We start from the raw sequence: 69,703 nt of genomic DNA, 5'->3' as shown, positions 1-69,703 counted from the left end.
AGGAGCCCAAAAAGCACAGCTGCATTGACGCTGCAAGGAAAAGCAAACGCGGAGAAGACGACAGAAACGAGAGGCTGATGAACGCAACGCAGCGAGAGAGAGCGCCGAGTGAAGCCCAGAGAGAGAAGCCAGCCGAGCTCCACAGACCCCTGTTTGAAAGGTGAGAGAAAGTACCTCAAAAATGAATCGTACAGGAAGCATTGAGTAGGAGCTCAGATCGAATTCTTTATTTCAGGAGAGGAGTGCTGGACAGCAGTATTCTGTATCCCACTCGGTTCCCTTCTCCCCCTCGGCTTGCTCGGCCTCTTGCCCAGATCAAACGTCCCTCTTTGGAGCTGAGGAAAGATAGGTCAGAGCCTTTACTCGGCCTGCGCTGAGCATTGTGAGCGGCTTCTCCTGCATGGATTCCTGTTTCGGAGTCACGTGCGCTGACGTCTGTCCCTGCAGTGTCTAACTGGACGTCCTCTGTGCATGGTGCATGCTGCGATGCTCAGCCAGGTGTGTCTTCATTAAGAGGCTCTGGCATTCCGTCTGAGCTGCATGCGTCATTATTGCAGACTCTGATCTCTGCTGTTTTGACATTTGCTCAGGAAGGACAGTAAAGACTCCTCCTCCAGACATCCCCGTCCTCCTGCTCCTCCTCCTGCTCCTCACCCCACCTCTGCCCCTCCGGCCAAGCGACCTTCACTGGAAGCAAAGAAGGAGAGGTCAGGTTCGCTTTGGTGAATATCGATACTGCAAAGTTTGATAGAGAAGAGTGAGAATTAAAGAGGATAAAAATATTTACACTTCAGGAAGGTTTCACCAGACCCAAACGCTCCGATTGCTCCTCTTCCTCTTCACCTTCATCCTCCTCCTCCTGCTCCGAGGTCAGGGTCTGCATGCCCACAGCGTTGCCTGATAAAATGTCGCTCTCATTGTGAAGCGATTTGGCCCAGCTCAAACGTGCGTTTTCATTTAGAAAAGAGCCTCTCGACCCCAATGCTCCACTTCCTCCTCTTCCTCTTCATCTCCACCCTCCACCTCCCCTGAAGCGTCCCTCACTGGATGGGAAAAAGGAGAGGTGTGGCTCAGATGAGTTCGCCTCACCTCGCAGACGGCATGTCATCGCTGCATCAATTCTGGAGAAACGCGTCGTGCTCCTCTCTGCTCTGACTCCCTGTGTCGTTTGCTGCAGCAGGAAGGAGTCGTCGGACTCGAAAGCGACTTCGCAGAAGAAGAAGTCCGACCCTGTGAAGAGGGAAAGGTCAGCGATCAGGGAATGATCAAGCCTCTCATTCATCCTCAGGAGGAAAAGTCACTTCAGACTTTAACCTCGAACTTTAATTTCATTTCTTTGACATAAAAATCTTCACGCACTATAGCCAGCGATTGTTGTTTGTTGCACTGCTCTTTAAGTTACATGAAGGATTTATCGTTTTCTTTTTGTATGGCCGTAATGGAGATACCGAAAAAGCTCCATTTGACTTTGGTAGATTTCTGTTTGACGGTTTATCAGACAGAGAGCTGCAATCAATAAGATCAAATTTGTCAGCTGTTTACCACAAATTGCATGAAAATTCTGATTATTCATAAGAAATATATCAACATTTAGATATTTACTTAATTTTCAGTCAGAAAATAAATGTAGTCCCAGATATTATCACCACAAAGGCTGTTTCCATTTTGCAGGAAAGACTCATCAGACAGCAAAGTATCTAAAAAGCACTCAGAGGAAGCCAACAGAGAAAGGTTTGCCTCTGTGTGTGATGTCATGTGTTGGTTGCCCTGAGCTTCATCTCGGGGCTCTTCATCGGTTTTGAGTGCATGAAAAACCTGTATTTTCATGGTTTCATTGTCCAGAGTTGATTCATTTGAGTATGAAACATGTTTCTTTTGGCAGGAAAGATTCATCTGACGCCAAAGCATCTCCTCCCAAAAAGACCTGTGCGGATGTCAAGAAAGAAAAACACAGGTGTGGAGGGGCATAAAAACAGTTTATTCTGTGCTTTATGTTTGAACATGAGCTGGCCTGTCTGTGACGTTTGAAACGTGTCGCCACTCTTGTTATTCAGGAAGGACTCGTGTGACCTAAAGTCTGGACAACCCGTGAAAAAACGCATTTCAACCGACTCCAAACCTGACAGGTACTGGTATGCAGGATCTGAAGTCTCACCTGTACCTGCAAAGTAAAGACTGCAAATAGCAATATATACCGAACTGAAAGAGGGTTTTCACCAACGGCAGGCGGGAATCCACTGAGTCGAAGAAAGGCAGCTCGCCACCAGCAAAGAAGCTAACGGCTGAAAGGTAAACGACACTAAAATAAGTACTGATTCACAAAAAAGAAATTCTAAAGTGGAAGAAATAGATAAATTCCAATGCAAAGATAGAATAGCATTGATTTAATTTATCTAGGAGAGAGTCTCACAGCTCCAAGACCTCGCAGCCTGGACCCCCCCAGAGGAAATCCTCCAGTGACAGTACAGACAGGTACTGCAAGACAAACGCAAGATATATATAAAAACATAATAATATTAAAACAGGCATGGAAGCGGACACTAAGACGTGTCGTGTTCCTGCTGAATATTCTTACATATTATCTTCCAGAGAGGTTGTGTTAGCTACTTATTGTTGTTGGTTTGTCTTTGTTTTGTCCTAACACGATTACACTAAAACACTGATTACTGCAGTAGTACACATTTTGTTTCAACTTGGTTCAGAAGGTTATGCATGTTTAAATTACACTGGCTAAAGGAGCAGATACATATTGGAAGACATCACGCTCCAAGGGCCTCGGTGGACGTATACGAGTCTTTAACTCGGTGGACGTGTACGAGTCTTTAACTCGGTGGACGTGTACGAGTCTTTAACTCGGTGGACGTGTACGAGTCTTTAACTCGGTGGACGTGTACGAGTCTTTAACTCGGTGGACGTGTACGAGTCTTTAACTCGGTGGACGTGTACGAGTCTTTAACTCTGTGGACGTATAAAAGTCTTTAACTCGGTGGACGTATACGAGTCTTTAACTCCGTGGACGTGTACGAGTCTTTAACTCGGTGGACGTGTATGAGTCTTTAACTCGGTTGACGTGTACGAGTCTTTAACTCTGTGGACGTATAAAAGTCTTTAACTCGGTGGACGTATACGAGTCTTTAACTCGGTGGACGTGTACGAGTCTTTAACTCGGTGGACGTGTATGAGTCTTTAACTTGGGGGACGTATACGAGTCTGTTCTCCACCGGCTCGACTTTAACCAGCTCTGTGACGGTTCCCATGTTTCCTTTCCTTTTCTGCAGAAGAGGCAAAACCGACGCCCCTAAAACCCCCACAGCCCCGAGCAGCCCCATGTCGCCCAGCTTCAGCTCTGCTGGGGCCCCACTGCCCCCTCACCTCCTGACTGGAGACTCCATCAGAGACAAGTGCATTGAGATGCTGGTAGCTGCCCTGCGCACAGACAGTGAGGCTGAGCTTTCATTGAATCACTGAGAAGTCGCACTAACACACACATTATTATCACTGTAGTGTCCAGATTAACACAAACATATCCTCTCTTGTCTTCACAGATGACTTCAAAGACTTTGGAACTAACTGTGAAAGCATGGCTGCAGAGATTGAAGATCATATCCTTTATTACTTGCTGCTGTAATTATAATATAGATTCACCTTCTTCTGTTTAGGCTAAAAATAATCATCTAAAACCGTAAAACACAGGATGATTAATCCACATATAATAGTAAGAATGATGGGGGTTTTGCTATAAAATAGAATTACATCAAAGTACTTTGTAAGTCTGGAGATTAAAAAATAGAAATCTGCCCACCGTAACATTAGCGATAGCTCGTATAATGTAATCTATTACTTCCACTCCTCACAGCATTGCACTCACGATTATCACCATGATCAAGTCTCCCTTGACGGCACTGTTGTACATATCTACCAGGAGATAAAGGCCACGGATATGAAGTATAAAAACAGAGTCCGCAGCCGCATCAGCAACTTGAAGGACCCAAAGAACCCTGGTCTCCGTAGAAACGTGCTCGCAGGAAGCATCGACTTGAGCCGCATCGCCTCCATGTCCGCTGAGGTACGGAGCGCTGCGGCCATCCCGCCGCTCCAGTCGATGCTTCACGCCGCTGCGTCTCCTCACACGTCTGTCGTCACGTAGGAAATGGCCAGTGACGAGCTGAAGCAGCTGAGGAACGTTCTGACCCAGGAGGCCATCAGGGAACACCAAATGGCCAAAACTGGTGGCACCAGCACCGACCTGCTGCAGTGCAGCAAGTGCAAGAAGAGGAACTGCACCTACAACCAGGTAGATGGACAAGCGAGCGCAGAACACACCAACGTGCAGGGAAGCTATCAAATGTCAGGTTGTAGCACCTGGAGAAGGTGTCGACGGAAACGTTAGGCCCGCTGTGTCCAGCCATTAAGATTAGCATATGACGCCGCTGTGTAGGAAATTTGTCATTTGTATGACTTTCCATGCTCACAGATAGCATTTCATTTTATTTTATTTTTTTAATTTTGAAGATGTATTTTTTTAAATCTACAATGCAGTTTACAAGAATTGCAATTAACCGGGTCAACTGTACAGCTGTAAACTCTTTGTGTGCTTGTTTCAGACTCAGGATTGTTCTGTTGTGTCTTTGTTTCACACGTAGTGTCAGCACTGACATTTCCTCTGTGTGTGTGGGTGTGTGTGTGTGTGTGTGTGTGTGTGTGTTAGGTGCAGACACGCAGTGCTGATGAGCCAATGACCACGTTTGTTCTGTGTAATGAGTGTGGTAATCGCTGGAAGGTAAGTCTATCTATCTATCTACTCTTCATATCTATCTACTCTTCATATCTATCTGTTAATGTGTTTTCTTTCTACCTTGCAGTTCTGCTGATGCCCTCCAGATGAAACCACTTTTTTCTATTGAGATTGGATTGTTCTTAATAAAGGGGGGCGTGTGGGTGTTTATAAATTATTGCAGTGCTCTTGAAATTTGTAACTCAATTTTTTTTTTAGATTTGTGAGCGTGTGCTGATAATCGGGGTCATCGTCTAGCTGCAGGTACACGATGAAATTGGGAGAGCTGCTCCGTCTGGTGCTTGATAAAATTCCACAGAAGTGGAATTAGTAGTAACATAATCACCAATGTCTATAACAAGTGTTGGCTTTTCTTTGCCTGTATGCTTGAGATCTTTTTCATTGTTATTTTTTATTTGGGTGGGATGTATGAGTACAACAGTTATTTACAGTTTTATCAGCATCTCCTATATTTTTAATGACTTCAATAAATGCATACATGGAAGGACTGAACCAAAAAGAAAGAAATAATAACTGAACCAACCATAATGTGCATTTCATTCAATTACAATGCTAATAACCAGAAATAAGTATCAATTAAAAGACATTATAATGAAATTGGTTTACAAGGAAGTTCTGGGTTCGATTGCTTTCTGTGCAGAGTTTGTATTCGTCCCATGTCTGCTTGGGTTGCCTTCGGGTTCTCCGGCTTCCTCCCATATAAAAAAAACAATGCCTGTCTGTTTATGAGCTGGCGTCTCATCCGGGGTGTCCCCCACCCCTGCTCTGAGTCAGTTGGGATAGACTCCAGCAACACCTGTGACCTGTACTACGGATAAGCAGCCGTAGATGAGACGATTACGGTCGTCTCGTCTTCAAGAAAATGAATGAATGAACCGATCAGACGTTTTCCTGCTGCACCAATGACAACGTGCAGTAGAGGGCAACAATTCATCATGATTCAAAGGTCAGCAGCATCGGTCTCCATGGTGACAAGCACAAGCTAGATTCTTCCCAGTAAGTACCAGTTTTACAGGCTGAAGAAGCTCGGGTGAGGTGGAGGTGAAGATTAATATAGCAATATTAAAATCAATCAATCACATTACACAAAACAAGAATCTTTCCTTTAAATGCGAAAAACCTGACACTGTTTTTCAAAATGTCCCGGAGTCTACAGACATTTTTTAAATGAATTTGCCTGAATTAAGATCTAAACCAGGAGGCCCTTTGTTTTTGGCAGCCAAAAGTAGCTCTTGCTAATAGCAGATATTCCATTAAAGCCGCCGTCAGACAGCGGACACGGCTTCGCTTTGCTTCAGGAGAAACGCCACTGTTCCTCAGCGCCCTGTGTTTGGGCAGGATCTGCATGGTAACCAGGGCAGCGTGAGAAGAAGCAGAGCCAGTCTTGTTTACTTTAGTCAATAATCTCATTGTAAAATCTGGTTGTGTCTCCCAGCAAGAGTCTAATGAGGACTTTGGTGTGTAGCCGGGCTTTTACCACACAAAAACTTAGCTTGATCATTTGCATTTGATGGAAAACAGGACGCTTGGATTGCGGCTAGAAGCTCTGCTGCCAGTTTATTTGTATTTATTACATATTTTTTGCCTCATTCTACAGCGTGTTTTTAATGCTCAACACATAATATCTAATTATGTGCTGTTGACGCTGATGGAATAAAGTATGAATTTTCTATTTCTCCTTTCTGTGTCATGTCACAATTTGATGTTGCAACAATTTCTTTAGTTTCCTTTTATCGTTGCATTATGCAGCCTGGACACACACACACACACACACACACTACAGTAGTGTGTCACTCCTGTAATGGGAATGGCTCCTTGCATAACTAATTAACATTATGTAAATCTAAATCCCACTGCCGAACTGAATCTACCCCTAGAAGAGCCAGAGGGCTAATATTGAGTTGGTAATCACCAGCCTTCCTGTTTCAGCGCATGAGCATTGACACAAGTGGCAGAGCTTTAAGAGACTGCCTGGTCAGCCTCAACATGGAGACGATGTTAACGGCTGAACGGCGCCATGGCGTTGAGGCTGCAGGAAGCCGCTGTCTCGGATGCTGTTAGTCAGTGACAATGGATGTGAGCTCTTTGGCTGAACAGTTTAAAGCTCTTCCATTTTTCAAAGCAATTCCTGCAGTTTCTATGAAAAAGCAAACCCAGAAAATGAATGCACAAAGTAACTAGTTCAATTCAAACTTTATTGATCCCAAACAGGCGCATTCATTCACAGTCTTGCACATGCATCTCCGCGACTCACTGGTAGTATTCATTTATCCTGGAGGCAACACACCAGAGATAATGGATATTTGTCTCACAGCGTCGTTAAAAGCAATGACACAAAGCAGAGAGTGAGACCAGGACAATCTGCAGGTGTCTGCGGCTCATCTACGTTCTATCCTGTTGCCTTCATTGCAGGATGTAGATGCCTGTGAACAGACGCAATGGCTAAAACACATCTGGCATGTCATGTTAAAGCCTTACGTGTAAAGGCACGAAACACGATTATCATTATGTGCTGTTAAATACCTGACGCTTCTGTATTGTTTTTATACTTTTACACTGTTAAATGCCGATGATTTATGTACAAAGGACTTTCAACGGAAACAAGACCGCAAGGGCTTTTTTGAGATGCTCCTCTTAGACAGGATGTTTGACTGTATTTGTACTGTAATACATTCTACTGTGTGACTGTACTTGTACTCTAATAAATATATTCATTCACACACACTGGAGCTATTGTTCTTGATGACTGTCTGTTGGGATTTTGTGTGTGTGTGTGTGTGTGTGTGTGTGTGTGTGTGTGTTTGTGCTTGGGTGGGGTTATTGCTCAAAAACTGATGTTTAGCCATTAAACATGGCTAACGCTTCAAATATAGGCAGAATTACAGCCTGTTATTATATGCTTAACATTTCAACTTTTTCTTTTTGGAGGAAAAAAGAAGTTATTTTGAGGGTGAGAAGAATTACGATCTACTATATCTTCGACAATTCACATGTTCACAGCAACTATGTGCATGAATTTTGAAATGTATATTGTTTACCTTTGCATAAATTTAAAACTACTATCAAATAAAAAGGGAGATTTGTTTTATCAAGTGCATCTCGAGAACTGTGTGTTCTGTCTTTGACTAAATTAAAATGTATACCCTTGATGCAAAATGAATAAAAGAAAATATAATTTCTTTTATTGACACATTTTGTTATTTATTTGTATTTATAAAGGTTATAAAGGACCTGGCCAGTCTGCTCCTCATCTCCCACCCAGTGTCCACTGGGATAGGATCTCCCCTCTGGGACCCGAGAGAGGATTAGTTCAAGGTATTGTGTTTGAAATTATAAAAATTGTATCTTATTTATAATTTCTTTTATAATGTTGGTGTTCAGCCATTATCTTTCACCATTCATTCGCAATGTGTTGCGCAATATTTTTCTGTGATGCTCCCGTATTTATGAAAGCACATTCATTCTCCTATAAAAGGGATAAAACATCAAAACACAGTGTTGCAGGGATTCAAATGGATGTTTTATAAGATTTACTGTTTAGTATCTCTGATATTTACAAATGAGTTCTGAAGGCAAACATTAACCTGTTGACGATCCATCCTCAGATCCATAAAAATCTTTTAAAAACCACAAATCAAAGCAATGAATAAGATATATTCTTGTAGCTATTTTACTCTTGAACAAAAAGGTGGAATTGCAGAATGAACCCTGATGCTGTCGTCTGTCCTGCCAAAGCCTCTCTTAGGGATATAACAAAACATATGTCCATTAAGGAAAGAGAAATTAGCCCGTTGATCTCCTAAAAGGAGACAGACAGACAAATACCATTATCGCTCTACATGTTAGAAAACATTCATTTTCTGTCATCACAGCGAAACGTAAAGCGTCCGGGCACACGAGTCTTCTGCCTGTCCTCGCTTCTAGACGAGCCAACTGTGCTCGCTTCCAGGAGGATGTTTTCAAATGTCATAATGTTGTAATTGTGAAGACTTCCACACTCAAGGACAACGCAGGCACCGCCACAGTCTGTCATTGACCAACATCAACCGGGAGAAATGCTCACACTTGAAACTGACGTCCACCCAATTCCATCCCGAACAACAGTAGATAAAGGTAAATAATACTGATCCTGCTGAGCAGGATCTGCATGGATTAAATATTGACCCATAGCAAATTCAGAGCTGAATGTGGCAGCGTGAGTCCTGAATGAATCATATTTGCTCACACGGATGTAATCGATACCTGAGCAATTAGCTACCAAAGCATTGATGGTAAGGGAAAACAGAAATCTGTGAATACTCTCTGTTGCCGTCGCCTACCAAACTTTTACAGCGTATTTTACACAAATATTTGAAAACCTCAAGAGAACCTTTGAAAAACGGATTCTTGCTTTCCTCTACAACCGAGTAGAGTGATGCAACGCTGTCAACAGTATCACTCACACAATTAATAGAAAAGCCCCGCCTCAGCCAGAATGCAGCAACCACACGAAAAATAGAAGAACTGTGGATTGATTTTAATTTTATTTATTTGACCTTTATTTACCCGGTAAAATATTTACATGTTAACGGGAGCAGGTCTCAGCTATGGTCTGCAGTTTATGTTTGAGCAATGATAAAGTCTTCAGAAGAAGCTTGTTTGGTAATGAGCTCCAGTCGTCAGCGGCTACAAAAGAACATTGATGTTTTAGGAGGAGCGAACCGGATGAGGCTCGGTCTGGAGCTGTAGCTGATCTGGAGCAGTGATGACAGATAGGAAGGGGTCTGCCTTCCCAAGAAGAGTTCTGTAAATGAAAAGAAACCAGTGATGCTTGAAGAGATGGCCAGCCCACCATAGATGTCGCAGTGGTGGGTCTGAAAAATGAAACAGACTGGTCATCATATTCCAAAATCGGTAACAGCATCCTGCCGACACGGGCAGCAGGGTGGCACGGCCGCCTCACAGCAACTGGAGGACAGGCCGATGCTGCAAAGCCTTCTGAGGAGGGTCCCGATTGACAGATAGATGGTCAGATAGAACCCGATTGGAGTGGATGCCGTTGGCGGAGAGGAGATGGTGACGTTGGTTTGCCGGCTGATGCCCAGAACACAAGATCACTAAAACAGGCCGTGCAGCGTGGGAGGCAGAAGTAAGAGCAGGTGTTCAATCAAGGGGCCACTCTGGCTGCTGGGTTGGGGCTTTGCAGTGTCATTTACACCGTTTTGGTGTTTGCTGTTCGGGTGGATAATGGCCAATATAAAAGGGGGGGGGGGGGGGGGTATTATATGTCAGCTCTAATTAAAGCACTTTGACAAACGGTGTCCCTCAGGGTGGGAAACCGTTTCCCTGCTTGTTGAAGCGGGGACTGGGAGAGAGAGAGAGAGAGCGACAGAGAGAGCGACAGAGAGAGCGACAGAGAGAGCGACAGAGAGAGAGAGAGAGAGAGAGATTGGCATCATTATTCGTGCGCTCCTCCGGATCAGCCTCGGTGATCCTTTACGCGCCACAGTCTCACCTGGATATCAGAGATGGAGTTCTCCTCCACTCCTCTTCCTCTTCCTCCTCCTCCTCCCGACCCCCTCAGTTATCTTCACCAGCTTTCCTCGGTCTCCATAACTCCTTTTAATGCTACCTTTTCTGAGTATCTGCGCGCCCCTTCGAGCAGCAACGGAACCCACGACGCTGCGACCCACGACTCCACGCGCGTCGTCTTGGCCGTGTGCGTCACGGCGCTCTACTCGCTCATCGCCGTGGTGGGGTTGGTGGGAAACGTGCTCGTGATGTTTGGAGTTGTCAGGTAAGAGTCGCGGGCTAAGAAGGGAGCAAGAAAAGAGTTGTAAAGACTCACCTGGCTGATCGGTGTGAGGCGATAATGAAGAAAAACCGTCCGGCCATGATTGATATTAATATTAGAGGTTGATATTGGCTGGCAAAAATATAAATATGTTGCTATTTGTGAAAACAGTGGAGATCCACAGCTGATTTATTTCATTTTACGCGCGTCCGCACTTCGACTGGTGCACATTACGCCCACATGCACACGCACACATGCACCTCCTACACAAAAGAGGAGAGGGGGGCGTGATTGGCTGTGATGAACTGGCGGCTCGTCCAGGGTGTCCCATGCCTTTCGTCCACAGGCAGCTGGGACAGGCTCCACTCCAGAAACACGCCGTCCAGGACTTAGGAAAAAAGCAGTTAAGAAAAGGAATGAATGAAATGTAGTGTCATGATAAAAAAATAAAAAGAAGTGTTGATTGATGATGATGATGAATATATTTATGAGATAGAATGTTAGCGTACAAGTACAGTCACACAGTAGCATGTATTACAGTACAAATAAAGTCAGACATCCTGTCTAAGAGGAGCATTTCAAAAAAGCCCTTGCGGTCTTATTTCCGTTGAAAGTCCTTAAATCATCGACATTTAACAATACAAATTTCACAATACAAATAAAAATAAAACCAATACTCAGTTACTCAATTGATGCAAAGTAACATTAGAAAAATAAAATGATTTTACACCGCCGATGCAAACTAACAATAAATTTAAAATAAATTACACCACCGATGCAAAATGACAATGAATGACAATAAATTACATAAATTACAATAAATGACAAACTTTAACTTAATATAATTCAAGGGAAAACTCCAGATTGTCGGTCGGCAAAATGAAACTGATCCAATCAGGAGCTGAATTGTTTGTTACACCGTTGAGGTGACATCATCGCGATGGTGGAACGCGTTCCGTTTCCTCTAACGTAACAGCGGCTTCCGTCGTTACCGTCGAGGTGCTCAGGGCTTTTCTTCCGACTCTCCAGGTACACCAAGATGAAGACGGCCACCAACATCTACATCTTCAACCTGGCTCTCGCCGACACCCTCGCCATCAGCACCCTCCCCTTCCAGAGCGCCAACTACCTGATGGGCACGTGGCCCTTCGGGGAGCCGCTGTGTAAGATCATCATTGCGATCGACTACTACAACATGTTCGCGAGCATCCTCACGCTCACCATGATGAGCGTGGACCGCTACATCGCCGTCTGCCGTCCGGTGAGGGCGCTTGAGTTCCGCACCGCCGCTAAAGCCAGGCTCATCAACGTCTGCATCTGGATCCTCTCCTCCACCGTTGGCATCCCTGTGATGTTCATGGCTGGTACCAATGTGACAGACAAAGGTGAGGGATTTTAAGGGGGGGGGGGGGGGGGGGTCCTTTAGCATCATTGTGTGGAAGCTTCTCTCATTAGCTCAGTCTTTCTAGCACGTTGTGTGGAAAGTCTTCAGAGGGTAACCCCGCCGTAAATTTGAGCCGGGCTATTAACTTGAACGAGTCTCTCCACATGGCACGCTAATAAACGTGTAATTGCTGTAACTCCCCAGGAAGTACCGCCTGCAGGCTCAGATTCCCCGAGCCGGAGCGCCATTGGGACACGGTGATGAAGGTCGCCGTGTTCGTCTTTGCCTTTGTGATTCCCGTTCTGGTCATCACCGTCTGCTACGCTCTGATGATCCTGCGACTCAAGAGCGTCCGTTTGTTCTCCGGCTCCAAGGAGAAGGACCGGGTCCTGCGACGGATCACCCGCATGGTCCTGGTGGTTGTTGCAGCCTTCATCGTCTGCTGGACTCCCATCCACGTCTTCATCATTGTGAGGACCGTGGTGGACGTCGACCGCTCTAACCTTGTGGTGATGGCCAGCTGGCATCTTTGCATCGCGCTGGGCTACATCAACAGCAGCCTTAACCCCGTGCTCTACGCCTTCTTGGACGAGAACTTCAAAAGGTGCTTCAGAGACTTCTGCTTGCCCCGTCGCCCCCGACTGGAACAGAGCAGCTCCTCCAGGACACGCAACAGCACACGGGAGCCGGCGTCCGCCTGCACTCCCGTCCAGACGGAGAGGCCGCCGGTCTGACTGGGCGTGGGTCTGGTGAGGGAGGGGACGGTGCAGGAAGACCCTCCCTCAGAGGACACACAGAAGTCAACCGCTCAAGTCTGAGTCTGATTTTAATCTAAACTTTACATAAATAATTGACTGTTGTGAGAGAGTGAGACAGTCAGAAGTCATTTTCCATCATTTCGAAAACCCCCCAAAAACTACCTCGACAAAGGCTGGCAATCCCCGTCCCCCAGAATCCAACGCGAGTCGGATAATGGCTCTCAAAAAAGAGGGAGATCCTGCCAGGAACATACCACGAGGCCAACGACGACCCCCACGGGGATGAAACCCAGAACCCACCAGGAGTTGGCCAGGACGGTGTGACTCTGGAGGAAAGGAATGTGAAGAAGAGACATCTGGCAGTTCTAAGAGGTCGCCACCCCCTCCCCCAGCAATGTTTTATTCAAGGTCTGAGGTTTTCAATTAGAAGACTTTCAGACATGCGTGTTTTCATGCTTGTCTTCTTTCAGTCGGAGAATCACTGGAGTAACGGACGCTCCCGATGAGAATGGCGTCATCGCTGCCACCTGTGTTGCATTGGGCTTTAAACGGAGCACGATCTCGCTGACGCGGCTTCCAGGTGCGGAGAGGCGGGGCATTGTTTTTAGTTTCCACGTGTTGTGAGTACACAGAGGTTTGTTGCTAAAATAAAGGATCCATTCAGGGGCGTGAGCCGGGCAGCTGTAATCAGTGAAGAGGAGATGAAGTTGTCCTCCGGCAGACAGCTTCTCAGCATCGCATGTTAATTTTGTCTTGTAATATTAAGCATAATGCACCATTACAGCGAAACACGTGTAAGTACAGTCAGAAAGTATCTGGATGTGATTCTGAAGTGCCGGAGCTTCAAGGGGACGGGAAGTTTGACATCGATATTACAGGGACAGTGAAAGGACAATGTCCCTGCGTATGGAAATAGTCCCACAATGATCAGGCTGCCGGGCAGGACATCCATCCTACGCAAACAGACGAGGCTCTTTATGGCAAAGCAGTGGTCGATGTGCGACAGGCAGAGCACGTAACCTGACCGCAGTCAAACGGATCTGTCACCGAAGGCCAGAACAAAACCGTCCCGCGATGGCCTGCAGTCCAGAAGGTCATCGACGGGAAGGTCGCAGCTGTCATCAGATGGTTGTCGCTTGCAAACTTCACTTTGTAATTTCCCAGACAGCAAAGTAGAAGCCTACATATGCTGACTCGACAACTGAAACACACACACACACACACACACACACACACACACACACATACACACACACACACACACACACACACACACACACAGTAAGATACATATCTTCTGCTGTACAGTTTGTTGATTTGAATGAAAACATGTCTTTCAATGCCTTATTCAACATTTAATTTAACGACTTTGTGGATTAAAGAGTTTGATCTTTACATACCGGTACTCTCATACCATATTGCACAGGTGGAAGTACCTTGTGTTTTTAATTGAAGTACATTTTCCTTTTAATTGAATATCTCCTTTTTTTTGAGGTTGTTATTGCACATGTGATCCTTTGGGATTAGTAAATACCAGCGAGGCCTCCTGAGGGTTAGAAATATAACTTGCTGCTTCAGACAAAAGTGGATTATTGTTGCCCAGGTTAAAGGCTACAGGCCTCGCAGACGGAGAAGGAGGTTAGTGATGTTTGCAGATCTTTAATGTACTGAGGATGTAAACAAGCCATTAATATACTTTATGTCTTGATGATTTTTTTTAAATACTTTGTATATATCTAGACTATGTAATAGTAACGGGCCTGTTTTCAGCAGCACATTTAGCAGAGTATAAAAGGCACACAGACTGGTATCTTCTTGCTGTGAGGCGACAGCATTCACCCACTGGAGTGTGAATGTGCGTGAATGGGTGAAAGTGAGTTTGAAAAACACTTTGGGCACCTTGAAGGTGTAGATAAGTGCAGTCCATTTTTCAATTATAATCCCTAAAATACAAACACTACCCTACGTGCAAATAAAATAAATACAAATAGTATTTCCTTCAATAATAACTTGTATATATGATCCCAAACAGACACAGCAGAAGGCCATATTCTGTTTTCATTTCAGCGATCATTAATACAATGGATGCGTGTATTACAATGATGTGATACGCTTCACCGGGGCTGATTGTCATGTGGTCAACATATCAGATCTGTAAACAAGATCAAGAGATTTACCTTTCTTACAAGCCCAGTGCAACTCCCTGGATGAGGTCCAATCTATCAAGACAATCTGCAGTAATTACAGACAGACGGAGGAGTGGCATTTCACAGAAACACATTTGAATAATGCCGTGGCAACGGGCATTTCTTTCCTTACAAGGAATGTTTCACAAAGTTTTATATAATAGTGATTTGTAGGTTTCAGAATAGACCTGATTTTTTTTTCTCTTACCATTAACATTGCAGATAAATACTTAGACACAGCTGCGACTCTAAGGTTTGAGTAATGCACTTATTTGAAGCAATTTGCATAATAGTAGTATAATAACCAGAATGGCACCAATGAGAGCGCAAATCTCTGCCAGGGCCCCATCGGCCTCCTCTAATTCAATCACGCAGTATTAGAAAAGAAATTGGGCTTCATCCCCCACCTCCACCTCTGCAGATCATGAACTCCGTACCCAAGGAAATTATCTGGAGAAGTTTCCTCCTGCTTCAGTTCACTCCGGTTGCTTCCATTCATTTCAGCTTTGGATTTGTGTGATAATTCAGCCGTCATCATGTGACAGGATAAGATAATTAATAACAGGCTTTACAAAGGCTGCTGGATTTCAATCAAGGCAAAGCTAAATGACGAAAAAGCTTCCTAATTAAAAATGATCATTTCAATGAAACCACACAGCCAGTCAGAAGCCTGCAGCAGATGTGCAACATAAAGCCTACGCTCAGACATAGTCACCAAAATAAAAGCTTGTGTAAGTAACTGGGCTCCTTCCCTTCCTAATGAATGCAGGGGGGTGCAGGTGCCTCAGACCCCATGCCCTGTGTAACTAAACCAGGAACACGAGAACCCACACGCTTTGTGAAACACGCAGCCATACCTTCTAAAGAGTGAAAGGACTTAATCACAGCGTGTTCATTAACCCTCCTGTGAATGGCTCTTTGAACTGGGGACAGAAGACTTTGAATATACTGGCGTGAAGAAAGCTGTTAGCAAAAGGTGGATGCTTTCATGCTGCTCCCATCTTATCCATGGCATCACCTGCACAGGCGAGGTTTTAGCGATTCAGCTTCATTAGTTTTCCATTTAAGGGTATAGAAAAATACATTGATAATACTTTTAATAACTTAACAGAATAGGATACATGAAAAACAAAATGTGTCTCTGTCCTAGTAGTGGACAGAGACACTTTACTATCTTCATTTCCTTGCTTGTATCCTAATGTAGGACCCTATGGACACCTTTCAATCCCTCCTCCCACCATCCAATCTGTCATCCGTTAGCAAGTAGGCTATCAGATTTAGCAGCATGGCTGCAACTCTAAATTCTTATTCTCAGCCTAGCAGCAAAGACCGGTTCTGTAATTTGAAATGACCCAAAATTCCACACAATTTCTATTTTTACTTATTTAAATTTGCAGTCTATATCTAAATGGAATATAAGTTAAAATATATATATTCTTAATGCACTGTACAAGACATTTAAAGACATAAAATTTAATCTTTATTTTCAGATAGGAAAGGCAATATAGTACATGCCAAAACAGCCTGAATAATTTTGTATGCGCAAAGTAAAATGAACAGTAGCGTCACATTTCCAAGCCTGAACCAAGGTAGATGAAACTAATGATTTAAAGGAAAAATGTTTTTTTTAAAATACAGTCGTGGAATTTGTTAAAAGACTTTCACTCATTATATAGATCCCCATAGATACACTTTCAAACATCAAACATATTGGCCACACTGACCGAAGGAAAGTATCTCAAAGAAAACGCTGAAAACTACTTTTTTTAAAAAAGTCTTTCATTTGTCGTGATTTACAAACTTCCGAACATTTTTCCATGACAAGAAAGAAGTCTTGCGGTAAAAAAAAGGGTCGGATTCTCACGTTCCCCCTCATGAGGCATCACACAGACCGACCTCATGCCCACACATCAGCATCGTGATCAATGCCCCACATAGAAATGACACACACGACCCCCCCCCCCCCCCCCCAAACCCTTCTCTGGCTCAGATGGAAATCAGCTCTCCTGATTGGCTTTGACCAAAAGAACTGTGTGCTGCCCTCCACTGGAGGCCATCAGTACTGCACGGTTCTCCAGCTGCTTGCCAGTCATCTTCACTGGGCTCCACTCATCCGCCTCCTCTCCTGTGCCGAGTTGCAGGTTGGTGCCCATGCCCCAGGCATACACAGATCCTGGAGCACAAAGGCGTGGACAACGATTATGTCCATCGCAATCATGAGTTGTTATTTAAATGGCCAACAAGCACATGCATCATCCTCCAGCTGCCAGCAGGGCTGTTGGTGTCGTACATTGTAAAACCACACACAGAAGCAGATCACTCAACCCCGAACGTTCTCCGCCTCACCTTCTCCGGTGACAGCGAAGCTGACTGAAGCCCCACATTCCACACCGCTGACTGGTTCCAGCCCCTTCACGAGCCTCGGCTCAATCGTCTCTTCAGCCTCTTGGCCCAAACCCAGACGGCCGTACTCCGCCCTGCCCAGGCTATATACCTGTCCTAAAAGACCAGCATGAATCTATTATCAGTCATTCAAAATAAAAATAAGAACCTGCTCTGCCTCACTTTATGATTGTAATATATTATTGTTTTGAGTTTATTGTGCTGTAATGTCTGATATTTTATTGTCGGTGTCTCTAAAACTGATTTGTGCACTTCAACATTTATAACATCAGTTTAATGTTAACTGGAGAAAGCTACTTGGTTTTAAGAGCCACACAGCAGACCCAGATCAAGCCTGAATTAGAACCTGCAGCTTACCTTCAGCGTCAAGGCAGACTGTATGGTGCTGCCCTCCAGAGAATTCCACCCAGGAAGTCGTAGAGTTCTTGAAGCACTCTAATTTTACCGGGAAAAAATGGGTCTTGATGTCTTTAGTACCTGAACAGACAGATACAATAGAATAATTTAAGTAACCTCACAGTGTACCGTTTCATTCACGAGTCAGAACAGAGGGAGAAGCGCTGCCTGAATATACCGAAAACCTTTGAATTTGAGATTTAATTTTCAAGACACCAGAGTTCACAACTGTATCAATGTAAAACAATTTAAATGCTGATTGTAATAACTATATTAACACTATAACAGCAATTTAATAAAAAATTATAAAACCAGAGACTAAAGTGAAAACAGTCACAGTAAAAAGCAGTGTACCGATAAGAACTACAGTATTTAACAGTTCAATAGGGATGAGAGGTGAGAACCCATCTGAACGCAGTTTAGCATCTCACCCAGCTGGTGATAGTTGCTGAGCCCAAACCCGTAGACGTCGCCTTGTTTCGACACAGCGAAGGTGAAGTAGGCGCCACAGAAGGCGTCCGTGAAGTGAACCTTCCCTTTGACTGTGACCAGCTGAGGCACCAGCAACCGACCTGAAGCCACAGAACGCACGGCGGGTTACAGCAGCGCGGTTAGAACTCACGTCAACACAGACACCATCGTGTGAACGTTAACGTTGGACGACGAACGCCTCGTCCTTTTTTACCGAGGCCTCTCCTGCCGCCTCGGTCGGAGAAGTTTTCAGCCACTCTTCCCAGCTGCCCCTGCTCCCCAGTGCCCGACGAGTAAAGACTGCCCTCCACCGTGAGCAGCACCAGGTGATCGTTACCTGTGGAGGCGTTGGAGAGAAGCAAACAGAACCATTTGCAGACGTCAATAGGCAGTGGAGAAAGTAAAAACGTGTCACCAGGCAGGACTGATTGTTACCGGATGCAATCTTCACAACAGGCACCGTCACTGGGACTTTGACGGGAACGGTGGAGCCCGTTAATGGCTCTAGCAGACCGATCACGCCATTATTGTCCTGGAAAACAGGGACGGCATATTAAGCTAGTGCCGCACGTTGAAGTTCATCGATGAGATGATTTCTACAGTCAGAAATCAAGTGGGAACACAGAAGGCAGGCGGAGGCAATAAAGACATAATTGCCAGTGTGCTGCTGAGTATGAATAATGAACAACCAAGGAATCATCTAACAGGATCAATGCACTGTCCTCTCCAGGCGGCCACAAAGTGGGGCCGTTATTGTCGCTAAGCATGGATCACGAGACGACGGTCAGACTTCATCATGCAGCCACAGGAAACAGATATGGAGATAAAAACGATGGAAAATGAGGAAAAGTTCAAAAAGCTCAGAGAAACCGTCAGGCAGAGGCCAAGAGAGACACGGCTGGGCTCAGAAAGAGGAGAGAAATACTTCTAATAAGTATACTATAAAAAGGCTGAAACACGTATAGTGGGTATAAGCATCAGTAGAATGAACATGAATGAATCCCTCATCCAAGGAGCGAGAAAACCAGAATGAGAGATCAAAGGGTTTTCAGAGAAAAATGCTAACGCGGGAGAGAGACCGAGCAGAGTCCTCGTTCCTTTCATGGTGAAGTTTGGTGAAGAGCTACAAATGGGGCTGAGGAGCGTAGAAATGGCCGTTGCTGCTTTACATTTCAGCGTGAATACAATAAGCACAACATCCTAAATCAGTTTGCAGCCTCGTCTGCAGATCGTGTTTGTATACGCAGTCCCACAGCAGTAAAGGAATATTATAAACAACGAATAGTAAACAAAAACAAAACCCTTTCATTGGACGATCTCGAGTTAATGGCGCTACATCGTCGGGTTCACGCGCTTCTGCAGAGACAGAGCTCTGCCTGTTACAGAGCGCAATGCTAATTCACTTTGCACACTGGCTAGACACAAGACCCGTTCTTAATGGAATTAAGATAAACCCACAAAGACGCCTCTAAACCAGCTGACTTGTGCCGCTCTCTTCCTCTTGCATACTGTATCAATAAAATCCATTTACGAATTCAAAATGAGGCACATGCTGAATGTCATCCAGGGGCGAAACAAAAAGGTACATAAGGTAGTAAGTTTCTCAGACGACCGGGGCCTAGAATCTATTTGCAGGTGATATTTGGCTTTTTAAGACCGCCCTTCTTTTGTACAGACACGGCACACCTGGTTTCCCAGCTGCTGTGGAGCCGTCAGTGGGAAGCGTGGAGGAGCTGTGCTGGAGCGACTGCAAAGCCACAGCGGGCACGTCAGAACATAACTAGAAAACGACAATCAGAGATTGCAGACCCTCGCCTCCAAAGGACTATTGGATCTTGTGAGACAGTAAACGGGGCTTCCGGATCAGAGGGGCCAAACCTGCTCTAGCTTGCTGCTCCGGAACGTACTACAAGACTCCTTCTGGACTCTTTTTCCCATCATGCAATTCGTGTCCCTCCCTCTAAAAGTGGCAGTTTACAGCACAGGCACAATTCCAGATGTAAAAATAATTCTAGAATCTGGATCCAGATCCGGATCAACGCCATTCTCGGGGAGGATCGAGCCACGGACAGAACCTTGCTCGTGTAAAATGTTCAAGTTGATTGGGTTACTAGTTTTTGAGTTATGCGCTCGGACAGACAAACAAACAGACAGACAGACAAACAGACAAACAAACAAACGCACCCAATTGCAATACCCTCGCCTCCTCTTCGGCGAGGGTAATAATACAAGTGTGTGGCGGGGTGTTGGCTGAGGGTGTAAACACAAGGTAGAAGAAAGCAGGGCGCGACTGGAGTCTGTAGGCGGGGCTTAAATCATTGCTCCAAAATAGACAGCTCCACCCACAGGTGTAGCTTCTGCAAGCTAATAACACGGGAATGTCCCGGGGCAGGTTTTCTGAAGATGCTAATAAGTTATCTTCCACGGCTTGGAGACGACTTTCCAATGAACGTGGTGTGTGTCCGAGTGAATAAGTACAAAAAGAAGTAACTTTCTGAAAACCTTTTTAACTCTTAGTAACTTGCAACCTCGTCTCAGAAGTCTCGTTTATACCAGGACTCGAGTTTGGACAATTTTGCTAATTTTCTCTAAGGAACTCGGAACGACGTCACTGTGCCTATGAACTCCACACGGGAACTCGTTTCGGTAGAGAGGATATAAAGTGGTTTTTAATAAATTGAATATGACTCGGAACAAGTACAAACTTTCAGGCGGTAACCGGCAGGCAGTAAGGTACCGGTAAGTTACTGACCCTGAAGTTGCCCCAAACGTACACAGAGCCGTCCTCGGTGAGCGCAGCTGTGTGGCTGTCCCCTGCCGACACCTGGACCACCTTCTCATCCAACACCACCTTCCCAGGAACCATCTCAGAGCCCTCTGTCGTATCCCGTCCTAGCGCCCCTTCATCATTGCAGCCAAACGTGTAGACCTACAGGGAAACGACCAGAACACTGCATTTAGGAAACATCAGCACCAGAGAAAGATGCAAAGATTAAACAGCTCTTGTGTAGAAGAAGGGAAGATGGCTTCTTACGGTTCCAGTGTCACTGAGACACACCGTGTGCATGCCCCCAGCCGTCACTTGCACAATTTTCTCTGGCAGGGACACGAGAGACGGCTTCTTCCTCTGCAAGACATCCTCACCGTGACCCAGCTGGCCAACATCACCCTGGCCCAAAACAAGAACCTGGCCCGGTTCCTTGCCATGACTCTTGTGGGAAACTAATGTAGGCACACAGTTTTAGACTCATTAGTCATGACTGAATCAAAATGTTTATCACCCTCAGTTGACTAAAAACCTTCTAAATCATAAAACCCTAAAATGATTCCTTAATTTGTGCGAGTAATTTAATTACTAAAGTTACAGTAATTGACACAAATTCTTGGCATTGAAATTCAGATGGCCGGAAATGGTTCCTGGTTTAATAAGAGTTGCTAATTCTCTGAAGAATTACAGACTCAGGTCTCTTTAATACATGCGCCACGGAGACAGAGCGTATACAAACCTAGCAAACGGCAGCTGATGCCTAATATAGCAGCAATCCAATACAGTTGATAATTTACGACAAGCTCCTTATAATTACCCCCCCCCCCCCCCCACTGTAAGGAAGATATTGAATGATCATTGATCACACAAAAGACAGTGTTTTGTTGTCACCTTTTTATCTCTAAAACATTTGGTGCTGTACCTTTTACTTTCTTGCCGACTTTCCCATCCTGAGCAGCAGAGTTGGACTTCCTCTTGATGGCGGTCTTTTTAGCAGGCATGACACCTGAAGAAGTGAGGGAAAGAACAAGGAGATCTTATCTCGTCTGCATACAAGCGCAAAAATGACAACATTTACAAAATAGGAGATTTTAACAACATTCCTCAGGTAACTCTTAAAAGCCATTATTTTGTTTATTAGAAGTACTAATCACAATTACAGATACAGCGGTAAAGCTTACAGTACATAAAGTATATTTATTTTGGCCCGTCCCGGCCGGGGTCCCCACAGCAAATCAACCTTCTCCACTTCACCCTGTCCTTTGCATCGTCCTCCCCAACACCAGCCACTCTCATGTCCTCCCTCACTACGTCCATGTATCTCCTCCGGGGTCGACCTCTAGCTCTGTTCCCTGGCAGTTCCATCCTCAGCATCCTTCTACCGATATAGTCCCCCTCTGGACATGTCCAAACCATCAAAGTCTGTCCTCTCTGACCTTCTCTCCAAAACGTCTGACCTTCACCGTCCCCCTTATTGTCTCATGTCTAATCCTATCCAACCTGGTTACTCTCCAAGGAGAACCTTGGGATGAAGATCTCTGACGCTGAAGATACTGGTGCCGTGAGGTTTGAGGTACACCCATCGTAACCAGTGTTCGTATTTCCATAAGGCTTCCGTAGAGCCACCTCTTGTAAAACGCAGTTTGCATTCTAACATAAGCTGGAAGCAGCTGAGCTTCTGCCTCGGCTCACATGCTGCAAAAACACGCCCGATTCAAGCTGGAATCACAGATATCCACCAATTAAAAGGTTTTATGAAACACGCTCTTTGCTACCAATGCTTTAACACACGTTTGGTGCGTGCCATATTGTTTTTTTTAAGCTAACATTAACGCTGACACCGCACGTGTTCTTGCTAACATTCCGATAGCTACGTTTACATAACGACAATTCTCTATAAATATGTCTGAACTACAGTTCAGTCCTTCGCAAAAAATAAACGTGACTCACCCAGCCGGACTAATACCGTAAGAAAGTGAGCAACAACGACCCCGCGGATCGCAGTCCTCGGCCAGCGTTCAAGTTTAGCTAATGTTCAACGGTGTTTGCTAACTTGCTCGAGGCTTCGGTACGGCACGGAATTAATCAAATAGAATAGCGCAATTCCTTCGATCAGAAGCGAACGCTCAAATATGTTAGCGAAACGGAAACTCCGGCGGTGATCGTTGACTGACCCGTAACAGCTGGAGGGTCGCGATCCGTTCGAAAAGGGACGCGAACAAAGTAGTTCCCGGTTGGCGAATTCCAAATCCTACTATCGCTGCAGCATAACCCATCCTACTCTGCTTCTGATTGGCTGGCAGTACTCGTTGCATACATTGGTTCGGGTGCGTGAGGTAGTAAGAGATGCTCTGATTGGCTACACTAAAGAATGACGCGGCAGTGATTTTACGTAGAGATGGGCGGGTGAAGCCTCGTGCGTTTCAAAGCCTCAAATAAAAAAAAGAAACGACCCATCTTGTGTAATAACTATAACATTTATTATAAACATGTTGTATTTAGATTTTTTTTTAACAAACGGCTTAATGCTTTCAGAAAAGAACGTTAACCTATAATTATCTTGGGAAAATACTTCATACATCAGTGTAAGTTTGGGAAAAAATAACCTTTATTTTTTTTCTGCAAGGAAATAGATTTGTAAATGTATTTTAAAAGTATTGAGCCCTGCAATAACAGTAAAGCTGTAAACACATTTGGACATTGGTCGAGATATATTGTGAGCTGAACTTGTTTTATTTAACTTATTTATTTTCCTCCCCGTGGCAAGCTTAATTTTTTTACGTTAATGTTATATATTATATTGACTTGACATGCAATATCTTTCAATTAAAAAATAAATGTAAACCAATACAAATGATTCACACGTCTTGTAGAGGTGATGATTGTCCTCATAGTTGATGAGATAACAGCTAATAATTTCAACATTACTCACGGTCTTTTCTTTGTCTTCACCTCTAACCATCATTTAAGAGTAAATATAATTACATTTTGAAATTCCAGACAACTCTTCACGTCTGGGGCTATATTTCAGATGGTTTTGAATAATCAACTAATAAGCGCTGTGTGTAGCAGCTTGGTGTGTGTTGGTGTTCATTATTCACTAAATCTATAGTTTCTAATTGGATTTTGCAATCTTCAAATAAACAGAATCTTAATTTGTCAATTATGGTCTTTGCAACAATACAAGTCCCTTACTTACATCACATTTTTCCTTGGTTTACTAAATCTCCTGCTTTAAACCGACGAGATGCAGATTCATTATGCAATATGCTCTGAGGATCTGCCACCCATCACGACTTGGCTCGGCCACCAGGAGTCTCTGCAGCCCCATTATTGAAATTCAGAGCTCCAATTTCTAGAGCCAGCAGCAGAGAACGTACATAAACTATTGGACAAACTGTAAGCTTTTTAATTAGTTTCAGATTTGACAAAAAGAAAACTGTCAGTTCATACAATTCCACATTCAATTAAAAATTTACTTAAATGTTAACTTTAAATGTAAAAGCTCCTATTTTTTTCAGAGCATTTTATCATGAACAAATATTCTGATCTTAAAAAAATATCAACATATGATACTTTATATTTAACATTTCTTTTCAAATGAAAGGAAGACAAGATATACACAAGCATCAGTTAAACTTAGGACCTTCACACAGCACGGAGAACCCTGCAAGCTACTGGCCAAACAATAGAAGATAAAACACTTCTGCAACTTCCAAAGGATTCAGCCAAAACGACTCCCTGTTTACCGTTTATACATTTTCTACTTTTTGGATAATTCCCTGATCTACACTCAAAATATTTCTTACATTTAACTCTTAGTAGTAACACTATTAACATGATCTTAATTAAAGTGGCTACAGAATGCATTGCATGTTAGATCATTAAAGGGAAGTACAAAAACATGAATATAAATGGAGAGAAACTGTCCAGATCCAACGGCACTGGACTGTGTTGGCTCATGCAGTGGATCGCAGAAATTAGTGACATAAAACCAGTATCCTAGTCCTTTAAGTGTTGGTCACACAAAAACAAAAGCAGCCTCCTGACTTTCATCTTTTTCTACCTCTAGATTGACACTTAAATTGCCACCTCACATCACAACAATAAATACAAGCCAAAAAAAGGGCTCAAATAAAACCTGTCACTATTCATGTGATCGAAATTACAATATAAAATATCTTGTGCCTTACAGAATATTTTATAATCAGACATTTCCAAGTTTCATTCTAAGGTGTAACAATATCAGTCTGTACACAATTTATAGAAAACATACACAATATCCCAGAGATGCCAAACGCTGTAACAGAATCCTCCAGCTCACTCTCGCAACAACCATTTGTCTGTCCTGTCTATTATTACTGTGCGGAGTACAAGTCTTTATCATAATTATTACTACTGTTATTATTGTATGTTATTACATTAATAAGATGAATTCCTTACAGAAAAGAAGAAAAAAAGGCAACACAGAATGAGACCACATTAAAGGTTATTATAATTATGTCCCTGACGGGTTTCATATAACAGCCGACAGAGTGGACCTCTGTTACTTCTCCGCCTTGTTGGCACGTGGTCCCCCCCCAGGGAGAAATACTGCGTCTCGTCGTCACTGCCACCTTAGTTTAGTGAAAGCATTGTAGTGGGAAGGTGATGGACAGCAAGCGAGAAGCATTCTTGCTCCGAGTCGGATTCCAGACCCCCCCCCCCCCCCGACACGTTACATTCAACAAAAACACTAAAAGGTCATCTGCCTGCATAGAGAGCAGCTTCCTGCCACAGAGAGTGTAAGTGCTTCATTATCCATGAGGAGGAAGGAAACTTAAGGCCGATGAAACCTAAAGGAAACAAAGAAATTGCATAAGACACATTCAAAAAAGTATTTGATGTTCATTTTTCTACATTTTTAGCTTTAGCCCTGAATTACATTTACATCAAGTAGATTTCATTAGATTCAAGCTGCCTTCATTGTGCACGTGGTCCAAGCACAGCATTAGCACTTCAAGTTTCAAACTATGGCCTCTTATTGTGAAACAATCACAGGAAAAACAATGTCGTTGTCACCATGTTTAGGAATGACAGCCATCAAATACCAAACATGTCTCTAAAGTATTTTTTAGTTTATTTCTCACGTCTGACAAACAAGCATCATACAAAGAATTTTCTATGGTATTATAATTATATTCCCTGTTACTATGGTAACCACCTCTCACCAAGACCGTATCGGAAATCTAAAGGTTCCAAATGTGACGGTTCGTCAGATAAAAGGTACACCTTGTGTAGATTCTGCTCTCTTCATGAACCTCCATTTCAGAGCTCTTATAATCGTTGAGCTCCTTCCGGATGGCCGCCTGGACGAAACAACAGGACAGAGATTGTAAGCTCAAACCCCAACGTAAAAGCAAACAAATATCCAACTGAATACTGAAGAAACATGAAAGACGAAGCAGGACAATGGATGACAAACTGAGCGGACCTTGTCAGCAGGAGTCAGCTTGGTCCACGGCTTGTCTGCTCGCCGATCGTAGTCTTGGGCATCTGTGACTTCGACGTACTCGTGGAACCGCAGGATTTTTCTCGCCTGTAGTTCTGCAACTGTCGGTCTTTGACTCAGCTATGACAAAGATTTGTGTCAGTTCATCATCCGGCAGATGATTCAACATGCAGATGTCTTCCGGGGATGTGCTGCCTCACCTTCCTGGTCAGTCGTCGCTTGATTTCTCGGACCTCCGCTTGTCTGTCAGCCTGATTTTTGGCTGACAAAGAAGAGACAGAACTGTATTTAGATTCTCCGTGACAGCCAGGCTTGAGGAGCACGAAAGATGAAAAGCAGATTCCAAAATTAGACATCTAAAGAGTAATCCGTGTTTCAAGTCGATATTTTTTTGCTATTACTGAACTGCATACAGCAATAGCAGACAAAATAAGGCACAGACAAATGATTAATCAGATTTGGTCTTTTCTGAAAGCCCAAGGAGATGAAGACACAAAATATAATGTGATTTTCGTGAAGCCATTAAAATCTCATTACGAGTTAACGAATGTGAGAAGGAAATAAAGACGGGATACTAACGCTGGAGGATGTTCCTCTGCTCGAGCTCCTCAGCGGTGGGCCTCTGGCTAAGTCGCCTGAAGTGGAAAAAAGACGGGACTATTTTTACAGTCTCATCACTCAATCATTCAGATACAAAGTAGGAAAAAGGTCTAACAAACAATCTGCTGACTTCTTTAGGAAATTAACTATCATCTGCTTAAAGGGCACCAAAGCAAAGGTCAACACGTCGGTGTGATGAGGACGCCCGTCCCGACCTTGTGAGCGCAGTGCCGATCTGCTTTCGGATGGCCTCCCACTGCTCCCTGCTCTGCCAGGTGAGACCCGTCTGTCCTGGACGCTGCTCGTCTCTGCCGCCCCTCTCCTGGGGGAACCGGTCCCTGTCTGGGGCACAAGGACGGCTGCTCAGCTTCAGAGCCAAGGTGTCTTTCCTCTTGACCCTGGCAGCCAGGGCGCCTGAACATGAGCCAAGCAGAGACGTGGTCACACGCGAAGCTGCAGAAGAGCAATATGAAATCCTGGATACTAAATAATCGTTACTACATTCTTTCATAAATAATAGCTATGATTTACTCTGTGGGGGCTCATCATCCTCATCTTCATCAGATTCTTCGTCTTTATAAAGTACAGGGCCATCTGAGTCGCTGTCTTCCCCACGCATGTCACCTTCTTCCTCTTCCTCCTCATCCTCTTCTTTATCACAAGTGTTGCCTCCTGGACTGACACAAACTCCGGCACCACCGACCAAGCATCTTCGACTCCGTGGCTCCAGCTCTGGTTGGGGGATCTCCCCATCATACTCCTCTGCTTCCTCATCATCTTCCTCCTCTTCGTCTTCTTCCTCCGAGTAGTCATCTTCAGAGCTGGTGGAACAGGATAATACATAATAAAATTAGAACTCATTCAGCCAGCTTTTTAATAATCTCAGCTGTGTTTCAGCTCTAAATGGGATGGAGTACAAAGTACAGTAATACCTTGACATACGAGTATAATTCGTTCCTGGACCGAGCTTTGAAAGGCTCTGTGTTCATGCTAGCGTCCTTCTGTTTGAGGATTGTACTTAATGTCGATGTACTCCGCTCGTACTGGCATGCCAAATCACAGATCACCATGCTGATTGATAATTTCATGCTTTATCTCCATCATGTGTCTTTTCTTCTCGCCGCCATCCTTACCACTCGCTTTCTTTGGACCCGTCACTTATTATAAAGAATATTCACAGATAGAGCCAAAATCACGGAACGAGCGACGTGCGCTCGGAGCATCTGGAAGTTGCTCTCATCTCAAACTTATACTCTCATTTCAAAGCAAAATATTGCTGGGAACACTCGTATGTCGAGGTATTACTGTAGTAAAAATGTATTTGGAGGCAACCCGGAAAGCCGAATATAAAGTAAGGGAGGAGAGTGACAACAAAACAATGAATCTGTAAATGAGAAAGCCATTTTCTGATTGTTTTACGGATGATTTACAGACATGCACATTTAGAGAGTGGACTGTGTCTTGACAGACGTCTGCAGTGTCTGGGTGAACTTCGACATCTACAAAAGTCATTTCATTATGCATTTGAAAAACTCACAGCTTTAATGGCTGGATGCTGACGGGGAGGGGACGCCCCCGATCTGCTTGGAACTCCGGAGGGGTTTTGAAAAGCAACGTGTGCGCATGCTGCGATCCGTCTGGGTGTGGCTGGGCGGGGCCAGGGCTGGACAGGGCTCGCTGGATCATGATGTGCAGCGGCACAGGAGCAGGACGCTGAGCTGTCTCATTGGTTGGGCTCGGCGGGTCAAACAGCATTGGTATGGGTTGGGGCAGTGGATGGGGGTAGGTGTGCTGATGGTGGAGATGGTGTGTTTTAATGTGCTGACGGGGAGGAGAGGGCGGTATGTGTGTCGGTAGGGGCGGGGAGGGCGGAGTGGGAGGCAGCTGAAAGCTGACAGCGACCTTGCTGTGATCGTCCAGGGGGGGTGGTTTGGGGTTTATGGGATGGCTGGACAACGAGGAGTCGTCGGTATTGCGTTTGGTGACGGGGGTGGTCCTCTTCGGAGGCATCGGTGGGGAGGGTTTGGCTGGCACAAGACCGCCGCCGCCGCCGCCGCCAGCTTGGGTGAAGTCACCTGCAAATGGAAATGACAGATCCACATCAAGCAGCTCCAGCGTCGGCCTCTGGATGCTAACAAATGTTCTGTTGCCCCGGTGACATGTGTGATGTGCCCAACATAGCAGAATACACAAGACCAAATATAACCAGTGGGATTACATATCTGACTGAATATCTTGTGTACACCGTGTCACATCACATGATTATGAAAAAAAACGAATGCATACGCGGTCCTCATTAACCTGTGTGCAACACGAGGACAGGGTCACAGAGGCCACGTTCACCCTGCAGGCCAAAGTTATTTTTCTGCTCACACGTGACTCAGATGTGCTTTTTCACAACAGTGTGAAAAATATTGCGTTAATTTTGATACCAGGAAACTTTTCTGTTGTTCATCGACATGGAAAAAAAGTCTGTCACAGACACAACTGAACAGTGCAGACAAAAAAAGGAACAGATTTCAGAATGCCCCCCCCCCCCCCACACGCACACACACAAACTGTGAGTTGTGTCCCTGCAGGGTGAAATAGCCAGAGACAAACACACATGAAGCTTACATGCTTTGTACAACCACATTTTAAAAGGTGTCGTCAAATGTTGGTTAAAGTGCAAGAAGCTGATCGAAGGCACAAATGCAAACAGTAACTGCATGCACGTTTTTATATTTGCTGTAGAAATGTTAAAAGTGTGCTCCAAAGCTGCATCAACGTTAAAAGCCATCGGAGAAAGACTTCAAAAACATGAAGTAGACTAGACTTATTCAGATTAGTCTAGCGCAGTTCAAGCCCTTTTGTCCCTGCATCGTTTTCTCCATCCATCCTTCCATCCGTCCACCCATCCATCCATCCATCCAGCCATCACAATTGAGCAGAAGCCGAGTAGACAAGTGACATAAACCTCACTTGATGCATTGCAGGCCACAGCTCGAACCTGATACAGGCTCCCGTCATTCCCGTGCCAAACATTACACACACAGCATTAAAACCATTCAGCGTTTCAGCTCATTATGAACCACATCCAAGAAGAGCAGTCGAGTTAAAGGGATAGAGGGAAATATGTCGGCAGCTAAAAAGGACACAACAAGATGAAGAATGCAGATGCTGCAGGGATATTCTGGACAAGGACATCCCGGCCACAGAGACACCATGGGGCATCCTTTTACCTGACCGCAGGCCTCCAGCCCGCCGACACAGGTAGACGGGCAGGGACAGGTACACATCGTAGTCGCACTCTCGCTTCCAACAGGACCAGTAGAGCGGAAGCTGAGCGTTCTCCCCCCCCTGCAGGGCGGAGACTGACAGGGAGGAGACGGAGGCCTTCAGCTGGACTGTAATCCATTTAGGTACATGGTGCTGTGTTCGATGTTAAAGTAGAGCTAGTGTGTGCCGTGCAGGAGTGCTGGTTTGACCGACACTCATCAATCTATTAAAAAAAAAAGATCAACCACACGCTTCCTTGCAAAATCCCGTCTTAAACGTGTTCACTTGTAAAAATCTGATCAGAAGATTGATACCACATTCCTGTCTATCAAATACGAAGCTAATGTTAGCCTGGCGACTGACACCAGATAGCTTGGTTCAGTCCAGGCGGCTTTGCCATGGGCCTAAAAAGCTGATGCTCATCAGTACGCTAGCATTGCAAGAGAAGACTGCTGTATGGCAAGTGTGTTTAATTAAGTCAGTAAAAACGGCTGATATGTGGAGACCAACATAATAATAATCAGGATCGATGTGCACTGGAGAAAGCATTGCTGTTCTCTCCTACATGTGGGACACAAAAGTCTCCTTTGGTCGGTCATCATCCAGCTGCCAAATGGACAACACAAACTCTCCATAAATAAATATCAGTGACGGAACTAATGGCATCACAAGTTCCCCAAAACCCCTCAGATCTGTTGACAGGATAGAAATAATCAAACCACCATCACTACACAGCATCAATGCAAGCAGCATCCAACAGCCACAAGAGACCCGGTTCCCTTCAGACTGCCAAACACTGGAGTCACGTTGCAGCTAAAATAGGCAGGAAAAGTTTCTCAAGCCGTTTAGATAACAATATTACCACCAGGGCATGCGAGTGTGCACGAGTCTGTTTGCGTGTGCGTGTGTGTTGCTATGACATCATCTGCGTACCGAATCTAAACGCTAACTTAGCAGACATGTGGGTGCCGGTGATGTACGTCTGTGGCTGTGGGATGTATGCCATCGTGTTGAGTCCCTCCATCACCTCTTAACCCACTACTCAGCAGCAGCAGCACTTACCCAGCGTGGCAGCATTGCTCCTGTTCACGGGCTTGGGTGGGGGGATAGGGGGCTGCTTGGTGCCCTGAGGTGACGGCTGAGTAGACGCACCCACCGAGGAAACGGACCGGACGGGTTTAGACACCGCAGTCGAGGAGGTAGAGGAGTACTGCGCTGTGTGGTGGGGGTCAGGCGTGGAGGTCAGCAGCCATTTTGGAGGCATGGCCGACTGTTTAGACGGCAGAGGTTCACGCAGGGCTTCTGGGTCAGAGACAAAATAGCTGTCCGACTCTACGAAAACATAAAGTCATGTCGAAATATTAACATTAAATTATCATACCTAGCAGACATCTCAAAAGTATGCTTTTATTACGAGTGATACATCATAAAATATCGGTCTACAAAATACAAGCGACACATCGTCTGCTGCTACGCCTCTCAAGGAACTCTGTGACAACTGTTGTTTGGGAATTGCAATATCTAGGGATCAGCTGCAGAGACAAACAGAGGAGGCAGCTGCAGCTCCCTACAGCCACCCCACCCCAAAACCATTCTGCTGCCACGCCACTCCTCAAAAGGTGTAGTTCTATTTATTTACAGACCATCTTTTATCATGCAACCAAAGAGGCAAGAAGGAAGTGAGCATGAAAAACAGTGATAAGGGGAGAGAAAGAGAAAGAGAGAGAAAAGGAGGAGAGAAAGCAAGAGATGTGATAAAGATAGAAACCGAGTGGGAGAGGTAAAAAAAAAAAAAGCTGCATCAGAGCGAAAGATAAAATGGAAAACACAAGGTAAGGAGAAAGGTGACAAACAAAACTATATAAAAAAAAAATCTGCTGATAAAAATAATGATCTCCCTTCTGACAGTCGTGCTGTATGGGCTTCTTCACTTCTGGACATGGCTACCAAACAAAATGAAAACTAAAGAGGTTCACGTTTCTGAAATAACGGGACAAATGAGATGTAAAAAGCTCCAGACATCATTTCTCAAAGGGCCGTTTTTCCAGTAAAAAAAACTATTTGCTGTCATCTAAACAATTATCACTAAAGTGACAGTTCTGCGTTTAAAGGGCAATAATGGGTATAATGATCATGCCACATTAATTAGTAGAGTAGAGAGGACAAACTATTTCCTCTTGTTCCTGAATAAGACGTGGAGCTGGAACAGAGCCCCTGGGAGCCCGTCTATAAGTGGGAGCGCATAAAAAGAAAATACATGGACTGAAGAATGGCCCGTCCGTCAGTCCTTCCTCACAGATGTCTGACGGACATCAAGTTGTTAGAAACACCTTATCTTGAACTTTCTCACAGCGAGGAAAACAAACGCGAGCGGCTCCAACGTCGCAAATCAAATCAAATTAATCAAAATGCCAGTTAGTTAAAATGTCAGTTGCAGCTCTACTAACATTCATATTATGATAACAGCTTCTCAGAATAATTGGTGGTTGATCTCCGATAGCGGGGGGGGGGGGGGGGGGGTTCACCTCTGCAGGCCCGGCCTTCCTCAGCAGATGTGTGTCTGGGGAGTGTGGGCTTCCAGTCTCCTTCTGCAGGCCGACGGCTCCTGCCATCCTCTGACGGGGCCTTCTGCAGCCAGGGCCTCTTCTGCCCGTCCTCGTGGTGAAGTTGTGGTCCTCGTCTTCCGTCCTCCATCTGGCCCTGCCAGACTGCGGCGGGCTTCCACTCGCCTTCAGCAAGTGTACGTGAGCCGATCCCCGCCCCTCTCCGCCCGTCTTCATACGGTCCCGTGGCCCTGGAGCCCGAAGCTCCCCGCCGCTCGCCGTCTGAGGGAGAGCGGAGCCTGCGTTCATCTGGCTGGGGGAGCCAGGTCGGGTTGATCCTGAGGTCAGACACTAAGGGGGGCTTGCTCTGGTTGCATGGACTCCTGCTGCTCCTGATGGCTCCTCCCCCACCGCCAACCCCAGTGCTCACAGGCAGCGTGTGGCCATTCTTCATACAGGGATCCTTCACGTGAGCATCAGGATCTGCGTTTGAAGAAGTTGAAAGTTTTACCAGGTCATTGGTGAATAAACACCTTCACCAGGCCGTCTGCGATTGCCCGAGGGTCGATTCCCTCACGCGCAGGCGGCGTTTGTCAGTGAGATCAGAATCATGGAAGCCCTCCTACCTTTGTCTGGGACCTCCTTCAGAAGGCCCTGCTCTATGAGCTCCTGCCGCGTACGCCTCGTTGACATCTTCCTCTCCAGTTCTGCCATAGATAACAGAACTTCCATTACACACAAACGTTTCTGCTTCACGATCTTAACGAGGAACATCAATCCCCTCTGGCATGCTCAGGAATACATAAGTTAGGGCTCCTCGCTCATCAGGAGATTTGCTAGCACTATTATTGTGTTTGTTCACTCGCGCTACAATCGCAATGAGGCCACGTCACAAACCTTCTGATGTTTCCGTGAATTTGTCGCTGCTTTTCTTCTTCCGCCACTTCCATGGCTTGAAGATCTTTCCGAGGGTAGAGAACTTGCCTTTGCGCTTCGGGGTTCCGTCCCCCATGCCGCCGCCCTCTCCCACCATCGTGCCGTGGTGCTGCTCAGCTTCGTCATCTGAAATAAAAGATGGAATTTAATCCAAAAGCTTTTGTTTAAGGCAAAGGAGCATGGAAGGTCAGCGAGGACCGTCCTATTCTGAACTCTTTGATCATTATGACCCGCATTCTATTTAGCAGCTGATTGTGCTCCAGCGGGGTGATGCTGAGAAGCCATGGATTCCTCCACGTGGGCACGATTAACAGAAGAGGTCTGACGCAGAAGCCTTCGTTGTCGAGTGCTCACATTCCTTGGCTAGCTAGCTAGAGAATAGCACCTCACGAGAGGTTTAGCCCTGACTGCTTCTACAAGGGGGGGGGGGGGGGGGGCTCTCTCATTAATGTCAGTCACGGCACGTACGATGTGAAAGCCATTACGTCTTAAAGTACTTAATTGAATGGCTTCCTGCTATCAGGGTAAGTATTGTGGGTCAAGCGATCGACAACAGGGCAGTGAGCTCAGAGAGTTTCAACATTATCAGTGGAGAGAGAATATGTCTGAATCACAACCTACATACTCTGTAGTCCGGTTCCAACAACAACACCGCATCCTAAAACACCGTAAAATGCTGATGAAACGTCCTCAGCAATCAAAATAATAACAACCACCACAAATGTTTCTGTCACCAGCGCCCCCGGAGCCGGCAGGGCTTCTGTCTCCTGCCGAGGGTCATTGGTGTGGTGAATGGTCGCTGGCACAGGAAGCCCGTCTTAACCAATACTCCCCATGTCCACCTCAGCACTGAAGCAGCTGCTTCCACACCATCTAAAAGCCCAATAATATCACTACATACTGAGCAGCGCAATTTCAACAAGCAGACACCAGTTACCTGGGACAGAGGTGGCGAGAGTCCAGCTTCCATGGTGGCGAGACGTAAAACAACATTCCATTTGGAAGCAGGGAGAATCGTCATGTATTTTATATCCCAACAGAAAATGACACAAAGCAAAGACTATGGAAAATATGGCCGAAGGGTTCTTGGTTCAAGGACCATGTCGTCACCACGTGAACCCAGCTGATTTCAGCAAGGACCCCGACCAGCTGCTGTGACATCCAGAGGAAGCATTGTTTTAGGTCCTGTGGAGCAGATCCATTGATCTCAAACAGCAGACCGTGATGTCAGGAGCCTCTGACGACAGAGCGTTAAAGCAGGGTGACGCAGGGTGAGCAGCCTTTTCCAGGCCTGCACAGTCCAAAGCACTGCAGGGGAACCTGAAGACAACGCGTCAATCCCACAACAGGACAATCTCAAGGAGATCAAAAGAATAAAGTTCAGTACATCCAAAACAAAAATCACGTTCAAGAGCGCTGTGGAATCCACTCAAAATACATTTTCACTGATACCAAGAAAAATTCTCCAACATGTAATTGTTTTAATCAGTGAGAAGAAAAAAAGTCACGACAGCTGCGTGGTCTGGGAACGACAGTAAAGCTTAAAAAAAAAAGAGCAGTACATAGAGAAAGAACACAGGAGTTGGGGGCTGGAAACACACGGAGGAAACGACACTCCACCCTGATTCTGTGAGCGAGAACAAAGACAACCTCTTCCCCTCGCACTCAATAACAGTCCAGTGTATCCCTCACGGAATCACACAGTGACGCAGCGCACACAACAGTGGCATCGGGGACACAAACTCATCTTCTGGCTGACATCCATGATGATATAAACAAACTAATTTCCATCTAAGACACGGCCAGCATCTAAAACGGTGCAGTCATGCTCTGCAATCAGAAGCTCTGCCAAGATAAGGCATAGCAGTCAGGAAACATGGGGGTGTGTGACGCTGTTTGAGTGTGTGTGTGTGTGTGTGTGTACACATGCGTGTTCCTCAGAAATACTCCAAACACCAAGCCACACCAGCCACCATTTCAGACATCGACCAAAGAGGCCTGGTTCTCCTCTAATGATTCTATTCGTCATGGTGGTCAAAGGGGACTGTTGTTTGGAAAAAGCCTTCAGCCAACCTGATAACTTAGATTGGGGGCAGTGGTTGGGAAATACCACAATCCTTGTTGCCACTAATTCTTGCCAGGCCAGATTATGAATTATAATCTTTTTAAATGACAGCGCTAAACATGTTATAATCACCCCGTGTGTTTCTGGATACTTGTGCACCCCGCCCCCCCCCAAAAAATAACTCTGCAATTTGAAACCTAATTGTGAACGCCAGAAAGACAATCAGGCCAGCGCCCTAACGCCCTAACGCCCTAACTAATACACACACAACACATGCACGAGTCTGTAAAAACACAGCTGAGACTAATCCGTGTGGCGATGGATCGATTTAACATTCCTCGTAATGAAGCGGGGGCCGGCGAGCAAAGTCAAACGTACAAACTTCAACCATTATTTATCCTCTGTATTTCCTGTTTATTGATAAACTACAGGATAGTAAATTGATTTTGCAGGTTGCTTTTGAGAAACTGCATTAAGTAGTATTTGTGTGAGTGAGCCGTGCAACTCACCGTCAGGGCTGTGCCGTTGTGGGCGCTGAGATGAGGTCTCCACATGGAGGTTCTGCCCCATGATCCAGCCCCAGAGGGGCTTCTACCTGCGCTGCCCCAGAGACGGCCACACTACTCTGCGTAGATCAACGCTGCCCCCCCCCCCCCCTCAGAGGGCCGACATCCTCTGGTCTCACCCTTAGATCTTTTCTTCTTTTGTCTTGACCTTCCTTTTAACTGTTCAGTGCTGCCCCCCCATCCTTCCCTCCCTTCCGTACTTGGACTTCCGCCCCCCCCTTCCCTCCCTGGCTCACAGCAGAAAGCAGTCATTTGTCTGACACGCTGGTGTCAGTAGTTTCTCTCCACCATAATGCTGAGATGACGAGAACAGAGGACAGACATACAGACAGTGCCTCCATAATCCGGCACAAAATTAGTGACGCGTGTAACCTGACAAGCCAAAACCTGAACAGAAAAAAAGAAAACAAATGGCAGTAAATCCCCATAAATACTGCATCAGGAGCAATAGAAAACAGCCCAATTACAGCCGCTACTACGACGGAGCGACTCCTCACAAGACAATCTCCCAAAGAGGAGGACGTGTTGATCACACATAAGCTGCCGTTTCTAGATCTAGAAGCTGGCACTACTTTTTCAGAAGGTGTTTATGATGCCGCTCATCCGTCTTTGGGCACCATTTTTACTCCGTCCCAAAGTGTCTCTTCACAATTTGAATAGTTGCGGATGGATTAGCATGCCTTTGACACACGTTCGCTAAGGAGGGCGGCCACATTTGGGCTGAGAATATGGAGGCGATAGAAAAAGAGATTGACGCCTGCATGCTACAGAGAGAGAACGCGGAGTCAGGACTGAACCCGGTGAATCGGTGCTTTCTGTCCTTTTGAGGTTGGCGTGTCTTTAACGAACCCGGTCCTACGGCTCTTGGAGGAATCCAGAGCATTATTGAGCTGCGTCGCTACGCACGGACAGATCGCAGGTTTCTAAAGATGGAGAGCCGGCGTGTGTGACGGCGTTCCTTTTCTTCCCTTGTGCCCCACATACAGTCTCTACGCCGGGCCGGCCTCCAGAAAGCTGAGCCGTATCCGCATGAGCTCAGAACCTGTTGGCCTGACCTGGATAAGAGACTGGGCCAGGCAATTTCAGCAGGCAAGCACACAGAGGCAGGTACACACACTCAAAGCCCAGTCCAACACGCCCTGTGAACGGTGCCATGACGTTCTATGTTCCCACAGCAGAGGGAACCAACAAGACTGGCTCCATCTAAAGGCAACGAAAGTCACCAGGAAGTGAATGCAAGCAAGCATGCTAACGACAATATTAAATGTTCCTTTAATAGAAATTCAACACTGAAAACTAATGAAGAGAACTGTGTATGCCTTTGGTTACGAAGTAGCCAAAGAGAGCCGTAAGTCACAGTCAGTAAGGGTTAACTTGTTTAGTTATAAAAGGGGAACCGTTACCAAAAGCCACAGGTGGCAGTGAAAACAATTCCTCCTTTTCCTGCACAGCTGCTGAGTTTACACGAGAGGGAAAGCTCAATATTGCAATTAGTGATACAGCTACACACACACACAGAGAGAACGGGGAAGACCAGGTTCTGGGAGGGGAAACTGACCCCCGTTCAGGTCCTGCGGTTTAGGAGTTGTAATGCTGAAGCCCAGAAACTAGGCAGTGTAAACACACACAGTAAGATCAGAGAACCCACAGCTTTCTTCACAGCATTAACAGCACACTTAACCGACCATAGTGACCAACTTGGTACTCACCACGATTTTCCATTACACAGTTTGAGGCACACCAATCAATGGTTCCTGAAAAACAACAGTTTGGCATTAAAATCCGTTTCAGACACGAGTTCGACCCGTCAAGTTAAACCAGAGTAGTCAAAACAACCATTTGGTTTCCCCTCAAACGGAGGCCTTGCATCTTACAGAGGAGATTAGTCTAAAATGTATCTTTAAAAGCCCTGAAGAATGTTCTCATTATTAAAGATCTGCAGCATCTGCTCAGGCCTGAGCACTTTCAAGTCCTTCACTTGAAAATCTAATTATATGTACTTTCTTCATTCAGCTTGTTCTATTATAAGACTTTAGATAAGACTCTTTAATGACTTTGGGATATCAGCGACCTTAGCATCAGTCATTTTTAATTTGTCAAATTATAAAACGGTTAATACATACACTACTGCAAGTCATGGATGGGGTGGGGGTGGGGGCGGGGGTGGCTGAGGTCCTCAGTAGCAGTATGTTTTCAGGTCTCCAGCATTCTACAGATGGCAGGATCACCCATCTCGCCCCCTTTGACAAAGAAACGCAAAGATGGTTAGATCACAAATACCAAGTGGTGAAGATGCAGGCGTCATAAAGGTGCATGGCCTTTTTATTATCTACGTTCAGATTTCCACCGTGGATGGAACAAACTACAGAGTCTAAAAATAAACCACAAAAGGAAGACAACATCAAACGTTATCACAGAGATGCAATTTGAGAGCGATACCGTCTGGATACAAGGAAATCTGGATTTTTACATTCATAATGGAGGCTTTTAAAAAACAAAAAGGGGTCCTATATGCACTATTAGGGGGTCCTATATGCAAAACGCCTTCTGGAGCGGATCAAGAATGAGGTCAGGGAAAAAATATTACATTTTAACATTGAAAACTACATTTATGGTTTCAAAAATCAGTAAAAAATACACATCAACTCTGATTCACTTTTACTTTTCATGGTTGGTGTATAAAGATACCAAGAACAATCTAGAACCTTTTGATGATGATCCAGATCACCATCTGGATGCAGGAATATCTAAATACAATATATGACTGGATTACTATTATTATTATTATCTTTGTGCTCTCAGAGCGCGTTTCTAGTACATACTGTGCTTAAGGGATAAAACAAGATCTTTAGCCCAGCGCTCACGCTGTACCCGGAGCTGCAGTTCTGCGTTTAGGTGTCAGAGCCACAGGAACAACATGTTGCTATTTATTTTTAGTGTAGCCATCATGAGCAGATCTGTTGGAAACATGTTGTCTTTGGAGGACAATAAAAAGCACAAAGAAAGACAGGAAACGACAACAAATGACCTTTAAAGCAGATAAAAAAGACCAGAGTGTCTAAAAACACAAAACCGCAGCAGAACATCGTCACAGACTGGAAGATTACAGCGTCACCCTGATGGTGCTGTTAAAATCTGTTTTCCTTGCACACACTCAGCATTAGGAACCACTGGAACACATAACAAAACTACAAATCTAAATACATTGTTGAGCATAATGGGTCAAAGTTGAAACTTTTCAGTTTAGGAACATCCACAAGGAACTCTTTGTGAACAGAAGAAATCTAAGCATTACTTGGTAGGAGACACACGTCTGGTGTTACATCAGAGAAACTCAATTATAGATGTCATATTTTTAAGAAAATGTTACATAATCAATAACACGACCATCTGTGCTCATCAGGTTCGTAAAAAAATAAAATGTTATGCTTTTCTTTGTTATACATCTCAAATTAAATTAATTATGTGTTGACTGGAATGAAAACAAAAACTGCTCCACAGATATGAAGACAGAGAAGGGATTTTTTCCTGCAGGGCAATCAAGCAAATTAATGAATACAAATCTGATTTGAGGATCTTATCTTAACGAATATTAAAAATAATCACCATTTGCAGCATCAAGCAGTCCTGCTTTAAACTGATATTTGATTAAATGAGAGAATACACATATTTCGTCATTCTATTATAGACTGATTATAGACGAGGCTGTTAATGTAATCGGTGATCACTGTCCACCAATCGGGCACAAATCAGACAAGGAGACCCAGGAACCAGCTTCCTACGACACAGAGATATCATTATGTTGGGCTTCTCTCTTCCTCTTCCAGGCCAGTTTACTGGTAGCTTCAAACGTGAACTTCCCCAACAAAAGAAGAAGCCTGAGAAATGCAAACCCAAACATCGAATAGTACAGCAGTTGGGTTTAAAGTACCGTCATTTACGCAGTGGAGACGCAAACCGACACGAGAACCCTCGCGCCGCCGAGAGGAGGAAGATGCCTTTTTCTCCACGACAGAGCAAACGGACATAATATCTTTGGTGGTTTAAAGTCGGAGGTGATTCGAGGCAGCGTCCAGCTTTCATATGTTATGCATCACAGACCCCCCCCCCAAAAATAAAACTCCAGCATCAACTGATTCACTGCCTCGGTCACTCTCAGTCGTTCTCAGAACGCATCGATTAAAAAAACAACAACAACGTTGACGGCCCACTTCCTGCCTGAGTTCTTAAGCCTCTCCGTGTTCACAACATACCAATCTGTCACGACGACACCTCCTTCCAGTCGCCATCATCGAAGATATTTTTCGCTTCACAACGATCAGCAAACAGATTGAAGAGGACATGAGGCACACAACTAATTTATGACAAAGACGGGGCAATAAATATTCCAAGAGGAGTGAATAGATTAGTCAAAACACTCCCCCAACACTTTTATCACGACTCTCCTACTGTCATTGTGTTTACTACTCCATGTAATCAGGACTAACTCCATCAAACCCACATCACCGGGGACGACGGCTTCACCCCAGACGACCAGCTGGGATTACACGCCCTTCCCAGCTTCCGTCCCGCAGCAAAAGACGGACCAGAAGTCACAACTGTATCATCTTCTGTGGAGCCCGCACGCCCCAGAACACCGCCCTCCTCTAGCTCCGATTCAATCACGGTGCGAGTGGAAGCAGCAGCAGCTGCTGGAGTTTGCCTTCTTTAAATAGCAACGCGCTCAAAAACCTGCCAAACACCAAGGAGGAAACTCGCACACCCCACGGGGACCTGTGTCCAAATCTGACGTCCTGACGAGCGACTCACTTTAAAAAAAGATGGTGAACGACCGATCGATTAGGCAAGTGGAGAAAACGGAAGCATATTTACAGAGTTCGTACTCCGTAAATGTGAAGAAATAAAGAAGTGGCTACTCGGAGAACCGGCGTGTCTCTGCGCCCGGACCCTCCCAGCGGTTTCCACGCCCGTCTCCAGCGCGGATGGACGAGGGCGTCTGTTCTCAATCCAGGCCAGGTGAGCCTGGCCCAGAAAAAGCAGCAACAACCGCAGGGACCGGCGGCCCACTTTACGGGGAACCGAACCGCTCCTCGCCTTTGATCAACCTGCTTGCATTCTCCACCTTCACGTGTCGCGGTATTTCATGCAACCCTCCGCTTCCCGCTCGGGCTGACCGCCTGATGGAAGGGTGAGAGCAGAGGAGAGACGTTCAGCCCAGAGCTCAGGCGGAATCGCAGGCACACATCAGGCTAATCTGTGGCCCAAAACCGAATCAATCACACTCAGCTGACATCTCGAACGCCTTGGCTGCCTCCTAAGTGTCCATTAGAGCAGGGAGGACTTCCAATGGGAAGTGGAAAGCGCTCAAAGATAAACCATGAGGCAGCATTTATTTTGTTTTCCTGGGAAGGGCGCATCAACTTCAGGGGCAGATGAAACTAAAAGCATGTTACTGCAGCAAGCCAGGCTTCTACATGGTCGGCATTTATAAATTAATAATATTCGAACATGTACAACATAATAAATACACATTAATACAATAATAAACACGTTCTTTATGTTTTTTTTAATGTTCTCGAACTGAAACTTATCTGAAATACTGCTCCAATATTTCAGTCCCAGAAGGAAAAAATAAAAAATAGACATTCTTCTTGATCAACAATACAACGAATAAATTAGATTAAAAACGTTTTGTGAACAAAAGGGGGTTTGTTCGGCTCCCTTCTCCCCCTAGCAGGTGGAACGCGTCTTCCATCTTAGCCCGAGCAACCCGCGCTCTAATTAGATGCTGATTTCTAGTTGCATCGCCGAGATTAGACTCATCCTTTGAGCGTTCCTTTCATGCTGCGTGTTTTAAATTACCTCAGAGGTGGGCTCGGTCTATCGCCTGGAACGCATCGGAGATCAAAGATCCGGAACTCCCAGCAGAGGAGGAGAAAGTGTCCGTGTTTCTGTACCGAGCTGCGCGTCTGCGCCGCGAGCGGATCTCGCGCCAGTGGACTCGAGAAAGGCTCGAGCCCTCCGCCGCAGCCACGACGACTTCCGGATAGTGCTTTCAAAATAAAACACAAATAAATTACCATACATTCCTGGATTACTTGCACAAAATACAATTGTTTTATATGCAGTACGTGTAGCGTGTAACTTGTGTGTGACATTATAACTTGTTTTCCACAGGCACATGAAAAATATGGCTTGAATCAAAACCCATTTATCAACCCGTTAAATGGGATAATGAGGCACCGTTTAAATAATTACGATAATTATTACTCTGAAACAGATTACATTTGTATTCTTTCAAATAGCTATCACGTGCTTACAGAATGCAGCTACAATTAATTGCGTTGGCGCTTTACTCTTTTTTTCAAATTAATGAACTAATTAATTTGAAAAATTAATTAATAACGCCTGCAGACAAAGCAACGCATCGATTCTCTGGGCATGAAATTCAGGATGCGTCGTGCTGGACATAACGGTGCAGCCCCCCCCCCCCCCCCCGACTGTCATCTGACGACACACGCACTCGGCGCACACACCGACGGAGGATCACACGCATCCTTTGTTGTGCGTTCGACATCAGTCGGAAATGGAGTCTCGGATGGAGAAGCGGCGTCAGTGGACTCAGACTGAAACGTTACCCTTTAGGGAACGCACAATGCGAGAACGTTTCCACCGGAGTCACGCACTTCTGTCCGTGACTTCTGGCCGCCTTTGTATCGACTAAGTTGGAAGCAACTCGAGTTATTGGCCACAAAGAAATCTCCCCAGAACTTAGTCTTTGATCCCCGGGGGGTTAGGGGGGGGGGGCACGGCGGTCACGCTGCCTGCGCCCCCCGCATCTTCCTGTGAAACGAGTTTAAAAGAGCAAACGATCGTTTCCATACCTCACGGTTCCCCTCTTCCAGATGTAGATCCCCGGTGCTTCACGCACCGGAAACCGTCCCGAGCATCTCGGTAGCGGTAGTTCTCGGTGGAGGCTGCGGCGCCTCGGTGGGCGTTGCGAACCGGGCTCTTCTTTGTGCCGTGAAGACTCCAGTACCCAGCAGGCCTTGCGTCGCATTGATTTCAGATTGGGATGGGTTTGGTGTGAGTGGAGGAGCGTTCGTCCGCGCATCCCCACAGTGATGTGTGAACTTATACCCATAAATTAATGCGTGCACAGTGAAACAGTGCTAATAAAGTTTGCTCGATAATTTACGACTATAACAAAATAGTAACTCCGGGTCGGTGAATCACATTCTAATAAGCCAAATTAAGAAAAACAAACATATTGTAGCGCATCTCTGTCCATAATTTAGTAACATTATAAGCCGATTCATGTCAAAGTGCAGGACCTTGCCGGTAGACGTTATATATTCTATATATTTATACATTTATAGTGTCAGTTCTCTAAAGTCGACATAAAAAATAAAGTTGATGGTGTGTAAACACACACTATAAGCCACAACACATGCTATTGTGAAATGAGCCATTCTGTATAAGAGCCCTTTATTGTTTGATACTTTACTTAATTAAGGTACTTGCATGCTGTGATCTCAGATGGCGGTCTAGAGGAACATGCAGGGAAAATGCTTCGTGCCCTATAAAAGACTAAATTACTGTTTCACCACTGGGGATGGATCACAAGTGATTAGTGTCAGCGGTTCAGCCGTGTCCATGTGTTGGTTAATTGCACTGACTTGTAGAGACAGACAGATGGACTCCTAAGGCAAAGAGTCACTGTTGTATACCATCACTTTCCTCACGTGTCAGAGAATCATCCACTAAATGTAACATTAAATGGAAAAGCAGTACTTATACTACTACCATACGTAATTCAGTGCAGCCGGTGCTGAGGTGCAGATGTCAGGTATATACACACATTATTTCACATTATATATTATGGCATGCCATACCTGAACGGCATGCCATATATACGATATTATGTGAGACTAATTGACAGACGCCATCTACCGGCCAACTAGAGAGACAGCACCCTGACGTCAGAGAGCAGGTTCAGCCCTAAAAAGAATCACAGCCAAAACACAAAGGAACACTTTGGAGCTACCAGGGAAAAACCCAAACTAATTAAAACGTTTATAAGGCTTTGATGTCCTTGTTTTTATTTTATTTTTTTATTATGAACGGTGATAAGATTATTAGATTACACAGCAGCAGGAGCAGCTGCAACATGCAACACCAATATGTTTAAATTATCCAGATATTTCCTGGTTCATTTATATGATCGTTTGAGATAAACTGCTGCAATCTTTTTTGATGTCATATTGCATGTTAAACTTTAGTTAGTTTAGTTATTTTTATGACTGTGGATGCAACACCTGATGAAACTGGAGATAAGTTCTGATTAAAAATCAGATATGAACTTTGAGTATGGTATACAGTATTTAGCATGACGCTGTAGCGCAGTCAACGTTCATGTGTCATACAAAGATTAGAATGTGTCACATTATTTCACTGTCACTCATTTTATTCAAATTTTTCCATGAAAAAATATCCTTGCCATCAAATAAACAATACAATACCACATACTTTCAACCACATAAATAAAGCAACACATATTTTGCTTTGTATTAATTATATTGCTAATGCAAAGTGTAAAACTGATAGAACTGATAATCTAATCAATGATTTGGGATTGAAGGACTTTCAGTGGAATCAATAATGATGAGGGGAATGTGGCCAAATTCTTCAACAACACCTCATTAAGCGAATGATTGATAAAGGATAGTTCCTTCACTAGCCAGATCCCTCAAGGTGAACCTTTGCACTTTGCCCAGTGCTATGGTGTGTAAGACTGAAAAACAACAAGGTACCACACAGTGTCGCACAGTACGGTGACGTGAGCCGGCAGATGTCTGGGTCCAATTAGAGCAACACGCTCATGTCCGTTGGTGGTAAAGAATCATTGCAATGCACAGTAGAGGGTAAAATACACAGTTTTTTAGCTGGGGTTATGTTTTTGAGTACAGGATCCCACTGGCAGTCTTTTTGGAACCCCCTCCATTGGAAGCCAGCAGCAACAGTTTGTGTGCGTGGGCGGCCGAAATGCTGAGCGGTTGCTTCACTGTACATTCTTGGGGAACAGTGGTGGAATATTTGACCGCTCACTCCCTGAGGATTGTTCAACAGAATATCTCATTGTCATTCATTCATAATGAGACATTGGGAGAATTAATCGTCATTTGTTGCTATTGGATTTTTTTGCGGAAAACGTACCAAGACTTCTTCTTGAATCACATGTCTTATTATGACATAGTCTAGTCAAATTAGGAAAAAAAACAACAGACTTTTATCTCATTTTGGCCACTTAGCAAAGTGGAAGAATATCTATTCAGTGCTGTTTTCACATGACAGTGGAATTCTATCTTATATTCACAATGGACTGGCTGCATAACAGATGCTTTGATTTTCTATGGCAGGAAAACACTGGACAATGGACGGCATACACAATAGGACCTCCTCCTCCTAAAATAGAATTCAGAAATCAGAAATTCACTTCTATAGTGTGACAAAATCTCTGCTGTGCAGTTCGTCCTTCGCTTCCAAACAAGCAAGTATTGATGAAAGCATGAAATTTATTTTAATAAAGGATTTAAAAATAACTTTTTTTTAAAAAGAACCAACCGTGTTTTCTTTTACAGCATTAAGAGCTACGACATATAGAGATCGACACTATGGTGACATAATGTTGATGCTAAGAGAGTTATGGGAAATGTCTTCAGACAAAAGCAAAGAGAGGAACCTCTCCATGACAAACGGAAAACATTTGTTTGTCTGGGGAGAGGAACTTCCTGTTTTGGAGCTGAAAGTTGGCTGAAGTGGACACAATAGTTACATCAGTTGTGGCGAAAAACTGTACATGCAGTTTTTTGTGGGACACCATGTTTCTAACAAAATGTAGAACAGCATCATGTTACCCTGCAGAACTTTGAAGCCTGCAGCCTCTCAGATGACAAAGCTGAAATGGGAATCTACCTGGACGTGAGGTCTTAACTATGAGTTGTCACTGATATGTAGTTAGGCGGGCATTTATTTCTTCTGCTGTTGTCAATAAAAGACCATTTGTCTTCTTCTCAGGAAGACAGCAAGTGCAATTCATTGCACAGCTTTGCTAGGAAAGCATTATTGAATGACGCTAAGTGCTTTCCCTCCAAACAAGTGTCTCCGGAGAAAAACAAAACTACTGCTCAAATGTACTGAACATACAGAAGTGTTTCAAGAGTTTAAATATTGAAGCATAAAAGATGATTCCTCCATAACCTTTCACCTTCCTCACCCCAACCCTTCCATAAAGCCCTGAACAACTACACACCCAAAGGCACTTACTCAAACGTCTCTCCTGCTCCAGCACCATGGAGAGAGTTCTGCTGCAACCTGGCTTATCAAAGGCCAGCTGACGCAGTGAAAGTCTATTTGATTATGACTTGTCATCAGTTAATTATTGATTTTTTCTTATAATCATTATCGCTTTACAGCCTCTCACTGCCTGAACTTAAATAAAATGTCTTGCCATATCTTAAATCCCTGGTTAACAGGCATGATTCCCCGTGATTTGACCCGACCTGTGATTTCTTGAAATTTCTTGTTGCTCTCTGGACCGACATTTAAAAAAAAAAAAGTTTCTTGTTTTGTTGGGTTGGACACAAATAACTATTTAATTGATAAATAGTGTACATGTGATATTATGCATTGATAAATACTTAAAGTTGCTACTTTCAGAGCCCACCTTATTGGTGTAGTTTTGCCAGCTGTACAAAGCCTGTTTTTTCTAGAGGAAATGGGAGGATTTAAAGTTTTAAATCCTGTTTTAAAATGCTTTATTTGCATTTTATTGAGCCAATCTTTACTTTTGAAACAATCTGTTGGCTTGGTAACCTTAGCGTTGATAACAAAATATGCTGAGAAACATTGTTTGCCTTTGCAGGAAGATTGTTGGCATTGACCTGAATGATTTGGGCCATGTCAAAGTGAGAGCCAATCAGAAGGCAGAGGGCCTCCTACAAGATCCTCAGCACTTTCTGTATGCAAAGTTAGACTCCTGCCGACAGGGAGAAGGGTGACTCATGCCCGGAGGGCCAAATCAACCTGTGTTTTTTTATGATGAGGCGAACTTTCCCTTTAAACAAAGGTGCAAAGCTGAGACATAAATGTGGCTGGTAATGACCGGCTGAAGAGGCTTTCTCCCGAAAAACGTCAAGAAGAAACATGACAGGAACGAAAGCAGGAAAACCTCCTCCTAAAGCTTCTTGAGCCATTATTTGATCAGACAGAAATGCAGGTCAGATTTCCGTCGCTTTACCGATTAGACGGCAGATTAATTGTCTCTTGACAGTGTTCTTTGGTTCCAGCCCCTGTCGGACTTCTTCTTGCAGGTATGGATAGCCAGTATTTACAGTACAAGCAGAAAAAGGGGGTTACAGGGCTTTTTTTTGTTTTTGTTTTCTCACTCCCTCAACAAAGTTACCGTTCGTGCATTCTGTCCACAGATCCTTAGAATGACAGGCTGCAGTGCTGCCTTTGAATAGCAAGTGAGCTTATCATTGATGTGAGCCTTGCCTTCCTGCACCTTTCATGCACTGCAGGTCTCCTTTTGGAATCAGAGCGGTTTTTGCTTGTCATACATGGAACACTTTGCCTCAGATCTTCTTACATGCTTTCCAGTAACGACTTTATTTGCAGGCTTCCCTTTCCTACAGCAAACAAAGAATCTAATAAATCAGACAATAAGACATTAAACCGACGAGGAGATGAGCATTTCACACGATAATCTTTGATACAGAATTTAAAAAAAGTTTACAATTTTTTCAGTCAAAGTCATGTTGTAAATTAATTATCTGTTGATTCATTAAAGAAAGAAAATACAGGTATTTCATAAAATAGTGACTAAATACATATATATATATCATATACATGTCATACAGTACATGTACATGTACGTATGCATGTTTCTGTCCTTGTAATATCCATCTCTGTCAGCGCTGGCCTGGCTTGTCTGTCCAGCAGCACGGAAACAACTATTCTTACACAGTCAAACACGGCCACAGCATTTCTCTGTTCCGTCACAGCTCGTCTCCATGCTGATCACCCAACTCTGTCTTCATGACATGTTTGCAGAGCTCTGCCATGTTTTCCATGCTCTTTCCCCGGGGCACAAACAGACGTCTTTGTGGAGCTCTTCTTGCGGCGGTTCTTTCAGCGGCCCTTTGTCTCTCTTCTCACTGTCAGAAGAGTGTCATTTGTTCAGCTGCTCTCTTTCGCGCTCTCTCTCTCGCTCTCTCTCTCTCTCTCTCTCTCCATGCATCAACAGATGCTATATTTTTAGCGAGCATTCTTCCCCTTGTTCTGGTCCAAAACATTTTCATCTAGAACTCTCTTGGCCCTGCTGGCTACAGCTCTGAAGGATAAAAACCAGGAAGATATTTTAAAACATGATCAAAATACAGCTTAATTTCTGACTACTGTAGTTTTACAGGCTTTTCTTTTGAAAGCTTACCTTATGCTGAGTATGTTGAGCCGACGTCTCTCTGCAGATGCTTTTCGAGTCATAATTCCGGGGCTGTACCAAATGCAGAACAGCATAGTTAGCTTTGAAATAAAGACTCACTCTTACTCTGACATTGCAGTTTGTCGTGTTCAATGTTTTATTGATATTGCTGTAGTTAAAGAACTCCGAGATAATAAAAAAAAAAAATCAGCATTTTTTTTTTCTTTTATATTCTTGATAACCTGAAAAACCTTATCTTTACAAGCTCACTAAACGTAATGTGTTACAAGAAAATAGCGCACTATAACTTCAGGTGCACTACGAGGCTTTGCCACTCACAACTTATGTTCCCTGTCCTGACATGTCAATCACAGTCTTCTGTGATTCTAAATGGTGACATTGTTTGTTTGTAAGTTCTGGGAAAATATTCCCAATTTATTGTACAGCTGCTTCCAAACTCCTACATGTCTCCCTTCTTTGGTCTCAGACAAAAAAGTAAATAAATGTTTGCGTACCAATGGGAGATTATTCTCCTCCCGCAGGCCTTAGCCATATTATTTGCTATCGAGCAGTATTTATGTAACAGCACATTCACACTAAAGATAGCATGACATGGAAAAGAGTGTTCAGCTTACCACTCCTTGTTCTTGACCTTCACAAAATAAGCAGCCTTTAACAGAAACAGAAACTTTAATGGATAGCTGCTCAGGCACTGACTCACCTGTGGCAAAAGTTGGTGCAGGGTCGATCATCAGTGCTGGCACAAGTGCAGCGAGAAGTGGCCCTTCGGCGTCGGGACATGGCACTGCCGAGCCCATAAACCGTTGTCTTACTGCAGGGGACAGAGAGACACGGTGCCATCTTGATAAGACTTTGCTCTTTGATACTACATGGGCACTACGCCTTTAATTATGTAATGATAACAGTTGCATGTGTTTATTCTGTTGCTCCTGGTCTCGATGTGATAATGCACTGACCACTCCTTTCACGTGTAGCTAAACCGATTTGTGTCTGTGTTCTAATGCTCACCTGGGCGTATTGACCCAGATGATGTCCAGATGGCAGAAGTAGTGGCACTCAGAGTCATGTGGGGTGCTGCAGGAACAGCGTTTGGTCCTCTCTCTGTGTGGAGGCAAACCGTCAGTGGCCTCCACCTCCAGCTGTTCCAGCACCGGAAGACCCAAACCTACGTCAAGACAATGAGCTATTCAGTAACAGAGATATGGTCCAGTCAACCCAGCTATCAGTCACTCCCGGTTGGTTGCTCTCATACAACTAGATATACTACATCATTAAGATGTCATAAATACAAATTATTTGTGAGAACATGAAAAGTCTCATAAAGATTTCCCCACAGATTCCTCAGCTTTTTCGACAAATCTCGTCCTATTTTTCCACAGTGATCAGACTTGTCTTATTCCTGAGCCCATTTCATGCTAAGTAATGAAAACCTACATTAAATACAGGAAAATGCAATAGCAGCAAAATTCTTATTGGTATAAAATGAGCAATGCTGGTGTTATAAAAAAGGTCCTATCATGCATTCTCTTCTTCTGGTATTACAAAAGCTTGCATAGGCACCGTCATATATGGAACTGACTGAGCTAGATCCTGTACACACACTGTATTTATAAGAGTCTACACAGTGAACAAAACATTAAGGCAAGACAAAGCACTTTTTAACATCCTCTCTTTAAGCATAGCTGAGATGTTACTTAGACTGATATGAGGATGTCATGCACATTCGACTAAAACAAGTATATAAAAAAATATTTCTTCTAAATATATATATACATATTTTTAATTACTCACCATCCTGTACAGAAGCAAACAGAGTGATGATAAAAAGAAGACTGGTGTTAGGAGACATCGCTGATAGCAGATGGATGAAGCTCTGCTCTGTATCAGCCATACACTTGCTCTACGTTGTATGTTCTAGTGCTGCTGTTGGTCTGTAGGTGTCTGAGCTCCGTCACTCGCTTAAACTGTACCTCTCCTCTCCTCTCCCTCACATCATGTAATGGACATAGCTCCACCCACAGCTATTTGCCATGGAGACACGGTATACAACCCCAGGGGATTTGAACCTGTGACACATTCCTGGAATATCTGATGCTTTGCAGCCTCTCCACTATGCAATGACAATAAAGGCTTTCTATTCCATTCTAAAGAAATATAGATTAAAAGATAAACAGTCAATTTTGAATGTTAGTTTAAAAGCAGATGCAAATATATTTTTCCTGATCCATCTTCTCTTTACCGCCAGTGGATACTTAAAACGAGGATATAGTTCATCAAAGATGTCAAGATGATGTGCGTAATGCACAGTCCTCTGCTGCCATATCATTTTCATTTCAAGAACATTTTCACAGATGAGGATCAATGAGTTGACCCAGAGATGCTAGCATCCAATGCATTATCTACCAGACGTCCAAGATGGAAGAGGAGATTGTTTTCCTATCCCAGAAAGACTTGTGGAATGTGTGACCTGGTGCCGAGGGTGCCACGCAGCATCACAACAGTAGACTTTGCAACACATTCTTACATCACAGGCTATAAGTTCAGTTCCCCCAGGAGCACAGATGTGCCCATTACCCAAGGCATTGCACCACAATAAGCAGGTATATCACTGAAATATGGATAAAGAGCAAAATTTATGCAAGTCAGATCAAGTCAGTCTCTTTTTTTGCACATTTCAACGTCTTTGGCAGCTTCCGTCCTCGACACAGATGTTTACTTTTAATAATCATCCTTACCTCACTTTGCTGTGGAATGCAAATGGTAAATGTTTCTGGTATGGGAGTGTTGCGCCAGGAATATTTTAAAATAGTCAAGTCAGTTTCTCCAGATAAAATGTTGAAGGGAATCTGTGTGTGTGGGATATACACAACAAAAGTCAATGCGATAAAAGCAGGAATAATGGGCAATCACCGAGTTTAACAAGGGCCTAATTGCGATGACTACCGGTAGATGTTTGGGTCAGAGCATCTCCAAAACTGCAGCTCTTGAGGGGGGATTCTAGTCTGCAGTGGTCACCATCCATCAAAAATGGTCCATGGCATGAAAAGCAGTGCGTTGGTGGCCCCGGCTCATTGATGCAGGTGGGGAGAAAAGGCTGGCCCATGTGGTCTGATCCAACAGGCGAGCTACTTGATCTCAAACTGCTAAAGACGTCAACGCTGGATCTGGTAGAAAGGACTCACAGTTCATCGCGGTTTGTAGTGGATGCAGCTGAATAGCCACAGACCAGTCAGGGTCTCCATGCTGATCCCTGTCCCCCCCGTGGAAAGCTGGACACATGAAAATTATAACTGGAACACGGAGCAATGGAAGAAGGTGGCCTACTCTGATGAAGCACATTTTCTTGCACCAGGATGCAAGATGGCAAAAAGGTAATCCAGCGTCTACACAATAAAAGTGGGTGGACTCAGGAATGTTTAGTTCCTGATCAAACTGTTACTCAAAATTTATGGATGCAATTAAATTCATGTTGGTTCAGACAAGATAAGGTGAATTTTCATCCTCTTGACCCCAGTCAGAATGTTTAATCACACTTTGTTATACTTTAGTCACGAGCACTTCCTTTTTGATATCGGCTTGGAGCGTAAAAACATGGTTGAGATACACCTGGGATTGGTGATGTATTAGAAGTACTGCAAATAAATGACACTCCTTCTGATCCAATCAGCTGAACCCTGTTATAGATGTTTATGTGTCGTTATTGTTTTTCTTTGCTTTATTGACATTCCAACGTCACTGATTTCTGGTAGAAAACTGATCCACTGTGGTTTACAACACAAAGAACTTAAATAGTAAACAAATAGTTTTGTCCTTAAAGTCCCACACTGTCTTTCAAAAATAATTATAGTACAAACTCAATTAGAGCAAAAAAAACAATACTGTACACATGTACTGTACAAAATGGGACAGAAGCACAACCACAAGGTGCATTTTTATTTCTCCAATGACTCAAAATTTTGCTGTGTGAAATCTGCAGGGCACTTAATCCTTCTGTAGCAGTTAAACTCAATCCCTCGTCTCTGTCACCGTTTCAAGTCACAAACACCATGAAAAAGACACACAGATGTAACAAAAATAGAATTTTTACAAAGTAAAAAACAAAAAAAACTTAAAATCATAATCAAATAATAAATAAGGAGCGCTATTCCCTGTGCAGAGATATATTCCAATCTAAAGTCTTTTGTAATAAAAAAATAGAGCTTCAGTGCAATTCTTTCAACATGATTCTGCCGCTCCTTCAATAGCTTCATGATGACACTCTCTGTTACCAGTAAAGCAATGAAACATACAAGTCAAACCCCCAGATAGTAACCCTCCTCAATGACACAGAAAAGCAGGTAGAACATTTCACAGCTTCTCTTCATCTGTTCGTATTGTACATCTCAAAACACACCTTGACAGAAAAGGCACAAGTAAATACACTTTGAGTAATACTGGACACATTTGGAGAAACAAAAGATGGAATTATTTTCTGATTAAAGTTTTTGGTCATTTACAAATTTATTAATAATTTCACATACTGTATATTTAGAGAAAGATTTCCAGTATCCATAGAGATAAAGAAGGAGTGTGTGTTATATATATATTATATATATAATAATACACACACATACTGTATATACATATATTTATATAGAAAGAAAGAGAGAGAGAGAGAAAGAGAGAGATACTGAATTTTATTTTATTTCAAAGACAAAAGTGCATTTTTTTTTAACAAACCTGAATATTGCCAAAGAACAAACATTTAAGTTATAGTATTGAAAAGTGTATAAAAACAAAGCAATAAAAAACAAGACTAGTGTAGCAACCAATAAAGCAAACTGGGATGCACGATGCATCGAGTTGCAGATCGCTTTACGTGCTCAGGTTTGTTCGAGATGAGTCTTTAGCTCCTCCTTCCACCTGATCGCCACCAGAATTAGGCTCCTCCTCTAGCTGTTGTCCAACGACAGGTGAGGCTACGGGGTCTGCTAGACTGAGCGGTGATCTTATACTGGTGTCTCTGACGCTGTGCTCAGTGCCCTCAGTCTCAAACCTATAGGCGTGGATGGAGCTATGTGAGCTGCCATATTGCTTTGAGTCTGTGGTCTCCAACTCCAGTTTGGAACATGTTAGTGCCGTGCTATGAACACACTGCCCTGATTGGCTGGTTCCTGCTGCCTGTTGCTCTGTCCAGTGGTCTCCAGGAGTCCTGAGCCCTTGAGTTCTGGGGGGCCCGCCCCAGTATGATTCAAACCTGGCCAGTGACAGCCCCTCCAGGGGAGGAGATGTGGGGGACGAGGGTGTGGTAGGGTGGGACCTGGGTCTGGCCTGTACCATTTGGATCCCACCTATGGGGATCATCAAACAAGGGACCTTAGCTTGCTGGGAGTGCATGGGAAGATGGCTGAAGATGATGTCCGTGGTTTGTTGGCCAGGATAAGCCTCACAGGTGGAAAGACGGAAAGCAGGGGCAAACAAGCTCCCTTCTGGCAATGTCGACCCTTCTGCTACTGTACCACTTTTCTCCTGCAGAGGGCGTAATGACATCAAAATTAAACTGTATATCACATTACATCAACACTCTCCCAGATACTTGGCAGAAAATGCAAGGAAAGCTTCGTTCTCAAGTCTGGTTTCTATAGGCATAAACATATACGCGAGCTAGGAAGAGAAGACTCACCGGTTTGACATGACTGCCCTTTCTGTCTGGGCTCTCCCATGGAAGGTATCTCGGGGTCCTGTGTGGTAACCTGAGCGGCGAGGGAGGGGCCCGGGCTTGGGATGTCTGGTAGCAGCTGGGCGAAATAGGACGAAGAGGAGAAAGGGGTCTGATGGGAGATGGTCCTCTCTCAGGTGACGGCGAGACATGCTGGCTGGGTGAGGACAGCTCTGTCCTGGGGGAGAGGCTGTGGAGGGGTGAGGATAGCTCAAGACGTGGGGAGAGGCTGCGGCTGGGGGAACAGCTCTCGCTACTGGGGGAGAAAGCTCTTGGCGATGCCTTCCAGGCCCGCCGAGAGAACAGCCCTCGCCGGCTCCCCGGAGAGGCAGCTCGTCTGCTGGTCCAGACTCCCCTTGGGGGGGGCTCCTGGCAGGGGCTTGGACCAGGTCCTGGGGGCTCAGGTTCCGGAGTGCCCTGTGAATGTCTACTGCAGCTGGAATGCCTTCCTGTTGATGGATGGGTGTCTGATGAACAGGAGGATGGTGGGTCATCGTGGGACGCGGACTCCTCTTCCTCATCATCGTCGTCATTATCGTCATCATCCTCCGACTCCACCTCAGAAAACTGGTGCTGCTCCTGTTCTGCTGAGGCAGACGCGCGTTCATCGCTTCCTACCGTTTCTGCAGACACGGAAGACCAACACATCCTTTAGAGTCCGTCCCTTCAGTATAAAGGCTAGCACATTGTTTCTTTAGACTTCACCCAACACCCATGTTATAGAGTGAGGACGAAAAGAATGGGATTTAATTGAATATCACCACACTTCTGTTCAATACTATTAACAGTATTGTGAAAAGAAAGAATGTTGAAATGGCGCATCGTGCAAAGTCTTGATAGTCTGCCGGCAAGAAAGAGACAGCAAGGGGAGGTGTGGGAGCGGAAGGAGGAGGAGATTGTGTGAAGGACTGGGTTTGACATGCCTTTGTGGCTTTGAAGGACAGACAATAATGGCGGAGTGTGTACTCTTGTCATACACCAGTAATACATTCCAGGTATTCTTCGAGCTGCAACTGCAAGAAACTGTGAGATGCTCTGCATTCTTCAATAATTTAACATGTACTTTTTCCACATTTCTTACCCACGACCAAAGGGAGCAGAATAGAACATGGCGTTGCATAAGCTGTCAGTGCCGGGCTGCTGTGCAGGCAGAAGTTCATATAGCGGGTGGGCCACTATTTCCCTACAGTACATGGAGATATGTGAGATGTCAATTACCTGTTTCCTCACTCTCTGGCTCATCCACCGATGACTCGGATACACCCACTGCGTGGCACTTTTTCCCATGAGACTTTGACTTCATGTGTTTCGTAAGGTTTCCTAGGAAGGAACAAGAAAAGCACATTAAGATTTTCACTTTCTTACACAGAGAGAGAGAGAGAGAGCGAATGAGGGCTCAGTATTTCAAAAGCATGTGGCACAAGGGAAAGAAGACCAACGTAAATGTTTTAACTTATAAACCGTCCACATACCTTTGGTTTTAAAGGCAAAGTTGCAGTGTTTGCAGACGTATGGACGGACATCAGTGTGCGTTCTGATATGCTTTTTCAGCATGCTCGGCTTCTTGCAGCGTATGCCGCATTCTCCACATATGTACTTGCCCCTTCCCCGACCTCTCACGTAAACGTACTCCTCATTAGACTTATACCTAATGGAGAGCCAGAAGAAACAAACAGGGTTAATGGAGATTTCTTTGAGACAAAAGGTGGCACAAGTAGTGTCGGAAGAGAACGCACACCTTCCAAGCTTCTTTGTGAAAAATCCATGCAACTATAAACTGAACTGCATTTCAAAGCTGTGTTGATTGATAGTTTAATATCTTTAAAGTGCTTTCACTTTGGGAAGTGAATCAGATGTAAGAAATAGTTGCACATTTTGGATTCGGAGTCAATGTTTTGAAATGCTGTCTCTATTTTGTCTCTACCAACTTTTAAGGGTGTATTTAACTTCAGTTTGGCTTCTAAATGCTTCTCTGTCTCCACCAGCTAGTTCCGATCTTTGCCTGTAAATTATTTGGTGCTGTACAGAAAGAGTTGATGACGGTGGACTGTGTTGAATGAATAAGTAAAAACCAGAAAAGCACTCGGAGATCGCAGACCTCCGCCAAGCACCTTAACCTACCTATATTGTGATTTACACCAGAAATAGTGGCCCTACTTTTATTTTATCTATATTTTTAGATTTGTTAACCATAAAAAACAGGCCTTTAGCAATTGGATTCACATTGATATCATTATTAGTTTAGAAGTTATTCACAAAAATCCCACTTTCAGTAATGGTGGGTTCTCTTCTGGAGCTGGATCCATAGCTTTTGAAGACACAACAAATCCGTTTGCCCTCTACTAATTCCACAGTCTCTTTAAAGGTCAGCAAAAACAATACCTCCTTTTAACAAGAGCGATATTATTGAAAGTATCCAAAATCAAAATCATTTTGTTTGAAAATGTATCCCAAATTCAACTGGATCTGTCTCACAGGTGAAATTGGGTGGCGAGATAGAGCCCCCCCCCCCACCCTACATGACTGTGTCAATTTTCATAAGCATCAGTTGATAATCATCCGAGACATTGAGGAATAAATTTTGATGCTCCACTGATGTTAACGGAGATGTCAAAGTGATCCAAAATCAGGGATCTCTTCTGGATCATCACATCTAAAAATGAATCATCCGTTTCTGGTAACATTCCCAACATTTACTGAAAATGTCATCACGATCTGTCTTTAACTTTTTGAGTTATGTTGCAGACGGTCAGACAAACAAACAGACGGATAAACGCCAGCAAAAACATAACCTCCTTAGCGGAGGTGATTAAAACTAAGACGCCTCTGTAGGCCAGTTGCTCTCATGAAAATATTGATGAGCACGGCTTCCACAGTAATGATAACTGTGGAAAAGGGTTTGGGAGCTTAAAAAAACAAAAACACATACATACATAGATGTGCACCCAAAAACACACCCACAAGAGAAACCCAGGAAACAAGGTTTTCTTTATGGAGGTGGGTCGGGGAAGCCCCAGCAACACTGCATCCCTCGGCTGTTCCCGGGCACACAGAGAATATTCTGCTGCAATCGGGCGGCCCTGCCAACAACAGCAGCAGCTAAAGAGAGGGAAGGCAAGCCTGGCGGTGCCACAACCCAAAATAGACACTATATATAAAGTCATGCAACACATTTAGGTCTCGTCTATAAAAGATTGTTTATACACAATCTTGATGTTTACCAAAAGTCTATTTGTGGGACACAGTGGGCTGCAGACTTTTTTCATCTGAATACGAATTGTCCTCCATGAAAAGCGCCGTCTGCTTTCCCTACTCATGAAGGGATGTTCAATCTATTTGGAACTGCAAATATCCAATGTGTGCTGATTTTGTGTCGGATTAAAGGATATGTACATCCACAAAAAGGCAGTCTTGTGAACGCTCCCAGTTGCATAACAGGAACGGCAGCTGATAAATAATAACAAATTGTTACACAGCGGTAAAGCGGTCTCAATAGTAGCATTATTTTGTATTCATTCAGGAGCTGGCTACTGTTTACTGCCATGTATTTGTTGCCACTGCTAAAAAAAATACCCACCCACAACCCGGGAAAAACAAGGCAGAAGTCGCACTTCTCACATCGAGCATTAAATCAGCAGCACGTCTCTCTGTAATCTCAACTGACAATCTGCCTCTCCCAACCAGAGAGAATATTGTGTCAACCAGGGTGTGACCAATTTGTAAGGCCATTGATTTGAACGGTAACAACTACATAACAGCAAAAAAGGCAGGAGATTGATCTGTTTGACACACGCTGTTAACCCGGAGCGCTATAGGAATGGCTCTGCCCACTTTATCAGCGGCGTTTAGGTTAACTCACCAATGCTTCAGCCACTTTATCAGTTTCTTTAGTGACGTGATATTAATAAACTCTGGAGAGAGTGGCATATAAAAAAGCCGCATGAAGTGTTGCTTGTGGTTTCAATGTGTTGACAAAAGGTGCATGTGGATAATGAGTCCTTACAGGGTGCAAACATTGTTCTGTGTTCGCTCTGTGCTTATTTCCATGCAGGGATAAAATCCAGCAGGAGATCAAGGGAGGAGAAACATTAGAGGTGGGAAGGATGAGAACGCATAATCTAAGTGAAGGTGGAAGGCTGCCGTAGTGGGAACTAACTTCACTGCCTGCCCAGTGACTTAAAAAAAGGTGTCTTTTAATAATCTTAGAATCTCTTGTGGTTCTTACCCGCCTTCGAAGATGCGAAGGCGAGAAGCCTCGCTCTGTTTGGAGGTGGACGGTCCTTCCTCTTCTCTCTTCTCTTTGCTCTCTTTCTTGTCCTGCTCCGGCTGATCTTTTACTTTAGTGCGGGTGCTGGACGGGATAGCGTGCACCTACACTCAAGATGGACACAGAAAAGTTTGAAACAACTTAAAGTCTTGTTAACTATGTTCAATAATGCTCCGCTTTATTCAGCATCGCATAAAGAAAAGAAAAACGAAAATAAGAACAGAAATTAGACAGAACTATCTGGTTTTTTTTATTACACAAGTAATAAAAAAAGGTTTAAGAATAGCTTTTCAATACTGGTCTTTACATAACTCAAAATTAAGGTTGATTTGACCAAGCAGCTGATGAGACGAGGAGCAGACTACAGGAGACAAGCGGTGTCAAATCTTCCTCGTCCTTGAGTCCCAGCCTCACATAATATTAGTTGGGACAGTTCAGCAGATTTCAAACTGCTCAAATCTGATGGACAGCTACAAACAGTCCGTCTGCGCTGAGCTTTCTCCCCACTGCGCTGTTCAGACCTCTCTTCATTACAGAGAATAGTCCTGACCTGCTTCCTGTGACTCATGAGCATCGATTCATATTCATAAAACTCAACTCACTGATGTGCAAAACGATGCCGTGACCCTTTAAACCCGTTAAATAAATAACAGAATCAATATCAGAGGGTTCTCTGTCAATGCAAATATAAACTTGATTGTTTACCTCTGACACATGTTGGGTCCTGCTACGGGCAGAGGGCAGTTGGCTTTTAGCCGGGCTCGGGGCCATGGCCGTTGTGTACGTCTCTGAGCTGTACTTCTGTTTGGAGCACAGCAGAGACAAGGCTACCTTTGTACTGAGTCCCGGCAGGTTTGGGTTGTGAGCGCTGGTGCTCCAGGTAGAATAAACTGAGGTGCGTGGTTCCCTCAGGACAGAAGGGTTGGGCTTGACATAGTTCAGGTAGCACCAGTTCACTGAGGTGGTGGTCCGAAGGGTGGGACATGTAGGGGCACTCGATTTGCCAAAGTTCTCTTTCACAAGTGACACCTCCTTCTTTTGTTTATTGACATTTTCAGCTGACGCTTCCTCCTCCTCCACACGATCGCGCATCCGAGGCACATGCCTCTGCTCTCCCTCCGCTATTATCTCCGTCTTCTCGCTCTGTTTCTTTTCACCTTCTTCCAGTTTTCTCCCAGTGGATTTGTCTTTGCCCTCCTCCTCCTCTACCGTCTTTTGCTCCTCCTCCCCTTCTTCCTTTACCCTTTTTTGATTACGTTGGGCCTCTGTGCTCAGTTCTAAGCTGGCTGCAGGTGAAAGCATGCGCTTACTTCCTCCAGCACCGAGTGGACCGTACGTGTCTCCAGATCCTGAGGCCAGCTCCGTCGGCAAGGAAAGGGGAAGAATGCTCTTGGCATCTGGGGAGGGGACCTGCAAATAAGACCTTTGCAACTTGTCCCCCTCCGCCTGACCCATAATGACCATTGCTGTGCAAGAAACGGGTCCCTGCAAACAGGTGGAATCCAGGATCTGAGACAGGGTGGTATACATGGCACAAGCATATGTAGGTAAATGTGTCTGGAGGCGCACTGGCACCACAATGGACACGACTGGTGTAAGCTGTGCCAGGCATGTGGTGATTACCGGCTGTGGGTGGTCAAAGGAGATTGTTACAAGTGATTGATGGGTAAGGGCAGAAGACATAGAGGAGATGGCGGGTCTGCTGTCTGTGGTGGGAGGAGAAGCTGTGTGCACAGTAACTCTTGGAGGAAAGGGTAAGATCAGCGATTGACCAACTCTTGGCCTGGAAGAAAACTGGAGAGGATTTAGAACAGGAAGCTGTTGAGATGGAATTCCCAATCGCTCTGCCATGTGGAATTGTGCCGAGTGTATCCGTACGGGTGAAGACGCTGCCTGTGAATGTAGGAACGCTCTGTGCATGACTTGAGTGGATAATATTTCAGAGAAGGCAGTGGTTACAGGGAGTGGCTGTGACAGTGATCCTGGGAAAAACCCCTGGTGGCCACTGGGATGCAAAGGGACCATGTCCTGGGAAGACGAGAAAGGCTGTGGTTGTAAGTGCTGCAAGGCTCTCCTAGTGGCTTCCAGGTTGAATTGGGGGCTTGCATCGGTTGAGTAGAGTGGAGGATGGACTGCGCGGGAAGGCCCAGGCTTTGGACTCTCTGGTCTGTACATCTGACTAACGCTCGCCCCTTCCTCTTGCTCAGGCTCCCCTAAGGTGGCATGCTTCACAAGGAGACATTTTCTCCTCTCTTTCCAGGAAGATGCAGACTGCTGACTCGACAGAGACCCATAGTCGAAGGACTTGCTTCTTGTCTCTGAGATTTGCTCTGTTTGTTGGGGGCTGGTCGGCGCCTGCTCTGAGGCTGATCGCCTCATTTCCTTGTGGCTTTGGTGTTGTTGGTAGAGAACAGATGGCACCATCAACATTTGCGAACTCTGGCTACTGGACTTCCAGACGGCAGACTCTGATCTCGCTGTGTCATCAAAAGAAGCAGAGAGGCTTGAAGCGTGGGAGACGTTACTCTCTTGACTGGGGCTGCGAGGCAAAGACCCAGACTCAAAGCTCGACTCCCCAGAGGACTGGGGAGTCACCTCTGCCAGGCGGAGTCTCTTCTTCTTTGGTGGCAGCTTCTCTGGCGGGAGCTGGGCCAAAGTCTGGCTACGCTGAGGCCACTGGAACTCCTCCACTTTCTCGACCTCCTAGGATAGATAAGTAGTCAATCTATTATTGAGTGTAAGATGAAGGGACAGTGCTAACCTGCTGAACACTTCCCTTGGTTGTTTAAGATATACACAGATTTAAATCAAATGAGAAACACACTCTTACCGGTAAATCAATTTTTCCCATTTATTTAACATGAAGCTGTCAATAATACAAGATCCGCATATATATATATATAATCCATAACCAAGGCTAGACAGCCAAATTGTAAAACATTTCTGAAGCTATGTATGTACCTTGGATGAGGATGCTGTCACTGGTGGCGACACAGATGGCATGTCAGCATCAGGCTCCACAGTAACAAGGATCTCTGGCACTTGGATGTTTGGCTGGCGGATGAGGCGAGAGGGTGATGGTTTTGGCTGGGACGGTTGTATTTGCTGACTCTCGCCGACGTCGAGTTCTTGACTTTCCATGGATATATTCTCTTGCTTCTCAAAAGAGCTTGTGTGCTGGATGACAGACACACCCTTCCTGTCCTGCTGCTGCTGCTGTTTTGTCTCAGTGTGTAAAGAAACACCTTGAAATAAAATACAAAATTAAAAAACGAGTTACCTTTATTTTGTACTCCTTTACTGCTTTGAGTAATTACAATAAACTGCCTTGCATTTCATTCTCATGTCTGGGGTGCAGTGTCATTTTAGTATTTTCTCTGTACATCATTGATGAAGATACTTTCTGAGTATGTTTTCATTAGCTATTCATATTTCTCAGATAAAAGATTTAAAAAAAAAAACACATGCCAGAAAAGAGTATTATTGCTAACATCGGAAAATTGATGTAATTTTACTTGATGCTGTGTAGATGGAACACAAACCTGAGAGGGCCTGGCTGTGCTCTGGTCTGCTTGGCAAAGGGATGAGGCCCGCAGAGTTGTCCGACATGCTTACAGACCCTGGACTGGGAGGATCTTCCTCCAGACTTTCTTCTTTCCTCCTCTTCCTCACAGCCATAGCTAGTGCTCGGAACTTATAGTGGATCATCATTTGGGGGCGATCCTCCCTGCAGGTTTTGTTTGTATCTGTGCTCTCTTGTTGTAGTGTTTGCTGGCCTGGGCATATGCTTTGGTGGGCTTCATACCCTTCACTGTGTTGGAATTGGACCCCACACGGTTCACATTCAAACAGGCTTTGCTGTTGCTGTTTGTGCTGCCTGGCGAGTTCAGCGCCTCTGCTCGGAGTCGACGAGGTGGGACCGGCCTCCTCCAGCAGGAGCTCAGCTCCCAGAGGGTCTTCTATGGCTGGCTGTCGCCTCAGCATGCGCTGGGCATGGCAAACCCGCATTTCTGCTACATCAGCTTGCTGCTCATCAAACGACTGGCAGAGACGGTATCCTCTGGGGGACATGGTGCCGGAGGAAGGAGGCTCGCCTTGGCTGGTAGGTGATGGCAATGATTGGCTTCTGAGCAGAGGGACTGCTGACAGCTCATGGGCGCCTGCTGGATCTGCCTCGGGATTATCTTGGAGTCTCAAACAACTGGGGCCGGGGGCTTCTCCTTTGGGGTCAAATGAGTAGGGATCTTTAGGGGCTGTAAATTTGGGTGAATCCAAGCTGCTCTTCCTGGACAGAGAGGAGCGCCTGGGTTTTACACTGTCAATCTCACTGGTGTCTACGACTGCTTCATTTATAGTAATAAGCTTGGTAATGTGCTCTATTACTTGGGTTTTGGGTACAGCAAAGGGAATACTTTTGTCCTCCATTCCTGTGGCGGAAAGGGAAGAATGAGGCTGCTGTGGATGGGGGCCGCGCTGCTGCCCTCCCAGTCGTCCGTATTTCCCGAGAATAATTTCTGCATAGCTTTTGGCACTGGCACTAGGGGGGCTAACTTGGGACAAGTCAGTGCTGCCTGATCCAGAAAAATAGCCAGATTCTGTGCTGCCCTTACTGCCAGGGCCTAAGGAAGAGGATGAGGTGGAGGTGGAGAGGGAGGAAGGATGGTCATCTGGAGAAGCCATCGGGGCACGTTTCCTTTCACTAAGCCTCAGTGCCAGTCTTTGCTTGATGGCCTGGGAGTCGTCGGGTCTCTGCGTCTCCTCTGAGCTTCCCAGCAGCTCCTTCCCAGCTTTCCTCTGCTGGCCCAACATCTCCTTAGAGGAGGATTTTTTGTGTTGTCCAGTCTCCTCTTCAGACTCAGTGCTTTCTCCCTCTGTGTGTTCCTCAGGGTCTTCTCCAACGCCACTGCCCTCTGGTCCACTCGAACTGGGTTCATCACGACTGGATGCCAGGCCTGCCTTAATGCGATGGGCATGGGATTTACGATGCTTATACAGGTTGCTCTTGGTCTTGAAAGAAAAACCACAAGGGACACAAGGGTAGGGTCTCTCTCCAGTATGGGAGCGAATATGTTTCTGAAGAACACTGGGCTTGGCACACGGACGGCCGCAGTAAGTGCATACATATTTCCCTGGCTTTGGGGGTTTCTTCTCCCCTTTTCTGGGTGAGCTGATCCCTTCGTGGGCCTCTTGGATGGACTGAGATGGGACTAACTGGCCATGCTCACCCCGACTGGAGGACGTAGAAGGGAGGGATGACATTGAAGAGGAACCTGTAGAGAGGAAGCTGCCTCCTGAGGGACCCGTGGTGTCTGCACGTTGCCATGCTACAGCCTGCTGCTGCTGTAAGCGAAGCAGGTCCGTGTGTTTTGGTTGGCGATTTTGCAGGCGGCCCAAGGCTCTGTGTACAGGTCGAGAATCAGAAGGCTGCCGGGGCTGCTGAAGTGGACAAGATCCTGCCGAGGTCTCAGCTATAACATGCTGCTGCTCTTGCCTTCCAGACCGCTCCCCATCACCCGGATGGCTGGGCCCAGCCTCCATAGAGTGAAGAGGAGACCTTAAAGATGCACAATGAAGGGCTCTTGGAGCCTCATGGGGCTAACCGCATGGCAGCAGAGAGGTCAGAGGCAGGGGAACATCAACAGATTAAATTGTAAATAACAACAATGGGCCTTTTTAAGTATGGGCCAAGAGTTATTCAAAATGATCAAATGAGGCATCATTAAATGGTCCCCTGGAGCTGCATGGATTCAGGTAAACATAAATCATCTCTTTGTCTGAAGCAGCTCTGCTTCCGTCCATCCTCAGCCATTCCAACAGCCCTCCCAAGGTCTCCTGTGCATCTGCCTTGTTGATTGTGAAAGTTCTGCACCATTCAGCCTCAAAATGTCTCTGAAGAAAGAGGAAAAAAGATAAGGAGATAAGTATTTTTCTACAGGTGGCACAATTTTCTGCGCTCCGCACGTCCACGCTCTACCTGTGGCTCGTGCACAAGTCGAAGAAGAAGAAAAAAACAGAGTGGATAAAGTTTATTTTTCAGAATACTTTATAAATCCCAAAGTTGGCGGCAATGTTCCGACAAAAATTGGCACAAATGTTTTAGGGTGTGCTAATAAAAAGTCACATCACCCGTTACCATGGTAGCGTGCAGCTGCGCCCTGCCCCCTATGAATTTAGTTTCGGTTTCATTTTCAGAGGCGTTTCTGATAGAGCTGTTTGAGACAGAAATGACAGACGCAGTCCTGCAGCATCTGTTTTCTATTTTGACCAAAGACTGTCACAGATGTTTCATATAAGTGTTTGGGAACCGCATTAACTTGTGGAAAAAGAGTGTAATATGTGACCTTTAAGCAATAAAAAGATCAAACATGAGCTCGTCTGTATTGGAAAGGAATGAATGTCAATTTTGCAAAGAAAGAGTGAGAGGAAGATGAGTATAGGCGACAGAAAAATGATAGATAACAAATCTGCTTCCAACACATAGCAGTGAAAACTGCACAGATCAAAATTATTACGTACTTACTTGAATAGCACAAAATGATGTTTAGTTTATGTGTGATATAGGGAACCGTAATCCTACGATGTCAATGCACAGTATTAATACCAATGATAAGATTTTAGTTTATTTTACATTTACACTTGACAGAACTGAAAGACTATCAAATGCTGCAGCAATATTTCCTATGACTCTTTTTTTGCATCCTCACTTTGCAATAAAAACAGTGACACACCCGTCATGATGCCTGAGAAAGTTGTATTGCTGAAGCCATAATTCTACAATAAATACTCCATAAAACCGCAGAATGTGTCACACTATCGGACTACATTTACTGGTGTTGTGCTGATTGAGGTCACTGTTATGACAACATGAGTAAGCTAACATTGGCAACAGGTCTTCCTAGCTTCAACTCTTTTATAGTAGATAATGTGCAGAGGCACACCTACAGTACAGCTATTTTGAAAGGTAAAGATGCTCTGCTATTGAAACGAAAGACACGATGATCTGGGCACAAAGGCATCTGGAATGTCTGCGTGACTGCACACATGAAACTAATTAACATGAAGATAACAATAGAAACTCTTATATTCAAAACAGAAATACCCGATACATATCTGACTCATGCCTGGCCTCCTCTGCGGGGGGGGGGGGGGGGGGGGCGGGTACAGCAGCTCAAAATCACATCACAAAATATATTACATCCTAATTTCATCTGGCACTGAAAGCTGAAGGGGGTGAGGGTGGATAGGTGCTGGTTCCTGGTGAGTAAAGTGACCTGACAGGGGCTGCGTTTCAGCCTCAGCCCAACACATGTGTTATTGATCTCACGGCCACCAGGGTGCAGTGTTTAAGAGGGGCCAGGAGTGGCTGCTTATTAGGAAGCCTCTTGTGAGAGGGTGCAGGCAAAATCTTTATCAAGAGGGATCGAATATAATATCTCTGACTTACTCACCAAAACAGAGTTTACAATGAACCAAGTTTATCATTGAGACAAAAGCTAACAACGAAAACTTCTTTGATCAAGATGCATGTTCTATAATACTCCCCACTAAAATAAAATATAACAAAATCCCTTACTTAACTCAAGACAAAAGATCTTTATATAACAGCCAATCAAAACCCTATCTATGATTGGACGGGCCCAATCATGGCATTACCCAACCACTGACAAATCCAGCATCAACCCATCCGGAGTATCAGACATCCAAGAGATTGAAACTCCTTTCAGTCCGACAGCTCTGTCCGACTGAAGATGAGCTCTAACTGAAGGAGGATGCCGTGAATGTTCACCTCACATCTGTCGGTCCTTCTGATGGAAGATTATCAGGAGAGAGGGGTGCTGAAAACACAGTTATTGAAAGGAAGGGATGGAGAGAAAATACATGCATGTTGTGAAACATAAGAAATATGCATATGGGGCAGGAGTAAGACGGCGCACAAAACCAAATGAGAGTTGAAAGAAAGAAAGAGACAGAATCAGTGATCCAGTGTCTGAAATAACAGGACCAGCAGGAAAATGCAGCTTAAAGTGCCAGTGGTGGCAAGGCAGCGCTGACAGATTCTAAAAATGAGTCACACTTTTGCTCTCTCCGTGTGTCTGAAATAACACTCTGCACAGTCAGTCTTCATTAGAGCCAGTTTACGGTGGAGAAAAAAGACAGACAATCAGTTTTCCTACGGGAAACAACTCGACAGAAACTCTATTTCCATGTTTCCCAACGTCCCCTGCGCTGATTCTGTGTTTCTCTGAGAAGACCAACACATTGATCATGGCACCCTTTTGCCATCAACGAGCCAATGAGGCAGCATGGCAAAGCAAAACAACACCATTAAAATGCCCCATTATTTTTTCTTCTAACCTTTCAACTTGTTATCAGGAGCTTCCGCTTTTTGTGCCTTGAGCTGTTGACCCATACACACACATTACTTTTTAGAGTTACAAGTAAATAAGGGACTTTAGGGAGGGAAGGGAGCTTATAAATTACCGGTACTTATAAATTACGTACGCCATATTTTGTCCAAGACGTGTTGCTCATTGCACACCTGATTCATACTGAGAACTAGAAAATTTGTGTCTGCCAAGACATAGAAAATTAAAGTTAACTTCCTAATAAGTGAGCTAACTGAAATGGCATTCACCTCATTTCAAAAGATTCTAAAAATGTAAAAAAAGAAATAACTAGGACAACTGAAGAGAACAGTATTAAGAAATAGCACCATTACGACTCCTATTAGGCATGTGTGAAATTTCACTGAAGTCTGCCTCCTGGATTGTGGATTGGTCATTCCCATTACGACCGAAAGTATGTCTCTCTGGATGGGGAGGAGGAGGAGGACGGATAGAAAACCTGCACAAGAGACAAAGCACTCTTCCTCACATCCTGTGTGCTGAATGCCTGTGATGGTGTACTTTGTTATCAGAGTGTAAAGTTTTATGATCCCTGGCAAAGCTGTTGATGCAACCCTTAAACAGGGCGATTAGAAGGTTGGGAGAGCATTCCTTACATTATTCATGGCGGTCTCGACGCCCAGGTCTGAGCAGGAAAACACAAAGTCAGGGTCTTTCCAGGAAAATGAGGGGGAGACATACCAGAGTTCGGCTTACATTAAACCAAATGCACGCACCGTGGCGTATATGGAACAAAGCACTACTCATGCCAGAGCGATGGCACAAAAAGCACAGCAGCTCTCAATCTACTCTGATCCATCTGACCTGCAGATGGTGTCCTCAGGTGACCTACCCTGCTTCCAGTCCACTGATGCTCCTGACGTTTGACAAGGGGTTTCCTTTCTATTCAGCCTCATTCCTCAGAGATGACTTGTTATTTACTGCGCCCATGACAACACAACAAATAAACGCACTATGGGCTTACGCAACGCAGCAGCATGAAAAACAATCATTTCCTGAGCGAATGAAGAAGATAACGTTGAGGCTTTGCATTAGAAGCACCGATTGTGACTAACCTGATTGATAATGGTGTGTTTCTCACTGTGCTCTATTTTTAGGCGCATGAACAGGAAGTTTCTCATGCAGCTGTTCTACGCTACATTACTTTTGTGTGTAAGATCAAAAACACAGACAACATTCGTAGCATTTTGCAAAGGAGCAAACTTGGGAGAATTTGATCGCCTCTTCTTCTTGATTTCTGCTTCCAGTCCACATTGACCCATCACAGAACAGTTTCATGCTGTATGTGAACTAGCTTCGAGAAATATGATAAACGAGTGATCCACAGAGAGAGGAGAAAGTATGCAAAAATGTGTGTGTGTCAGCATTATCAGCAGAAACAGGCACTGATGCAGGTACCTGAGGGAGCCCTGACACACCCGCCACATCCCACACACACACAGACACACACACACACAATCTCCTTCTGTTATCTCTGCTGCGTGTATGGAGTCCACCAGTTACACTTTCAAACCCCACAAAACAAATATTACGCTCAATTCCTGCTCAGCGAGCAGTGCAGGATCGTGCACAAGAGAGCACAACTGGCAGACTTTGCCTCCATTTAAAAAATAGTCTATCCTACACCCCAAAGAGACACAAAATCACACACACACCCCATCTCCCTTTCATTCTCTCTTCCTGGCAATAGCCTGGCGCAGGTTCCCATGGAAACCAGTCTACTCTGAGCAACGGGCAGATGGAGAAGAAGCTGGAGGTCTAAATTTAACTCCCAGCATCCTTTCTGACTATATGTGCACTGGCAGCAGGAAGTGGAGGGAAAAGGCTTGAATTCTGCATGCTTTACCACGCTGGCATGATCTAACCATCTTTTAGTGTCAATAGGTTGATTTTGCAGCCGATATAAATACACACAGTCTCGTCTGTGACAGTCAGACTGCAACAGTCAAAATCGAAAAACAATAGAGCATTTCATAATGCGCAAGAGCCTCTACAGCATTCCTGAAGTATAAGGTAAATGGAAAGTTTAATCACAGTGTTTTCCCTGCCGCCGCCACTAAAACCTGAGCTGCCAATCAAACCCCCGGCCCCAGATCTTAGTAAGTCCCACTAAGCAATCACAGAACCGCAGAGACAGTTTTTGTTTGACTGGAAAAGAAACCCAATCCACACAACCACATGCCAGAAAGAGCAGAAAACCAAGAGTCACACTCACCAACGGAGGTCACTACTGTCAATAGAAGCCCCACGCTAAGGAGGACACCGTCTGAAACGCACCGATCACCAGAGCCTTCCCCAACGCTCTCTCAGCGCCGAGTGGGATGCATCGGCATCGCTGCGCCTCTGAAGTGAGACGGTGCAGAGAAGGATTTCACAGGCCTTCGAGAGGACTGGCAGTTCACAACCGTTTCGGTGTTCACTTTGATTAAACACAAG

General features: G+C 44.8%; 6 protein-coding genes across 7 annotated transcripts in view; 2 read left to right on the top strand and 4 right to left on the bottom strand.

Moving 5' to 3' along the window:
- The window catches only part of tcea3 (transcription elongation factor A (SII), 3), a 7,895-nt gene extending 2,316 nt beyond the window's left edge, over positions 1-5,579 (top strand). Inside the window, exons 5-21 of one of the 2 annotated variants that reach the window (XM_068756476.1) lie at positions 1-160; positions 236-349; positions 591-707; positions 795-869; positions 962-1,099; positions 1,181-1,246; positions 1,672-1,731; positions 1,883-1,954; positions 2,055-2,126; positions 2,227-2,289; positions 2,398-2,472; positions 3,279-3,439; positions 3,546-3,607; positions 3,917-4,066; positions 4,148-4,294; positions 4,709-4,780; positions 4,863-5,579. The exon at positions 1-160 is cut by the window's left edge and continues 332 nt beyond it. In XM_068756476.1, the coding sequence (XP_068612577.1) occupies positions 1-160; positions 236-349; positions 591-707; positions 795-869; positions 962-1,099; positions 1,181-1,246; positions 1,672-1,731; positions 1,883-1,954; positions 2,055-2,126; positions 2,227-2,289; positions 2,398-2,472; positions 3,279-3,439; positions 3,546-3,607; positions 3,917-4,066; positions 4,148-4,294; positions 4,709-4,780; positions 4,863-4,871 (1,613 nt within the window). In that variant the 3' untranslated portion in view covers positions 4,872-5,579. Of the gene's footprint in view, positions 161-235; positions 350-590; positions 708-794; positions 870-961; positions 1,100-1,177; positions 1,247-1,671; positions 1,732-1,882; positions 1,955-2,054; positions 2,127-2,226; positions 2,290-2,397; positions 2,473-3,278; positions 3,440-3,545; positions 3,608-3,916; positions 4,067-4,147; positions 4,295-4,708; positions 4,781-4,862 lie in introns of both variants that reach the window. The other variant, XM_068756482.1, reaches the window with a different exon arrangement.
- A 4,723-nt stretch (positions 5,580-10,302) lies between these two features.
- oprd1b (opioid receptor, delta 1b) lies at positions 10,303-12,686 on the top strand. The gene is made up of 3 exons (XM_068758599.1): positions 10,303-10,571; positions 11,598-11,953; positions 12,157-12,686. The coding sequence occupies exons 1-3, from the start codon at positions 10,303-10,305 to the stop codon at positions 12,684-12,686; spliced, it is 1,155 nt and encodes a 384-aa protein (XP_068614700.1).
- A 4,190-nt stretch (positions 12,687-16,876) lies between these two features.
- On the bottom strand, positions 16,877-21,934 carry rcc1 (regulator of chromosome condensation 1). The gene is made up of 9 exons (XM_068760356.1): positions 21,856-21,934; positions 21,201-21,388; positions 20,919-21,095; positions 18,602-18,698; positions 18,381-18,503; positions 18,127-18,267; positions 17,657-17,776; positions 17,243-17,395; positions 16,877-17,069 (listed from the first exon to the last, which is right to left on the bottom strand). The coding sequence occupies exons 1-9, from the start codon at positions 21,932-21,934 to the stop codon at positions 16,894-16,896; spliced, it is 1,254 nt and encodes a 417-aa protein (XP_068616457.1). The 3' UTR covers positions 16,877-16,893.
- Positions 21,935-25,721: 3,787 nt separating this feature from the next.
- Positions 25,722-34,759, bottom strand: phactr4b (phosphatase and actin regulator 4b). Its single transcript, XM_068759963.1, has 14 exons — positions 34,699-34,759; positions 33,723-33,887; positions 33,452-33,532; positions 32,808-33,308; positions 31,345-31,614; positions 30,246-30,377; positions 28,562-29,099; positions 27,556-27,845; positions 27,240-27,438; positions 27,004-27,059; positions 26,625-26,686; positions 26,407-26,544; positions 26,205-26,281; positions 25,722-25,768 (listed from the first exon to the last, which is right to left on the bottom strand). The coding sequence occupies exons 1-14, from the start codon at positions 34,757-34,759 to the stop codon at positions 25,753-25,755; spliced, it is 2,586 nt and encodes an 861-aa protein (XP_068616064.1). The 3' UTR covers positions 25,722-25,752.
- A 13,951-nt stretch (positions 34,760-48,710) lies between these two features.
- Positions 48,711-50,788, bottom strand: LOC137917799 (endothelin-2). Its single transcript, XM_068760534.1, has 5 exons — positions 50,689-50,788; positions 49,906-50,062; positions 49,598-49,708; positions 48,886-48,948; positions 48,711-48,786 (listed from the first exon to the last, which is right to left on the bottom strand). The coding sequence occupies exons 1-5, from the start codon at positions 50,786-50,788 to the stop codon at positions 48,711-48,713; spliced, it is 507 nt and encodes a 168-aa protein (XP_068616635.1).
- Positions 50,789-53,558: 2,770 nt separating this feature from the next.
- On the bottom strand, positions 53,559-64,400 carry LOC137911191 (transcription factor HIVEP3). Its single transcript, XM_068755586.1, has 8 exons — positions 62,405-64,400; positions 61,824-62,107; positions 59,568-61,565; positions 58,821-58,966; positions 56,068-56,243; positions 55,814-55,915; positions 54,560-55,218; positions 53,559-54,405 (listed from the first exon to the last, which is right to left on the bottom strand). The coding sequence occupies exons 1-8, from the start codon at positions 64,398-64,400 to the stop codon at positions 53,752-53,754; spliced, it is 6,015 nt and encodes a 2,004-aa protein (XP_068611687.1). The 3' UTR covers positions 53,559-53,751.
- Between the last annotated feature and the right edge of the window lie 5,303 nt (positions 64,401-69,703).

The sequence above is a fragment of the Brachionichthys hirsutus genome, chromosome 3 (genome assembly GCF_040956055.1).
Source record: "Brachionichthys hirsutus isolate HB-005 chromosome 3, CSIRO-AGI_Bhir_v1, whole genome shotgun sequence".
NCBI classification, from domain to species: Eukaryota; Metazoa; Chordata; class Actinopteri; order Lophiiformes; family Brachionichthyidae; genus Brachionichthys; species Brachionichthys hirsutus.
Note: the sequence above shows the minus strand (reverse complement) of the source record. Positions and strands in the feature narration are given on the sequence as shown.

Excerpts from the sequence above, each read along its gene's own strand:
- oprd1b (XM_068758599.1), top strand. The coding sequence starts at position 10,303 with ATGGAGTTCTCCTCCACTCCTCTTCCTCTTCCTCCTCCTCCTCCCGAC. Across the intron at positions 10,572-11,597 it reads GTGATGTTTGGAGTTGTCAG|GTACACCAAGATGAAGACGG; the intron begins GTAAGAGTCGCG and ends CCGACTCTCCAG. Across the intron at positions 11,954-12,156 it reads TACCAATGTGACAGACAAAG|GAAGTACCGCCTGCAGGCTC; the intron begins GTGAGGGATTTT and ends GTAACTCCCCAG.
- rcc1 (XM_068760356.1), bottom strand. The coding sequence starts at position 21,934 with ATGCCTGCTAAAAAGACCGCCATCAAGAGGAAGTCCAACTCTGCTGCT. Across the intron at positions 21,096-21,200 it reads GTCTCAGTGACACTGGAACC|GTCTACACGTTTGGCTGCAA; the intron begins GTAAGAAGCCAT and ends GTTTCCCTGTAG. Across the intron at positions 18,268-18,380 it reads AGGCGGCAGGAGAGGCCTCG|GTCGGTTGCTGGTGCCTCAG; the intron begins GTAAAAAAGGAC and ends CTGTGGCTTCAG.
- phactr4b (XM_068759963.1), bottom strand. The coding sequence starts at position 34,759 with ATGGAATGTTGTTTTACGTCTCGCCACCATGGAAGCTGGACTCTCGCC. Across the intron at positions 27,846-28,561 it reads AGCATCCAGCCATTAAAGCT|CTCTGAAGATGACTACTCGG; the intron begins GTGAGTTTTTCA and ends CTGTTCCACCAG. Across the intron at positions 27,439-27,555 it reads GGATGATGAGCCCCCACAGA|GCGCCCTGGCTGCCAGGGTC; the intron begins GTAAATCATAGC and ends GCTCATGTTCAG.
- LOC137917799 (XM_068760534.1), bottom strand. The coding sequence starts at position 50,788 with ATGGCTGATACAGAGCAGAGCTTCATCCATCTGCTATCAGCGATGTCT. Across the intron at positions 50,063-50,688 it reads GTTTGCTTCTGTACAGGATG|GTTTGGGTCTTCCGGTGCTG; the intron begins GTGAGTAATTAA and ends GTCTTGACGTAG. Across the intron at positions 48,949-49,597 it reads TGCACCAACTTTTGCCACAG|CCCCGGAATTATGACTCGAA; the intron begins GTGAGTCAGTGC and ends CATTTGGTACAG.
- LOC137911191 (XM_068755586.1), bottom strand. The coding sequence starts at position 64,400 with ATGGAGGCTGGGCCCAGCCATCCGGGTGATGGGGAGCGGTCTGGAAGG. Across the intron at positions 62,108-62,404 it reads GCACAGCCAGGCCCTCTCAG|GTGTTTCTTTACACACTGAG; the intron begins GTTTGTGTTCCA and ends TTTTATTTCAAG. Across the intron at positions 55,219-55,813 it reads GCCAGAGAGTGAGGAAACAG|AAACGGTAGGAAGCGATGAA; the intron begins GTAATTGACATC and ends CCGTGTCTGCAG.